This window comes from Schistocerca nitens, chromosome 3 (genome assembly GCF_023898315.1).
Source record: "Schistocerca nitens isolate TAMUIC-IGC-003100 chromosome 3, iqSchNite1.1, whole genome shotgun sequence".
Lineage (NCBI taxonomy): Eukaryota > Metazoa > Arthropoda > Insecta > Orthoptera > Acrididae > Schistocerca > Schistocerca nitens.
The window spans coordinates 676,924,218-676,996,306 of NC_064616.1; positions in this window are offsets into that span (position 1 = coordinate 676,924,218).

A 72,089-nucleotide genomic window follows, 5' to 3' on the forward strand; every position below is an offset into this window, starting at 1 on the left:
AATATTCACTCCAATCACGTCAGCACTCACTGATTCAATAACACATACATACGTATATACCATATTACTTCCCACACAGATCGAGCCATAAGTCGTTCCCTCCACGAAACCTATTACAGGGAATACTCTTACACTTGCACGAAATATGGCCTAGAACAAAAATTGGAATTAGTATCACTGATCGATGCTCATGCGCTCGAACACTGGTAGGTGCGTCAATGTAATAGGCTCCATTTCATATAACACAGGCATGGCCTTACAATGTCGCCGGCCGAAGTGGCCGTGCGGTTAAAGGCGCAGCAGTCTGGAACCGCAGGACCGCTACGGTCGCAGGTTCGAATCCTGCCTCGGGCATGGATGTTTGTGATGTCCTTAGGTTAGTTAGGTTTAACTAGTTCTAAGTTCTAGGGGACTAATGACCTCAGAAGTTGAGTCCCATAGTGCTCAGAGCCATTTGAACCATCTTACAATGTCAAGTGGTCAAAATAAGAAAACAACACTTAACTTCACTTAGGTGAGAAGGAGCCGCGATTTGCAGGATTCCAGCCAGGGCGTTATTTCTTCCAACCCACACAGACGATCTTCGAGGTGGCGTAAACCTTAAGTTTGCAGAGTAGGCCGGGAACGTGTCGACCAGGTTGCATGCGACGTTCTTCTCTCGTCGTGCTGCCTGCTGCTGCCAATTCTTAAGCGAGCCGGCCAGTCTTGCCCCCGAAGGATTAATCCTTGCGCCGTTCCTCGAGACCCGCAACGGACAGCCGGAGTCCTCGGAAACCTACAACTTGCCAACCACGTGTCCCTCAGCCAACTGGCCTCCACAGGCCCCGCCAGACGAACAACACGCACTCCTCGACCAAAGACCTTAGTTCGCGATACACGACCTAAGCAGCTAATGGCGCCAGTGGAAAGCCATAACGCCAATATTAGATCCGCCACGACTCAACCTTCCCTACCCTTAAACCAATTATTCCCAAATTTGAGAAAAGTCAGAAGGCTGACTGGCATGACTAGACTCCGGTGGACTCTGAGGACCTTACCGGTAGCTAAATCCTCGACCAGGAAGTTAACCGTCCCCAGAACCTTAACAATGGAACACGGACCGATGAAGCGCGGGTAAACTTACCAAAGCATCTAACGCCACCCTGAGCTCGCCTGCCGTCGTTTCTAATGAAGATCTTATCTCCTACCTTGCTCTGAAAGTGACGTCTACCCTTGTTATAGCGCTTTGCCTGTTGACGATGGGCCACTTCGACATTGTTCCTAGCCCGTTGCCAGTTTCCCGTAAGGGTATCAGGAGTGATAGATGCGGGCAGAAGATCATTAATGTTCCACAAGTTAGATAGTGGAGAGATGAGGGGATACGACAACATAAGGGCGGCAGAATTAGCCTTCGAACCTTCGTGTTGAGTGGAATTAAACGCGATGTTGAGCCGAGGGAGGGTAACATCACATTTACTCGGGGACGTATCATGATATAGAATCAAGGCCGACTTAAATAATGGTTCAAATGGCTCTGAGCACTATGCGACTAAACTTCTGAGGTCATCAGTCGCCTAGAACTTCAGAACTAATTAAACCTAACTAACCTAAGGACATCACACACATCCATGCCCGAGGTAGGATTCGAACCTGCGACCGTAGCGGTCGCTCGGTTCCAAACTGTAGCGCCTAGACCGGCCGCGGTGGCCGAGCGGTTCTAGGCGCTCCAGTCCGGAACGACGCGACTACTACGGTCGCAGGTTCGAATCCTACCTTGGGAATGGATGTGTGTGATGTCCTTAGGTTAGTTAGGTTTAAGTAGTTATAAGTTCTAGGGGACTGATGACCTCAGATGTTGAGTCCCATAGTCCTCAGAGCCATTTGAACCATTTTGTAGCGCCTAGAACCGCTCGGCCACTCCGGCCGGCACTTAAATAATGGTTGACTCTTTCGGCAAAGGATGCCTGAGGATAATATGGCGTGGTAGTGATGCGCTTAATGGCACTGCGCGAACAAAATTGTTTAAATTGTTTAGAAACAAACTTAGGAGCGTTATCGCTCACCAGCGCCTTAGGAAGGCCAAACCAGGAGAACATGGTGGTGAGGTGTCTGACAGTAATAGCGGCAGTAACCCCATGGCTAGAAACATGACAAACAAATGGCGAAAACGCGTCAACGACCACAGGAATATAAGGATTTCCTTTCCTAGTACCGGAAAGGGACCCCACAAAACAAATAAAGACTTCATTCATAGGGTGCTGTTTGCGCTCGGATTGTAACAACCCGTTCGGCTTCATGCGGGGAAGGGAGGGGGGGGGGGGGGGGAGGGGGCGGCTGCGCCACACTCTAACCCTACCATTAGCTGTTACCAACTGAAATCGGGACTCATGTGACAAGGCTACAGTTTTCCTGTCGTCTAGGGTCGAACCGATACGGACACCATCCCAGGAGAGACGCTGCAGGCAATGTCGTGCTGGTAGCAAAGGCACACGCGTCGGTCGTCTGCTGCCATACCCAATTACTGATAAATTTCGAGCCACTGTCCTCACAAATACGATTGTCTTACGTCCCACATTGATTTCTGCAGTGATTTCATGCAGTGTTGTTTATCTGTTAGCACTGATAACTCTACGCAAACCTCCCTGTTCTGCATTGTCTGGTGTGGGAGGTAATGCTTGAAATTTGATATTCTAGGCACTCTCCTGACATTGTGGATCTAGGCATACTGAATTCCCTAACGATTTCCGGAATGGAACTTCCCATGGGTCTAGTTCCAACTACTATTTCGACTTCAAATTCTGGTAATTTCCGTCGTGCGGCCATAATGACATCGGACGCCTTTTCACATGAATCACTTGAGTGCAAGTGACATCTCCGCTGCTGCACTGCCCTTTTACATCTTGTGTGCGTGATAATACCGCCATCTGTATATGTGCATATCGCTATCCTATGACTTCCGTCACCTCAGAGTACGAGTGTTGGAACTTAAATAGTAGCAACTATTTGTTCACAACCGATACAAAAGAGTTACATGTTTGCACCTGTTACTGTCCTTCAAAGTAGTCACCAGCGTTGTGTAGAACCCGTTGCCAGCGATGTGGAAAGCGTAGTATACCGTTAGCAGAGCCTGCTCTGTTGATGGTGCAAATGGAGCGGTCTAAAGTTATGGTGATTCTCGTGTACGACTGTGATGGTGTTATACTAACGCACTACGTTCTTCCACGGCAGACCGTCAGTGGACAGTATTACTGTTCGTTTTTGGAGCATCACCTACGACCAGCTTTGCGAAAGAAGCGGCGACATTTTCTGCCATCCCATCATTTTGAACGACAATGCAAGCAGTGGCTTCTCTGTTAGGTCAATGGGACTGGGAAGTACTGTACCATCCACCATACTCCCCGGACTTAAGTCCTTGTGACTTTGATTTTAATCCGAAGATGAAGGAACCACTTCGTGGCATTCGCTTCAGAACTATTCCAGAGATTCGACAGGCAGTAGACCGCTCCATTCGCACCATCAACAGAAGAGGCTCTGCTAACGGTAAACTACGCCTTCCATGTCGCTGGTAATGGGTTCTGCACAACGATGGTGACTACTTTGAAGGACAGTAACAGGTGAAAACATGTAACCCCTTGGTTCGGTTGTGAATAAATTGTTGCCGCTATTTAAGTTCCAACCCTTGTATATACAACACCATAACAGCTCAAGTGGAAAGCAGCACTTCATGCAGAAATTTTTCTAATCCTACCGTGTTGTCAGTTTGTGCAGATAGTGCTGTTAGTTGCTGAGTGGCAACGCGGACCAACCATAAAATTTATGTTTTGAACGGGTTGTAGTCAATTTCCAGGGCTCAAATGGTTCAAAAGGCTCTGAGCACTATAAGTTTCAACATCTGAAGTCATCAGCCCCTAGAACTGAGAACTACTTAAACCTAACTAACTTAAGGACATCACAAACATCCATGCCCGAGGCAGGATTCGAACTTGCGACCGTAGCGGTCGCATGGTTCCAGACTGAAGCGCCTAGAACTGCTCGGCCTCATCGAAATGTTCAAATGTGTGTGAAATCTTATGGGACTTAACTGCTAAGGTCATTAGTCCCTAAGCTTACACACTACTTAACCTAAATTATCCTAAGGACAAACACACACACTCATGCCCGAGGAAGGACTCGAATCTCCGCCGTCGGCCACATCGGCCGGAACTTCCAGGGAGTCACAATTATAATCCAGAGTAGAGCGTCCTTCGTTACGACAAAATTAAAAGCTAACTATATGTGCAGTTCGATGATCTGTTGCTTTAATTCTTGTTCAGCAAGTTTAATGTGTGGGTTCGTTTCCACATCAAGCAATCATTTTTAACAAGAGCGAACAGACCCTTTTCACCTCTGGCATCACCAACTGAACTCTGTAGGGTTCCAACGTGTTTCAAAACCCACATATAAGAGGATCCCCCTTCGCTACCGACTGGAGGAGAGTCGGTGTAGGCTAGGCCGTGGTAGAGACAAAGTCGCACCCGCAAGCATTCGTAGGCCAGACATTTTATTTTATTATCGAATCAATCGCCATGTAAGGTCACAGGGCACTTGTTTCTTGTTTTATCTGAACCTGAGATGTTGTAAATATTGGCGCAGGCGTGGGATTCGAACTCAGAACTCCCTTTTCGCGGGATTTCACTCCTTTGGGACGAAAGAGTTCCATGCTTTCGTTGTTTCCCAAGATTCAAAATTTGTCGAGGTCTCCACGAAAACAGTATCTGTGTTCGAATCTTGATCCGGTGCATAGCTTTTCACCTTATAATTTCAAGCTGAAGACTGTGCACTCCAAGCCAAACATGAAATTTGATCGTAATTTTTTTAACGTCTCTTATGTGCGTTGCCATCAATGTCGACTAGTGCCGACTTTGAGAAAGAATTCTGTAATTAAACTCTCTACGAGCTGAGTCAACAACGATGATATGTGTAGCGTTTGATTCCTAGGCAGCACAGAACTTTCCGTCATGTTATAACCAGATTAGACACGGGCACATCAGACTACTGGTTAAAAGCAACCGATATTCAACGACTGTTCGCAGCTAGAAAATGACGGCGCAAGGTGGCAGCGTAGAAAGCCATTAAGACAAAGTATTTTCCTCTCTTTATTTCTGTGTATTATCTCACAACTGCTGAAATAATTCGATATCTAACATTTTATTGTACTTAATTAACAATCCGACTAGGAGCTGGGTTCGAATCCCGTCCAACATACAACTCTACACCACGTATTTGCAAATTTAAACAAGCCTACACATTGTTGGTTATGACTGAAACAATATTTAAAATCTTTCTTGATTAGTAAAAGATGGTTAAAAGTAGTTTCTGGGTAGATGTCCCAGTTACCGATGGAATACATTAATTTGCGTCATTTGATTTCAAGTTCAAACATGCTTTTTCAAATGTCATTGATTGTAAAAAAATTTAGTCTACAAGCGTAAAAGACTGTATTGTCTCTAATAACGCGTTTCCCGATATTTGCATTACTGCAGTATTAATTTACATCTGGACTGATAGACATATACAGCAATGTTCTCTGTTGGTCTCTTTTAGTAACCACCCTATTTTGTATAGTGAAACGATCGTACCGGAAAGAGATTAGAGGATCTGCAAGACAGTTACGTCATGTGAGCTGCAAACAAATCAAGTGAACTGCACTACGGTCCATATGCACAGAGTCAGCATTTTGTCGTAACATAGTCACCCAACTACAAACTGAGATCTGGAGAGAGCAGCAGCCGCCAGGTACTACCTCACAGATAATCGTAGTACTGCGTTTCTTGACGTTTTCCAGATGACGGAAAATTCCATTAACTTCTGGCCGTGCGCACTAGCCTATTATGTTATTGGCATATTGCAATGCTAATGTATTATAATGAGGCGACGGAAGTCATGGGATAGCGACATACACATATGCAGATGGTGGTGGTATCGCGTACACAAGGTATAAAAGGGCAGTGCGTTGGCGGAGCTGTCATTTGTACTCAGGTGATTCATGTGACAAGATTTCCGACGTGGTTACGGCCACACGACAGAAATTACAGACTTTGAACGTGGAATGATAGTTGGAGCTAGACATATGGGACATTTCATTTCGGAAACCGTTAGGAAATTCAATACTCCGAGATCAACAATGTCAAGGGTGTGCCCAGAATACCAAAATTTGGCATTACTTTTCACCACAGACAGCGCAGCGGACGACGGCCGTAACTTAACTACCGAGAGCTGCAGCGTTTGCGTAGAGTTTTTAGTGCTAAGAGATAAGCAACACGGTGTGAAACAACCGCAGATATCAATATGGGACATACGGCGAACGTATCCGTTAGGACAGTAATGCGAAATTTAGCTTTAATGAGATGTGGCATCAGACGACTGACGCGAGTGCCTTTGCTACGAGCACATCGCCTGCAGCGCCTCTCCTCAGATCGTGACTGTATTGGCTGGACCATAGACGACTAGAAAACAGTATGCTTGTCACGTAAGTCCCGATTTCAGTTGGTAAGACCTGATGGTAGGGTTCGAGTGTGGCGCAGCCATGGACACACGTTGTCAATAAAGCACTCTGCAAGCTAGTGGTGCCTCTATAATGATGTGTTCTGTGTTCACGTAGAATGTACTGGGTCCTCTGGTCGAACTGAACCACTCATTAACTGTAAATGGTAATGTTTGGCTACTTGGAGACCATTTGCAGCCGTTCACGGACTTCATGTTCCCAAACAACGATGGAATTTTTATGTGTGACAGTGCGTCACGTCACCGTGCCACAGTTGTTCGCGATTGGTTTGAAGAACATTCTAGACACTTATGAGACAATGATTTAGTCGCCCAAATCGCCTGACATGGATCCCATTGTACATTTATGGGACATAATCGAGAAGTCAGATCGTGCACAAAATTCTGCACCGACAACCCTTTCGCAATGATGGACGGCTATAGAGGCAGCATGGCTCAACTTTTCTGCGAGGGATTTCCAGCGACTTGTAGAGTCCATTCCACGTCGAGTTACTGCACTGCGTCGGACAATAGCAGGACCGATACGATATTAGGAGGTATCCCATGACTTGTCGCCTCAGAGAATTTACTGTTAACGAGAACAGTTATATTGGACAGAATAGTGATTGAGGCATATTTCTCGTTTCAGCAATTAAACGCTGATTGGTTGGCTTAATAGATGGGGGAAGGGATCAAACTGCTAGGTCTTCGGTCCCTTGTTCCGAATAAAACAATGCCACAAGGATGAGAATAAACCAAACGAGACTGACAACAGAAAACGGAATGAAAGGAAAAACCACAAGAACGACGGAAGGGCAACAAACACTTAAATGGGCAAAAGGGGAGAAGAAAACCACAGAAACGCAAGAAACAGGTTGAAGAGATTAACACGACAAAGCAGATTACCATGGCTGTCTGACCATGAGAATAAAAAGGAGAAGCCAGCCATTCTGCAACACATTAAAACCTCCATCCTAAAAGCACTAGATTGGAGGAAACAGAAGGACAAAGGATATGCGCTAAAACTTAAATCAAATGATAAAACCCACCCTTCCGAATAAAACGTAAAATTAAATCAGCCGATGAGGCGTTGTCAGATAAAATTAGCGGCAACGAGTCCGGTATTGAAGATTTCGTCTCAGGGCAGTCAAAGTGGGACTGTGCAACAGAATATGTGCCACTGTCATCCGGGCGCCCCATCGACACAGAGGAGGGTCTTCACGGCGCAAGAGGTAGCCGTGGGTCGCCCAAGCGTGGCCAATGCGGAGCCGGCAGAGAACCACAGAGTCCCTGCGAGAGGCCCGCATAGAGGGCTTCCACACATTCGTAGTCTCCTTAATGTCACGCAGTTTGTTGTGCGTACTGAGCCTATGCCATTCCGTCTCCCAAAGTAAAAAACCTTGCGGCGTAAAAACTAACGTAGGTCAGTTAGTGGAATGCCGATCTCTATAAGAGGTTTTCGCGTAGCCTGTTTGGCCAGCCGGTCGGCAAGTTCGTTGCCTGGGATTCCGACGTGACCAGGGGTCCAGACAAACACCACTGAACGACTGGACCGTTCCAGGGCATAGATGAACTCCTTGATGGTTGCTACCAAAAATGACGAGGGTAGCACTGATCGATAGCTCGTAAGCTGCTCAAGGAGTCAGTACACAGAAGAAACGAATCCCCAGGGCAAGAACGGATGTGCTCAAGAGCACGAGATATAGCCACCAGCTCTGCAGTGAAGACACTGCAGCCATCAGGCAAGGAATGCTGTTCAATATGTCCTCCATGGACATATGCAAAGCTGACGTGACCATCAGCCATCGATCCGTCGGTGTAAACCACTTCATGGCCTCGGAAGAATCGACAGGAAGTGGCAGCGGAGAGCCGTGGGGGTTAACTGAGTCCTTAGGGCCATGTGAAAGGTCCAGGCGAAGCCGTGGCCTAGGCGTACACCATGGACGTGTGGTGAATGGACCTCAAGTGGAGGTGGTAAAGGGAAGGACTTCAGTTCGGAGAGAAGGGTACGCACGCGAACCGCAATCGTGAGCCCTGACCTGGGCAGTCGATGCGGCAGATAAATTGCCACGGTGGGAAAAGGAGACGGTAATTCGGATGCGCAGGAGAACAACTAACGTGTGCAACGTAACTGGCCAGCAGTTGTGCACGCCTAACCTTCAATGGAGGGACTCCAGCCTCCACCAGGACGCTGGTCACCGGACTCGTCCTAAAAGCTCCCGTCGCTAGTGGAACGCCACAGTGGTGGCGCCGCCGAACTATAAACCACACTCCCATCGTCAAGGCGGGATTGAACAAGGACTCTGTAGAGTTGCAGCAGCGTCGAGTGATCTGCATCCCAGTTGGTGTTGCTCAGGCAGCGGAGGGCATTGAGGAGCTGCCAGCACTTCCGCTTAAGCTGACGAAGGTGAGGAAGCCAAGTCAATGGGGGGTCGAAAACGAGTCCTAAGAATCGATATGTCTCCACTACAGTGAATGGATAGTCATTAAGGTAAAGTTCTGGTTCCGGATGAACGCTGCAACGCCGACAGAAGTGCACAACGCACGACTTTGCAGCCGGAAACTGGAAACCGTGGGCAGGAGCCCATGGCTGCGCCTTGTGGATGGCTCCCTGTAGGCGCCGCTCAGCAACACCAGAACTGGTGGAGCAGTATGAAATGTAAAAGTCGTCTGCATACGGACAAGGTGAGACGGACGGCCCAAAAGCTGCTGCTAGACCGTTAATGGCCACTAAAAACAGAGATACACTCAATACAGAGACATCTACATCTACATCTACATTTATACTCCGCAAGCCACCCAACGGTGTGTGGCGGAGGGCACTTTACGTGCCACTGTCATTACCTCCCTTTCCTGTTCCAGTCGCGTATGGTTCGCGGGAAGAATGACTGTCTGAAAGCCTCCGTGCGCGCTCTAATCTCTCTAATTTTATATTCGTGATCTCCTCGGGAGGTATAAGTAGGGGGAAGCAATATATTCGATACCTCATCCAGAAACGCACCCTCTCGAAACCTGGCGAGCAAGCTACACCGCGATGCAGAGCGCCTCTCTTGCAGAGTCTGCCACTTGAGTTTATTAAACATCTCCGTAACGCTATCACGGTTACCAAATAACCCTGTGACGAAACGCGCCGCTCTTCTTTGGATCTTCTCTACCTCCTCCGTCAACCCGATCTGGTACGGATCCCACACTGATGAGCAATACTCAAGTATAGGTCGAACGAGTGTTTTGTAAGCCACCTCCTTTGTTGATGGACTACATTTTCTAAGCACTCTCCCAATGAATCTCAACCTGGTACCCGCCTTACCAACAATTAATTTTATATGATCATTCCACTTCAAATCGTTCCGCACGCATACTCCCAGATATTTTACAGAAGTAACTGCTACCAGTGTTTGTTCCGCTATCATATAATCATACAATAAAGGATCCTTCTTTCTATGTATTCGCAATACATTACATTTGTCTATGTTAAGGGACAGTTGCCACTCCCTGCACCAAGTGCCTATCCGCTGCAGATCTTCCTGCATTTCGCTACAATTTTCTAATGCTGCAACTTCTCTGTATACTACAGCATCATCCGCGAAAAGCCGCATGGAACTTCCGACACTATCTACTAGGTCATTTATATATATTGTGAAAAGCAATGGTCCCATAACACTCCCCTGTGGCACGCCAGAGGTTACTTTAACGTCTGTAGACGTCTCTCCATTGAGAACAACATGCTGTGTTCTGTTTGCTAAAAGCTCTTCAATCCAGCCACACAGTTGGTCTGATATTCCGTAGGCTCTTACTTTGTTTATCAGGCGACAGTGCGGAACTGTATCGAACGCCTTCTGGAAGTCAAGAAAAATAGCATCTACCTGGGAGCCTGTATCTAATATTTTCTGGGTCTCATGAACAAATAACGCGAGTTGGGTCTCACACGATCGCTGTTTCCGGAATCCATGTTGATTCCTACATAGTAGATTCTGGGTTTCCAAAAACGACATGATACTCGAGCAAAAAACATGTTCTAAAATTCTACAACAGATCGACGTCAGAGATATAGGTCTATAGTTTTGCGCATCTGCTCGACGACCCTTCTTGATGACTGGGACTACCTATGCTCTTTTCCAATCATTTGGAACCCTCCGTTCCTCTAGAGACTTGCGGTTCACGGCTGTTAGAAGGGGGGCAAGTTCTTTCGCGTACTCTGTGTAGAATCGAATTGCTATCCCGTCAGATCCAGCGGACTTTCCTCTGTTCAGTGATTCCAGTTGCTTTTCTATTCCTTGGACACTTATTTCGATGTCAGCTATTTTTTCGTTTGTGCGAGGATTTAGAGAAGGAACTGTAGTGCGGTATTCCTGTGTGAAACAGCTTTGGAAAAAGGTGTTTAGTATTTCAGCTTTACGCGTGTCATCCTCTGTTTCAATGCCATCATCATCCCGGAGTGTCTGGATATGCTGTTTCGAGCCACTTACTGATTTAACGTAAGACCAGAAATTCCTAGGATTTTCTGTCAAGTCGGTACATAGAATTTTACTTTCGAATTCACTGAACGCTTCTCGCATAGCCCTCCTTACGCTAACTTTGACATCGTTTAGCTTCTGTTTGTCTGAGAGGTTTTGGCTGCGTTTAAACTTGGAGTGAAGCTCTCTTTGCTATCGCAGTAGTTTCCTAACTTCGTTGTTGTACCACGGTGGGTTTTTCCCGTCCCTCACAGTTTTACTCGGCACGTGCCTGTCTAAAACGCATTTTACAATTGCCTTGAACTTTTTCCATAAACACTCAACATTGTCAGTATCGGAACAGAAATTTTCGTTTTGATCTGTTAGGTAGTCTGAAATCTGCCTTCTATTACTCTCGCTAAACAGATAAACCTTCCTCCCTTTTTTTATATTCCTATTATCTTCCATATTCAGGGATGCTGCAACGGCCTTATGATCACTGATTCCCTGTTCTGCACTTACAGAGTCGAAAAGTTCGGGTCTATTTGTTATCAGTAGGTCCAAGATGTTATCTCCACGAGTCGGTTCTCTGTTTAATTGCTCGAGGTAATTTTCGGATAGTGCACTCAGTATAATGTCACTCGATGCTCTGTCCCTACCACCCGTCTTAAACATCTGAGTGTCCCAGTCTATATCTGGTAAATTGAAATCTCCACCTAAGACTATAACATGCTGAGGAAATTTATGTGAAATGTATTCCACATTTTCTCTCAGTTGTTCTGCCACTAACGCTGCTGAGTCGGGAGGTCGGTAAAAGGAGCCAATTATTAACCTAGCTCGGTTGTTGAGTGTAACCTCCACCCATAATAATTCACAGGAACTATCCACTTCTACTTCACTACAGGATAAACTACTACTAACAGTGACGAACACTCCACCACCGGTTGCATGCAATCTATCCTTCCTAAACACCGTCTGTACCTTTGTAAAAATTTCGGCAGAATTTATCTCTGGCTTAAGCCAGCTTTCTGTACCTATAACGATTTCAGCTTCGGTGCTTTCTATCAGCGCTTGAAGTTCCGGTACTTTACCAACGCAGCTTCGACAGTTGACAATCACAATATCGATTGCTGCTTGGTCCCCGCATGTCCTGACTTTTCCCCGCACCCGTTGAGGCTGTTGCCCTTTCTGTACGTGCCCAAGGCCATCTAACCTAAAAAACCGCCCAGTCCACGCCACACAACCCCTGCTACCCGTATAACAGCTTGTTGCGTGTAGTGGACTCCTGACCTATCCAGCGGAACCCGAAACCCCACCACCCTATGGCGCAAGTCGAGGAATCTGCAGCCCACATGGTCGCAGAACCGTCTCAGCCTCTGATTCAGACCCTCCACTCGGCTGTGTACCAAAGGTCCGCAGTCAGTCCTGTCGACGATGCTGCAGATGGTGAGCTCTGCTTTCATCCCGCTAGCGAGACTGGCAGTCTTCACCAAATCAGATAGCCGCCGGAAGCCAGAGAGGATTTCCTCCGATCCATAGCGACACACATCATTGGTGCCGACATGAGCGACCACCCGCAGATGGGTGCACCCTGTACCTTCATGGCATCCGGAAGGACCCTTTCCACATCTGGAATGACTACCCCCGGTATGCACACGGAGTGCACATTGGTTTTCTTCCCCTCTCTTGTTGCCATTTCCCTAAGGGGCCCCATTACGCGCCTGACGTTGGAGCTCCCAACTACTAGTAAGCCCACCCTCTGCGACCGCCCAGATCTTGCAGACTGAGGGGCAACCTCTGGAACAGGACAATCAGCCACGTCAGGCCGAAGATCAGTATCAGCCTGAGACAGAGCCTGAAACCGGTTCGTCAGACAAACTGGAGAGGCCTTCCGTTCAGCCCTCCGGAATGTCTTTCGCCCCCTGCCACACCTTGAGACGACCTCCCACTCTACCACAGGTGAGGGATCAGCTTCAATGCGGGCAGTATCCCGGGCTACCACAGTCGTAGTCCGATCGGGGGATGCGTGGGACGAGCTGGCCGTCCCCGACAAACCCCCATCCGGACCCCCACAGTGATGCCCATTGGCAACAGCCTCAAGCTGTGTGACCGAAGCCAACACTGCCTGAAGCTGGGAGCGAAGGGATGCCAACTCAGCCTGCATCCGAACACAGCAGTTGCAGTCCCTATCCATGCTAAAAACTGTTTTGCAAAGAACGTCTGAACTAATCTACAGAGAGCGCAAACAAATCGACAAAATTTAAACGGTTATTAAAATACGAGATTGCCTAGTAAATGCAGTAATGCTGCTACTTGCGCACTGCTGACACACTGCTCGACAGCGGAAGGAGACTACGCGATTTTACACTATTCAGGTACTAAAACGCGATGCTACAACTCTCAAATACTATAATACGCCCGAAATTTATGTATCCAACAATGCAAGTACCAAAAACACGCAAAGAAATTAAGAATTAAACTATGTAAGAAATGAGTGAGCTAGGAGTATACGACTTGCTGCTGCAGCTGCTTATCCAACGGCGGCAGGGAGATATACCTCTCCCAAAACTCCTGTTTCCGTCTTTTGATAAGCTGGCGAACGTGCGCATGGAGCCGTTTAAAAGCTATTAGGTGCTCTAAGGAAGGGTGCCGCTTATGTTGCCGTAGAGCTTGGCGACGCTCTTTAATTGCCTCTGTGGGAACCCATTGTCCTGGATATGGTGGGCAGTATGGGAGGCACTAACTTGGACACGGAATGTACAAAGCGACAGGAAATTTTGGATGAAAATCTGGAGCGGGCCTCAGACACCCCATTTGTATGATGTCGCAAGGATATGATGTCGTCAGGTGGTGTCATACGCTTTTCGTAGATCAAAAAAGACGGCAACAAGATGTTGACGTCTAGAAAAGGCTGTTAGAATGGCATACTCGAGGGACACAAGGTTATCAGTGGTTGAGCGACCCTAGCGGAAACCGCCCTGGCATGGAGCCAGTTGGCCACGTGACTCCAGGACCCAACCCAACCGCCGACACACCATACGTTCTAGCAGCTTACAAAGAGCGTTTGTGAGGCTGATGGGCCGATAGCTACCCACATCAAGCGGGTTTTTGCCAGGTTTGAGCACTGATATGATGGTGCTCTCCCGCCATTGCGATGGAAAGACACCATCGCACCAGATCCGGTTGAAGATGACGAGGAGATGTCGCTTGTAGTCAGATGAGAGATGTTTAAGAATTTGACTGCGGATCCGATCTGGCCCAGGAGCTGTGTCGGGGCGATGTGCAAGAGCACTGAGGAGCTCCCACTCTGTAAATGGGGTATTACAGGGTTCTGTGTGGCGTGTAGTGAACGAGAGGTCTTTCCTTTCTATCCGCCGTTTGAGAGTACGAAAGGCTGAGGGGTAGTTCTCCGACGCAGAGGCTCGAGCATAGAGCTCAGCAAAGTGTTGGGCAATTGTGTTTGCGTCGGTAGATAACACGCCATCGATGGTAACGCCAGAGGCACCTGTTGGGGTCTGATACCCAAAAACACATCTGATCTTCATCCAGACTTCGGAAGGTGACGTATGGCACAAAATGGTCGAGATATACCTCTCCCAAAACTCCTGTTTCCGTCTTTTGATAAGCTGGCGAACGTGCGCACGGAGCCGTTTAAAAGCTATTAGGTGCTCTAAGGAAGGGTGCCGCTTATGTTGCTGTAGAGCTTGGCGACGCTCTTTAATTGCCTCACCGACTTCTGGCGACCACCAAGGCACCAACATTCTCTGGGGCACCCGAAAGAACGAGGGATCGCAATTTCCGCCGCAGAAACGGTCGTTGTTGTTACCTGCTCAACCACAACATCGATGGCACCATGTGGGGGAGATTCAGCGCTGACAGCAGAGGTCAAGGCTTCCCAGTCTGCCTTGTTGAAAGCCTATCTGGGAATGAGTCCATGGGCATGATGCTGGGGGTGTGACAGGAAGATGGGGAAGTGGTCACTACCACACAGGTCGTCATGTGCTCTCCAGTGGATGGATGGGAAAAGTCCTGGGCTGCAAAGTGATAAATCAATGGCCGAGTAACTACCATGAGTCACACTGAAATGTGTGGCGGTCCCAGTATTTAAGAGGCAGAGGTCGAGCTGATAAAGTTTCGACATATCTGCCTCGGCCAGTAAGCACAGTGCCACCCCTCAAGGGGTTATGAGTGTTAAAATCTCCCAAAAGTAGGAAATGTTTAGGGAGTTGAGCAATCAGTGCAGCCAATGCGTTCAGGGGTACTGCACCATCTGGAGGAAGATATACGTTGCAGACAGTTATTTCCTGTGTCGTCCTTATCCTGACAGCCACAGCTTCAAGAGGGAATTGAAGGGGCACAGGCTTGCTACATATTGACTTCAGGACATAGACACAAAGTCCACATGACACTCTATTATATTAGCTACAGTTCCTGTAATATCCCCTGTAGAGGCGAAGGGCAGGGGTCTGCATTGCCGGGAACCAGGTTTCCTGGAGGGCAAAGCAGAAAGCAAGTGTAAAGCTTAACAATTGCCGTAGCTCAGCAAGGTGGTGAAAATAACCGCAGCAGTTCCGCTGGTGTATGACGTTATCATGAGGCAGGGAAGCCATGAAAGGCTCATCAATGAGGCAGGTTACGCTTCAGGGTCACCTGCTGCCATCGATTGAGTACCTGTGCGATCGGCATACATTGTGTCGGAGGGCCCAGAGAGATCTAGGTCCTCAGTGGACGCCAGGATCTCCACTTCATCCTCAGACGCAGAGCTTGTAGGGAGTGGTGGTCTGAGTGCCACTGCATTATTGGGGTCTTGGGGGTCTTCTTCTTTTTGGTTTCCTCTCGCTTCACCTTTGGCTGTTCTGGCTGGGAGGGCTTTACAGAGTCAGTCTCAGGGACTGAAGAGGACCGTGAAGCCCTACGACCAGCTACCTGTTGTTGCTTCAGCCACTGGTGGGTGTCCGCTTCGCCACTGGAAGGAACGTGGGAAGGAAGTGACCCAAGGGACCCCTTCCTAGCGAGAGGAGCCGAAGAAGATGTACGCTTCTCCGGCTGAGAAATGTGACTGATGTCCCTGATTGATGGTTGGTGGGGGGGGGGGGGGGTTGCTCATGTGCTCATGAAGTATGTGGTGCAGGGGCAACAGGGAGTGAAGTGCTTCCCACCATCAAGGGGGCCAGTGTAGTCATAATGCTCTGAGAGCCGACTGGAGTTGGTACAACGGATGGGGGTGGAACAGTAGTTATAGCAGCGACACAAGATGTTGTCAATTGCATCGGATGGAGCCTTTCAAATTTCCTCTTAGCCTCAGTGTAGGTCAGTCGGTCCAGGGTCTTGTATTCCATGACTTTCCTCTCTTTTGCAAAATCCTGCAGTCTGGCGAGCAAGTTGAATGATGCTCTCCACAGCTGACACAGATGGGAGGCAGGGCACATGGAGTATAAGGATGTGATGGACGTTCGCAACCTCGACATGTGACGCTGTAAGTCCATGAGGAAGACATATGACCAAACTTCCAGCACTTATTACACTGCATTGTGGGAGGGATGTATGGCTTGACATCACAGCAGTAGACTATCACCTTGACCTTCTCTGGTAATATGTCACCTTGAAAGGCCAAGATGATGGCACTGGTGGAAACCTGATTATCCCTCGGACCCTGATGGACGCACCGGACGAAATGAACACCTCGCAGTTCTAAATTGGCCCGCAGCTCGTCGTCAGACTGCAAAAGAATGCCCCTGTGGAATATAATACCCTGGACCATATTTAAGCTCTTATGGGGTGTGATGTAACAGGTACATCCCCCAACTTGTCACAGTGGGTGTGGATGTGGATGCTGTTAATGTCAAGACTGACCCTGAACGCATTTTGGACAAACCTCCACAAACTTGTCCTCTAAATGCTCCACAAAAAACTGAGGCTTCATTGACATGAAAGATTCCCATCAACTCTTGTACATACGAGGTACCGGGGCGAATAAGCTTTGCTGCCATCCTTAGCCTGGCGTTCCTCCCATGGTGTGGCCAGGGAGAGGAACGATCTTAGGCCACAACTGTGCATTAAATTGAGCCCGCGAACGCTTAGAGACTGCTGGTGGTTGACCACCAGCAAGAGACGATGTACTACGCTTCATGGCGTGTTATCCGCCATGATGCCACCCATTCCGACAAGGGGCCCTCACCACGGACGCCACCCAGCCGCAGCAAAGACCACCTGGCAGGATGGCCATTGCCGGGAGTCCCGATGCCCCAGGGTGATGGACATCTACTCCTTGGCATAAGTGTGGAGTTAGCGGCGCATGCATCAGCAGAGCGATCCCTGTGTGGTCAAGAGGCTATAACCAACAGGGTACATGGCAGCCCCACCACAAAGGACTGGCTACTGTGCTGGATACCAGGTGCAACCAAGAAAACAGGTCCATTATCATCGTCAGCGCAGAAAACGATACTGCACAGTGGATGGAGGAAAACGCACCCAGGAGGATGACCTCGCCCAACAGCTGCAGAATGAGCGGAAGTGCAGATCCACGTCGACGAAGGATGCGAGAGGTCTCAGCGCATGATGGACACGATGCACCATGTAAGACGCCCTTCCCCAATTGGCTCCCTCTTCGGCAAAATTTAGATGGATGGAGGTCAAATCCTACAGCAGACCATCACATATAGGCCGAAACGTGTGAGACTCCTTTTAGTCGCCTCGTACGACTGGCAGGAATACCTCGGGCCTATTCTAACCCTAAGGCCCGCAGTGGGAGCAATTAAACACTGAATAAAACGTGCAGGTCTTCATATTCCATCACAGTCAAGATTAATGTATCATGAAAAGTTAGTTCTTTTACATGTTATTTTTTAGCAGATGAAATGTTACGAGGAATATAGTCGTCTATCCTCTTATTTTTCAGTACCATGATTCATTTCCTTTATGTGCTTACTGACAACATTCTCAAAAGAAAAAAAAAAACACCCGATAATGTGAAAAGAATTTTGAACTGCAGGCTAGGAAATGGAATGACTGATGACCATAGATGTTAAGTCCCATAGTGCTCAGAGAGCTAGGCAATGGAATGAAAAAGCTTCTATATATATTTTGGGGCGTTTTATTTTTCCTATTCCAGTCAACAATTTCATATTACAAACTTGTACACTCGGCATCGTAAAAGTGCTTTTGATCCTTCAGAACTGAGGAACTTCAGTCACTGTCATGCATGGAGGTAGTCACTCGATGCCGAAAATATTCCGACATGTTCACTTTCTATCTGGGCGGTGGCTCTACAAGCATTCCTACTCCGTGGACATCGATATAGTTTGTGGCACAACATAAATTGCGAGAGTCAGTTCCTCACAGTCAGCAAGGAGAAAGTCGTCGTTTCAATGAAACGTCGTAAGAAAACAATTTTATGGAAATACATTCCTTACCTTGCAGTATAGCAAATAGTTTATCAGTTCTATAAAATTGCGTACACGTCATATTTAGCATTCGTGATATTCAACGCCGAAATTTTAATGTCCGGTATGAAATCATATAAGTTTAATGAGAAACTACAGCTTATTAAAATGTATACAAGAGTCTAAATTTGTCCGTTTCTCGATTTCTAAATTTTGTGAATTGGAGAAGACCTTAAACACTATGTTTTTCAAAGTTTCTTCTCTTTTAACTAATTCTTCTGTAACTTTCTGAGTATGCTCATTACATCTTTCTGTCAAGCTAATCTCTATTCGGATGGATACCTTTTGTGTCTCTATCTCTTTTTGAGGCAACGGCCTTGCCGCAGTGGATACACCAGTTCCCGTGAGATCACCGCAGTTAAGCGCTGTCGGGTGTGGCCGGCACTTGGATGGGTGATCATCCAGGCCGCCATGCGCTGTTGCCATTTTTCGGGGTGCACTCAGCCTCGTGATGCCAGTTGAGGAGCTACTCGACCGAATAGTAGCGGCTCCGGTCAAAGAAAACCATCTTAACGACCGGGAGAGCGGTGTGCCGACCACACGCCTCTTCTATCCGCATCCTCACTGAGGATGACACGGCGGTCGGATGATACCGATGGGCCACTTGTGGCCTAACGACGGAGTGCTTTTTTTCTATCTCTTTTTAGTATGAACAAATTACGAAATGTTCAAATGTGGGTGAAATCTTATGGGACTTAGCTGCTAAGGTCATCAGTCCCTAAGCTTACACACTACTTAACCTAAATTATCCTAAGGACAAACACACACACACCCATGCCCGAGGGAGGACTCGAACCTCCGCCGGGACCAGCCGCACAGTCCATGACTGCAGCGCCTTAGTACAATTTACGAACCATGCTTAATTCACGAGCTACATCTTATCTTTAGGTGAGAAGCTTTGCACTTTATTATCCCTACCGCCAATTAACCTCGATATTTTAAAAGTCAGCTGACACTAATCAGTGCTTAGTTGCTGAATAAAATTTCACTGTCGGAAGTGAGACGGAGAAACACAAAAAGGGTCCCTCATTTAACATAACGCAATACGTCCTGACGAGAACCATCTCGTGTGAATTTTTTGAATTTGTGTGAAAATTACTTCTTCAGCCCTCTAATTAGATGTATCGCGAATTCGGTCCTAGCCCGCATCTCGTGGTCGTGCGGTAACGTTCTCGCTTCCCACGCCCGGGTTCCCGGGTTCGATTCCCGGCGGGGTCAGGGATTTTCTCTGCCTCGCGATGGGTGGGTGTTGTGTGCTGTCCTTAGGTTAGTTAGGTTTAAGTAGTTCTAATTTCTAGGGGACTGATGACCATAGATGTGAAGTCCCATAGTGCTCAGAGCCAATTAGGTCCTGTTGTGAAATTGAAATAGATAGTTCCTGTGAGTAGTATGGGTAGAGGTCATATTTAACATACGAAATAAATTAATGAATGGTTCCTTTTACCAACCACTGACTCAGATGATTCAGTTGTTGAACAGTTCAAAGAAATCTTCATTGTCATCTCAAATGGGTACCCTACTCACACAGTTATAGTAGGTGGTGCCTGCAAACTACACTCGATATGTTCGCGAAAATACATATTTAAAATCAGTGGTGGAAATAAAACGTCGTCCGAAATCGTATTAAATGCTTTCTCCAAATATTATTTTGAACAATTCGAAGTGAAAATGGTTACGAAAGCGTACTTCACCTCTTACCAACAAATAATCCTGAACAAATAGGGATCATGGTGGCGAATACTGGATTAGTAATCACAAAGTAGTTGTAACGAAACGTAACGCCGTAACTTCCAGATAAATGAAAAAACGCAAGATATATCTGTGTAAAAAAAAATAAGATAAAATTTTTCTTGACGCATTCATAAGAGACTTTCTCCACTCTTTTCAAACTATCCTCTCCTTTCAAACTAAGTGTAGACCACATTTGGTTTCAATTCAGAGAAATAGCATAAATGGCAGTGGAAAGATTTGTACCGAATAAATAAATAAAAGATTGTACTGATATCCCAACGTACATAAAACAGGTTAGGAGCCAGGAGAGAAACATGACGAATTGAAAGGAACACAAAATCTTCAAGACTGCCTAAGTTCTACTGAAGCTCGAAACATAGAGCAATGAGAAATGTTTTTAATAGTTTCCACAGCGAAGTTCCGTCTCGAAATCTGCAGAAAATCCAAACAGATTATGGTCAGTATAAAGTACACCAGAGGAAAGACACAATCAATACTTTCACTGCACGATACAAGTGATAATACAGGCTATTACCAATGATAGTGCCACTGAATCGGAGTTACTGAACACAGTTTTTCGAAATTTCTTCACTAGAGAAGACGAAGTAAATATTCCAGAATTTGAATCATTAACAGCTGCCAACTACAGTAATTTAGAAGTAGATACCCGCGGTGTAACGAAGCACCTTAAATCACTTAATAAAAGCAAGTAGAGATTGTATACCAGTAAGGTTCCTAGCAGAGCATGCTTATATAATAGCTCCATACATAGCAATCATATGCAACAGCTCGCTCGACGAAACATTAGAAAGATCCACAGGTTATACTAACACTCAAGAAAGGAAATAGAACTGATCTGATGAATTACAGACCTATATCATTGACGTCTATTTGCAGCAGAATTTTGGAACATATAACCTACCGTGTTCGGAAATTATGAATGACCTTGAACAGAACAGTCTATTGACAAATTGTCAGCACGGATTCAGAGAATATAGTTCTTGTGAAGCACAATGGGCTCTTTATTCGCACGAAGCAATGAGTTCTACCGACAGGCGATTTAAAACTGATTCCATATATCTAGATTTAATGACACCTTTTTACACTGTTCCTCACAAGAGCTTTTCTAATAAAATTGCGTGATTTTGGGGTATCCAGTTTGAGACTGGGTTCGCGATTTTGTGCCAGAAAGGTCAAAGTTCGTAGTAGCCGTGGAAAGTAATCGAGTAAAACAGAAGCGATATCTGGTGTTCCTCAAGGAAGTGTTACATCTACATCTACATTTATACTCCGCAAGAGAACCCAACGGTGTGTGGCGGAGGGCACTTTACGTGCCACTATCATTACCTCCCTTTCCTGTTCCAGTCGCGTATCGTTCACGGGAAGAAAGACAGTCGGAAAGCCTCCGTGCACGCCCGAATCTCTCTGATTTTACATTCGTGATCTCCTCGGGAGATATAAGTAGGGGAAGCAATATATTCGATACCTCATCCAGAAACGCACCCTCTCGAAACCTGGACAGCAAGCTACACCGCGATGTAGAGCGCCTTTCTTGCAGAGTCTGCCACTTGAGTTTGCTAAACATATCCGTAACGCTATCACGCTTGCCAAATAACCCTGTGACGAAACGCGCCGCTTTTCTTTGAATCTTCTTTATCTCCTCTGTCAACCCGACCTGGTACGGATCCCACACTCATGAGCAATACTCAAGTATAGGTCGAACGAGTGTTTTGTACGCCACCTCCTTTGTTGGTGGACTACATTTTCTAAGGACTCTCCCAATGAATCTCAATCTGGCACCCGCCTAAGCAACAATTAATTTTGTATGATCATTCCACTTCAGATCGTTCCGTACGCATACTCCCAGATATTTTACAGAAGTAACTGCTACCAGTGTTTGTTCCGCTATCATATAATCATACAATAAAGGATCCTTCTTTCTAGGTATTCGTAATACGTTACAGTTGTCTATGTTAAGGGTCAGTTGCCACTCCCTGCACCAAGTCCCTATCCGCTGCAAATCTTCCTGCATTTCGCTGCAATTTTCTAATGCTGCGACTTCTCTGTATACTACAGCATCATCCGCCAAAAGCCGCATGGAACCTCCGACACTATCTACTAGGTCATTTATATATATTGTGAAAAGCAGTAGTCCCATAACACCCCCCTGTGGCACGCCAAAGATAACCTTAACGTCTGTAGACAAATCTCCATCGAGAACAACAAGCTGTGTGCTGTTTGCTAAAAGCTCTTCAATACAGCCACACAGCTGGTCTGATATTCCGTAGGATCTTACTTTGTTTATCAGGCGACAGTGCGGAACTGTATCGAACGCCTTCCGGAAGTCAAGGAAAATGGCATCTACCTGTCAGTCTATATCTAATATTTTCTGGGTCTCATGAACAAATAAAGCGAGTTGGGTCTCACACGATCGTTGTTTCCAGAATCCATGTTGATTCCTACAGAGTAGATTCTGGGTTTCCGAAATGACATGATACGCGAGCAAAAAACACGTTCTAAAATTCTACAACAGATCGACGTCAGAGATATAGGCCTATAGTTTTGCGCATCTGCTCGACGACCCTTCTTGAAAGCCGGGACTACCTGTGCTCTTTTCCAATCATTTGGAACCTTCCGTTCCTCTAGAGACTTGCGGTACACGGCTGTTAGAAGGGGCGCAAGTTCTTTCGCGTACTCTGTGTAGAATCGAACTGGTATCCCGTCAGGTCCAGTGGACTTTCCTCTGTTGAGCGATTTCAGTTGCTTTTCTATTCCTTGGACACTTATTTCGATGTCAACCATTTTTTCGTTTGTGCGAGGGTTTAGAGAAGGAACTGCAGTGCGGTATTCCTCTGTGAATCAGCTTTGGAAAAAGGTGTTTAGTATTTCAGCTTTACGCGTGTCATCCTCTGTTTCAATGCCATCATCATCCCGGAGTGTCTGGATATGCTGTTTCGAGCCACTTACTGATTTAACGTAAGACCAGAAATTCCTAGGATTTTCTGTCAAGTCGGTACATAGAATTTTACTTTCGAATTCACTGAACGCTTCACGCATAGCCCTCCTTACGCTAACTTTGACATCGTTTAGCTTCTGTTTGTCTGAGAGGTTTTGGCTGCGTTTAAACTTTCACTGAAACTCTTTGCTTTCGCAGAACCTTCCTAACTTTGTTGGTGAACCACGGTGGGTTTTTCCCGTCCCTCACAGTTTTACTCGGCACGTACCTGTCTAAAACCCATTTTTGGATTGCCTTGAACTTTTTCCATAAACACTCAACATTGTCAGTGTCGGAACAGAAATTTTCATTTTGATCTGTTAGGTAGTCTGATATCTGCCATCTATTACTCATGCTAAACAGATAAACCTTCCTCCCTTTTTTTATATTCCTATTTACTAAGATATTCAGGGATGCTGCAATGGCCTTATGATCACTGATTCCCTGTTCTGCGCTTACAGAGTCGAAAAGTTCGGGTCTATTTGTTATCAGTAAGTCCAAGATTATATCTCCACGAGTCGGTTCTCTGTTTAATTGCTCCAGGTAATTTTCTGATATTGCACTCAATATAATGTCACTCGATGTTCTGTCCCTACCACCCGTCCTAAACATATGAGTGTCCCAGTCTATATCTGGTAAATTGAAATCTCCACCTAAGACTACAACATGCTGAGTAAATTTATGCGAAATGTATTCCAGATTTTCTCTCAGCTGTTCTGCCACTAATGCTGCTGAGTCGCGAGGTCGGTAAAAGAAGCCAATTATTAACCTAGCTCGGTTGTTGAATGTAACCTCCACCCATAATAATTCACAGGAACTATTCACTTCTATTTCACTACGGGATAGACTACTACTAACAGCGACAAACACTCCACCAACGGTTGCACGCAATCTATCCTTTCTAAACATCGTCTGTGCCTTTGTAAAATTTTCGGCAGAATTTATCTCTGGCTTCAGCCACCTTTCCGTACCTATGACGATTTCACCTTCGGTGCTATCTATCAGCGCTCGAAGTTCCGGTACTTTACCAACGCAGCTTCGACAGTTTACAATTACAATACGGATTGCTGCTTGGTCCCCGCATGTCCTGACTTTGCCCCGCATCCTTTGAGGCTGTTGCCCTTTCTGAACTTGCCCGAGGCCATCTAACCTAAAAAACCGCCCAGTCCACGCCACACAACCCCTGCTACCTGTGTAGCCACCTGCTGTGTGTAGTGGACTCCTGACCTATCCAGCGGAACTCGAAACCTCACCACCCTATGTGCAAGTCGAGGAATCTGCAGCTCACATGGTCGCAGAACCGTTTCAGCCTCTGATTCAGACCTTCACTCGGCTCTGTACCAAAGGTCCACAGTCAGTCCTGTCGACGATGCTGCAGATGGTGAGTTCTGCTTTCTTCCCGCTAGCGAGACTGGCAGCCTTCACTAAATCAGATAGCCGCCGGAAGCCAGAGAGGATTTCCTCCAATCCATAGCGACACACATCAATGGTGCCGACATGAGCGACCACCTGCAGATACGTGCACCCTGTACTCTTCATGGCATCCGGAAGAACCCTTTCCACATCTGCAATGACTCCCCCCCCCCCCCCCGGTAGGCACACGGATTGCACATTGGTTTTCTTCCCCTCTCTTGCTGCCATATCCCTAAGGGGACTCATTACGCGCCTGACGTTGGAGCTCCCAACTACCAGTAAGGCCACCCTCTGCGACCGCCCAGATCTTGCAGACTGAGGGGCAACCTCTGGAACAGGACAAGCAGCCATGTCCGGCCGAAGATCAGTATCAGCCGGAGACAGAGCCTGAAACCGGTTCGTCAGACAAACTGGAAAGGCCTTACGTTCAGCCCTCTGGAATGTCTTTCTTCCCCTGCCACACCTCGAGACGACCTCCCACTCTATCACGGGTGAGGGGTCAGCCTAAATGTGGGCAGTATCCCGGGCAGTCACAGCCGTAGTCCGATCGGGGATGTGTGGAACGAGCTGGCCGTCCCCGACAAACCCCCATCTGGACCCCCACAGTGACGCCCATTGGCAACAGCCTCAAGCTGTGTGACCGAAGCCAACACTGCCTGAAGCTGGGAGCAAAGGGATACCAACTCAGCCCGCATCCGAACACAGCATCACAGTCCCTATCCATGCTAAATACTGTTGTGCAAAGAACGTCTGAACTAATCTACAAAGAGCACAAACAATTCGACACATAATTTAAAGGTTATTAAAATACAAGATTGCCTAGTAAATGCAGTAATGCTGCTACTTGCGCACTGCTGACACACTGCTCGGCGGTAGAAGGAGACTACGCGATTTTACACTATTCAGGTACTAAAACGCGATGCTACAACTCTCAAATACTATAATACGCCCGAAATTTATGTATCCAACAATGCAAGTACCAAAAACACGCAAAGAAATTAAGAATTAAACTATGTAACAAATAAGTGAGCTAAGAATATACGACTTGCTGCTGGCAGCTGCTTATCCAACGGTGGCAGGCCCTCTACTGTTCTTAACCTATTCAAGAGATTTACGAGACATTCTGAGCAGCCCTCTTAGATTATTTGCAGATGACCCTTTCATTTACTGTCTAGTAAATTCATTAGAAGGTCGAAGCAAACTGAAAAATTGCTTAGACACGATATCCGTATGGTCGAAAAGTGGAAGTCGATTCTAATCAATCCACATGGGTAATAAAAGAAGTCCGTTAAATTTCGTTTACACGGTAAATCACACAAATCTAAAGGCTGTCAATTCACCTCAATACCTAGGAACTGCAGTAACGAACAACTTAAATTGGAACAGTGTCGTAGATAATGTTGTGGGGAAGGCAAACCAAAGACTGCTTTTCACCGGCAGAACACTTAGAAGATGAAAGAGGTCTACTAAAGAGACTGTCTACACTACGCTTCTTCGTCCTCTCCCAGAGCACTGCTATACGGCATGGGATCCTTACCAGATAGGATTGACAGAGGACACCGAAAAAGTACAAAGAGCAGCAGCACGTTTGGTATTATCGCAAAATAGGGAATAGAGTGTCACGGACGTGATTAGAGGGTTCGGGTAACAATCATTAAAACATAGGCGTTTTTCGCTGCAGAGAGATCTTTTCACAAAATTTCAATCGCCAACTTTCTCCTATGTATGCAAAAATGTTTTGTGGACGCTAATCTATAGAGGAACAAATGATCATCGTAATAAAATAAGAGAAATCAGAACGCGCACAGAAAGATCAGTGTGCTGATATTTCCCACGCGCTACTCTAGAGTGAAACGGTAGAGAAGTATTCTGAACGTGAGTCCATGAACCCTCTGTCAGCCTCTAAGTGTGAATTGCAGAGTAACCATCTAGATATAGATGTAGTAAAAGAGCAGTGGCTTCCACTGCGTCAATGGTTGTAGCAGACACAAGATGTACTGTTTCATCGCTTCTACTGTAGTTGGAAAAGATGAAGGCTGAGATTTCAATACTTTTTTCATTAAATCTTCTAGATTCTTTTCTCAGAAGTGTTACGAAATTTAATAAGGAGCGAAATTTCAAACTTTTGCTCAACACTTGATTCATTGTTATTCGTTGGCTTTGTGTTGTCTGAATTACTTACCTGGGTATGAGTTGGTAGTCTGCTGCAGGATATCCAGCGTTTGTAAGCTGACTCGCCACCGCAATAGGAACCTGAAACCGGCGTAACAACTTCGAGGAAGCCTACCCAACCTGCGACTCGTGCTGAATCGAGCTGCAGCGTTTCCTGGCCCTCCGTCTAAAACTTCCTCCATTACGTTTCTACCACGTGAAGGATACGTATTCAAACTAGTCAAGATAGCGTCCTACTGACAGGTAGACGATGCTTCAACGAACATTAAATAATAATTTCTACCGGAAACGAATTTTATGTAGTTTTTTGCAGTAAACTGTTTCATAGCATACATAACTGACACTTGCCCCAGCCTCATCCTTTCAGGATTTAGTGGTCAAGGAAGCAATGGAAATACGCTCTTGTGAGAATGTAATGAACCTGCGTGATAGCGTCCACCTACATCTTTTGTTTTGGGCCTTTGCTGGCTTGCATTCTTCCGCTTGTCACCAAGCTGAACGATGAACAATCTGATTCAAAATCATTGCGGGGTTTCGGGTTATCGAGCAACTCAGTTAGTTAATTACTTTCATTCTTCATGGATCATTTGCGTGCGTGCATGCATGTACGCATGTTCATTAAACTCCTCAGTAGAGTTTTGAGTCCCGTGGTTGTGATGAGTCATACAATAAATAGCCACTCTTTCACACTGAGAATTTATACACTCACGCTGCTTGACAGTGGCTAGAAGGATCTCAGCCGAAACGTAGGAAGGGTAACAAACGAAGCCCCCAACGTAGGTTCTAAAAATACCTAAATAATAATAGTTGACTGCCGTGAAATTTACATAATAGTTGCCGCGTCTGTCTGACGTCCTCCTGAACTGCGCCGTTCTCGCTCGCCTCTGAAAAAAATTAGATATTGTGCCATTATTAGAAATATAGCCAGCTGTAACTAGGTAAAATCATTTCGTTGTACTAACACGTGTCACTTAAACATTTGGCGATGAACTTTCCTCACGTACGTCACAGTCGAAACGAACTTCAGGTTACATTTAACTACCGCCTCTATGGATTAAACGTACATATGGGCCTTTAGACCCATTAATGAGGTACTTCACATATACATTTAACCATGGCATGATTTTGAGTCTCTCTTAAGTTTCGAATAACATCTTCTCCACGCCTTTAGGAAATACGAACTGTTCGTCATGCTAATACACACACTGATAAAGTGGAATGTACGACTGGACCCTGTTGCCTCACGCAAAGCTTTCTCTGTTCCCATCCAGTTTTCACTTCTTTCTACGGTCCATTTTCTTCCGATTTTCTTCGCAGTTTCATTCTCAGATTCGCCAATTTTCTTTATGTACGAGTTTATGTCCAAAACTTACTTTGAAGGACTTTGTCTGGGTTCTTCCTAGATCTTTTTTTTCAATCATTCCGTGTATATTAAAAATTTATGAATAAGTATTTTTGCTGGTGGCCTTTAGATGTGTCCATAAAAATTTAATCTTCTTTCTTCGGATGTCGTCTTGGAGGTTGAATAATATTTCTCTCATTTCCGCGTTGTTTAGTCTGTAGCTACTTCCCGCACTCTTAGGACGAGAATTTTTCTTATGGTTTTACGCTCTTCTCTCAGGATGTTTTCCATGTCACCATTTATATGAAGTGTGAGTGCTAACTGGTTTCATAACTGTGTTTTAGTGCTGATCTTTTCGATCATCGAACGCCAATTTCTATTTTAGATGTATTGAGTTCTACCGGGAGAGCTTCTGAGTTCGTTCAGACGAAGTCTCTGTGGTATTTTCTGTGAACAATTTTTACATATCAAGTTTGAGCACAATAATTAAGTTTTCAAGAAGGAAATTTGTAACTAACTTTTTCAGCGCGTTCTTCGTGGATTTCTATATTTTTTATTGCAATGTTCTCGTTTTCAGTTACTTGAAATTCGCTTCTGGGTAACGACCTCCTCTAGACATTTCAATGCATTATAGTCTTCGTTACACGCATGAAGTTGGTCCTGCAAGTTTTTTATTGTCATATGCCCACCTTCCACTATGTGTACATGTCGGCCTCCTGTTATCTGTTGGAACACAGCAATACATTTCCTAGTCCAATTACCATCTTCTCACTTGGTTACATGCCCGTTCATCTCCATTTTATTTTCCTAGGAGTCGTAATTACGTCCTCCATTCCATTCTGTTAGCTGATCATTTTTTGTCCCTACTAGTCATTCGCAATGCGCATATTTCCATTGCTCTCTGAGCAACGCCTAGTTTTTTAAAATATTTTTCACATTAAATGTCCTTGTTTCACTGCCATAAGCCAATTTTCCTAGTACACATTGATTATAAACTTCCTATTTCAAATAAATCGAACGCGTATAACTGGAACCGAAGGTGATTAGTATACATTTTATTAATATTTGTTCCTCTAGTTTAGAGGTCTGAAGAGGTAGTGTAAGGCGGCTGGGAATATCTTTGGTGATATGAAGCTTACTTCACATGGATGATCGCTCTAGCGATCTTTCGTTTGTGAATTTTCCTCTGTCGTGATTAAATGTATATTTAATACTCTCACACTGTGTAACACTCGAAGTCTCACTGCAGGTGGTCGTCGAGTCACGCTCGAAGAGAATGGTTTTAGAGTGCTAGTGGCGCTGACTTACCTCAGCTCGTGAACTCGAAACTCATGAAACCGGCATTCACCCGTTGCTAATTATTTCGTAGCATTGAGTAATTGTGTATTATCAAGCGAAGAAGTTATCACTGTCCATACATAGGCAAGTACACTGATAAGCCAAAACATTATGACCACTGCCTATCGCCAAGTAGGATGCCGCCTGATGGCGTTGCGGGCACACGAGTCGTAACTAAAGTATGTAAGCGGAGCAGACACTGATGGATGATCGCCCTAGCGAAGATATAGGATGTAAATGGGGAAATCCACTACGATAAGCGACTTTGACAAAGGACTGATTACTACTACGCAGAGCCTGTGAGCGAGTACCTCGAAAACGGAGAATTTAGTCGAATGTTTGCGTACTACTGTCGTGAGCATCTACGGAAAGAAGTAGAAGGACAGTGAAACTACCACTAGGCGCCAGATGATTGGAGGGCCACTGCTCTTCACAGAACGTGGGGTTGGGAGGCTTGTCTGCTCTGTAAAGTAGGATATATGATGATCTGTGGCGTCTCTGCCTAAAGAGAACAATGCTGGTACACACACTAGTGTTTCGGAACACACCGTTCACCCTACATTGTTAAACACCGAGTTCCGAAGCAGACCACACCTACGTGTTCACATGTTGACCCAACGACATCGTCATTTACGATTGCAGTGGACATGGGGCCATCGGGATTCGCCTGTCGATCAATGAAACGTGTCGGCTCATCGGATGCATCACATTTTTGCTACACTAGATCGATGATCACCTCCACAAACCCCGACATAGAGGTGAACGTCGGCTCGAAACGTGCAGCGTACCACGGACGTAGACTGGTGGGAGCATTATTATGCTGTGAGAGACATTCTTCTGCGCTTGCATGGGACCTGTGATAGTAATCGAAGACGCAGTGAGAGCTGCGAACCACCTGCATCCCTCCATGTTTGATATCTTCCCCGATGGCGATGACATCTTCCAGCAGTACATTTGTCCGTGTCTCGGAGCTAGAAACGTACTACAGTGGTTTGAGGAGCATTATAGTTAACTCACATTGATGTCTCGGCGACCAAATTCACCTGATGTAAGTCCTATGCATCACATCTGGGTCACTATCGGGCGCCATAACCTAGTACGAAAATCAGCAGCCCATTATATATGCAAATTACATGACCTGTGCGTAAGCATCTGATGCCACGTACCTCGAAAAAGTTACCAACAAACTGTCGGATCCCTGATACGCATAATCAGTGCCATATTTCGTTCCAAAGGCGGACAAACAAGTTATTAAGCAGGTCATCATAATGGTTTGGCTCATCAACGTATTATCTATAAATTATAGCAGGAGCCATAAAAAGTGTGACGAAGCTTAATCACAATGTCACAGATACACGTTTTAGAGGTGTAAAAAACTCGAAAATATCTTTGACTTCTACGTCTCTACTGTGCAAACCACTATGACGTGCATGATAGAGGTTACGTACCACTTTACCAGTTATAAGGGTCAGCATCTTCGTGCCATTCTGCTGTGGTTCAAACAAACCTGTGATTATTCGTGCTGCCCTCTTTTTATCCGTTCAATGTCCCCTGTTAGTCCTAATTCGTATGGGTCCGACCAAATACTTGAGCAATATTCCAGAATGGGTCGCGTGAGTGTTTTGTATGCGATCTTCTTTGTAGACGGAATATTTGTACAACTTTTCTCAGACACTGAAACACACAAGACTGTGCTCCACTCACGATGAAAAGTACAAACACGACTGAGACACAGCTGGTCCAGCTCACTGCTCACTGCTTCAGTTATTTGTTAATCATCAGACTATTTTTATTTAGTATTCATATTGTGACAACAGACACTCATATCGTTCTAATACTATTTGTTACACTGAATTAGTTATTTGTTAGGTACCTATGATGCAAAAAAGGTACTGTACGTGTGAAACTGTGGTCCGACGTAAGAGAGGGCCTGACAGTCACTGACAGTGATCCCTCACTCTTCCTCTTTCCATGTTCCTCTTCCTTATATTACGCTTAAATTTTTGACATTAGTGTAGAAATGTAACGGGAGGAACGTAGTGAAGTGTATCTTGAATTCATTTCGTTTTGTTTACTCTGTGCGTGTGTGTATTTTTTTCTTCTGGACCTTGTTTCTTTCCTTTATTTCTTGTACCAGCGCTCGTGAAATGACAATAGATCATTAAAATATTGGCTGACTCCCGGAATCGTGTGCTTCATCTCCATGAAATTTAGATCGTATATTGTTGTACGTTTTAATGGCTGTAGGAGGAATGCCACCTTCTCCATAAACCGTTTCCGGATGTTTGGACACTTGGAAGAAAATCTGAATTTAAAAAATGCTTCAATGGAATTTGTTATTGTAAACATAGTTTATATAAATCATTTCACTTTTAACTATCAGTTGAAGAGCTTATATATTTGGGTATTTTCAAATTGGACGGAATTCTTGATCTGAGAGGGCTTTCCAGTGGAAGGTGAAATTGGAGTCAATCTTTATATACATCACCTCGGTCTTGTATACCCGTTGAAAGTTCGACACATTTAGTTAACTTTAATCCATGTTATACGAAATTTACTAAAGTATTCTGACATTTATTATGTAGCATGAACTGGAAGATACTGTTTACCAATTTCAGATTTTTAATCCTGAAATGGTACGACAGGGACTCCTGCGTTAAGATAAATTACATAGAGACTGCTTCACGCTGCCATTACACACTGTCCTTGGAGTTTCTGAATCCTGATTACCGATGGGTATATAGTTCGAGTGATACTCCCTGCTGTGATTAAGTTTTACGGAAATTGTACCGATTAACGCGGTAAAACGTTGACGCCGCAAACTTCTTAAGAAACTCATTCGATAGAAGAGCAGAAGAATTTCAGAAAACTGGTGCGCGATACATATTTAAAATGTTAGTCAAGTACCTCTAAGTTGGAGAAGTTTGCTGCCATTGCGACGCTTCATGGCGCCAGCTCGTACCTATCAACTTTTCCTTCTTCCGGAAAATGTGTAGTAGCCACCAGCGTTCAGAAAAGCCACACGCAGTCTTTTTACACGTTGCTACTACCAGGTTATCGAGCTATCATTCATATGGTATTATAACGGTACATTAACGGTATATTAATTGAAACAAAACACCTTCCACGTTGGGTCACTCTCTTATATCGCCAACCTCCTTAGTCTTTGAGTACTGACGCTACCTCTAAAAGCGGAGACAATGGTTCGAATGTATTGTACGTTAAATAATGAAGTGTTAGGCTAGCGTAGACATAAAAAGCTTGGTAAAACATTTGAATAAAGTACAAAGATAAAAGCTGTAAAGAAAGAAATATAAATTTTAACTGTATGCGGAGAGTGTACTTAGTATTATCACACTAGGGATTTTAATCTGAATGCATGTAACACACAAATATAAGACAAAAAAACAGATTAATGACTAAAACCGTCTACGTTCCTACACGGATGTATCATTACTTTTGTTTTTGCTAAAACATGTTCCACCATATTTATGACATCGTTAGGAAGAGCTTGTTTATTTCTTTATTTCAGCTACTCATCAAATACAGACCTGCGTCTGAAATGGATTAGTAGTCACAGGGACCACAAAATGTAATCCACTATGAAATAAATAAGTTCTCAATGAGAATTCCATAGCAAGGAACACCGTTTAGCAAAGATGTATTTCTGCAAGAAGACGAACTCCTTTAACCACTACTTTCTACAAATCCAGGAATAGCGCTTACAATCCGAGATGATTGGAGAAAAGTTATCTTAATGGATTATTCCGTAATTCCTCTGAGGATAAAACTCACATTCAAGAATGAAAAGTCAAACTTGTGAATTTTATTTTGCTGTGTGTATTAGACAAAAGCCAGTTTTTGGGTTAGAAACTAATCTTCAGACACCAACGTACAGTTATCAGTAAAGGCTGTCTTAAAGATAAATCCTCCAATCAAAAATTGTAAACATCAGGGGTTACTATAGAAATATCAAATAAATATTCAGAGTTCATTCGAAATGATGTCTATAACAAGTAAATGTTAAGAGATGTGTTGAATCATTCAGTACGATAAGTGGTTCAAATGGTTCAAATGGATCTGAGCACTATGCGACTTAACTTCTGAGGTCATCAGTCGCCTAGAACTTAGAACTAATTAAACCTAACTAACCTAAGGACATCACAGACATCCATGCCCGAGGCGGGATTCGAACCTGCGACCGTAGCGGTCGCCCGGCTCCAGACTGTAGCGCCTAGAACCGCACGGCCACTCCGGCCGTCTAGTACGATAAGTATTTAATAAAATATGAAGCATTACATGTAATCAAAGCAGTGTTTGATACCAAAACTCATACCATTTTTTTCTGGGGGCCGCTGAGAGGTTGTTCAACTGCCTATCAGGGTAGGAGTTTTTTTCTTCCTTGCAATGGAATGCGAAAATATTTTGTTGGCGCCGACCCACACAGGGAGAAACGATCACCATGATAAAATAAGGGAATTCAGACCTCTTATGGAAAGATATAATACTTCGTTCTTTCGGTGCGCTGTACGAGATTGTAATAATAGATCATTGTGAAGGTGGTTCGATGAACCCTCTGCCAGACGTTTAAATGTGATCTTCAGAGTATCCATGTAGGTGCAGATGTGGATGAGATTTGTGTACAAAGTATGTTAGTAAGTATAGTTTACTATTATGGGTGTGTGTATAGTGTGGTGGCCTGTTTGTATTAATAATTATGAAACAAAGGATAGAGCGAAACTCAGCCCTGGCACGAAGGCAATGAAATGACGCTATTTCAGAGACTTTACTGCTCTCATACAGCAAAGTCTTGGTACAAATTTTCACTCGCCGCTTCAGTCTATATATTGCACATAAAATCTACTCTTTTCAAACAGCACCGATGAAGCCACCGGGCTTAACGTCCTCGTCCGACGGATAGATCATCTTTAACAGTGCCATATACCCTCGTGTCATGATACACCGTATGGAGGTTTGGAATTTAATCCCGGATATTGACAAAAAGCACGGTGATCAGGAAGTCTACCCAACCACCTCTCCCCCATCTCGCCCACCCATCGTGTCGATGAATATTGGTGGTGAGGATTTCTTCAACCACAAGCATTCGAACCGGCTACGTACGAGTCGAGCACTAGAAAGGCGGGATTCACAGCCAGTATTTCCAAGGCTGAAAAGTTTGACCCATTTCCTTCCTCGGTTTGTAACCGTGCATCAATCAATATACGCAGCCTACATTTATTCACGTTTCGCTAGAAACAGTCCCACCATTGCCGGCTGCCGAAATTGATGTTAGTAGGAAAAGTTTCTTTACGCCACTAGGAGTTCAAAGTAGTTTCGGTACTGGTATGCCAGAAAGAGAGAACGTCCGAGTTATGTATGGAATGCGCTTTCTTTCCTTTTTTCACACGCTGTTAACACATTCTGAGATTCGAAAGAATCGAATGTCTAATGGATAAGGATACTACATCCTAGCTTCGTAAGATATGAACCTTTATTATGTCCATTTGTTGCAAGGTCTTCGTTTGCTCTACAGCATGGCAATCTCCGATTGACAATGTAATGTTCCGATGTTGTAGAAAGGTAACACGAGTCTTAGGGAATAATGCACACTAAACAACTGGGTTGGTCTTTAATATATTTGATCTGCTTCAGAATGTGTGCAATGTATATAGGTTTTCCCTGAACTTCAAGGGTATAATGGATCCCCGTAACCAGTAGTCTCCTGCACGGAAGAGATGCACTAAAATATGCCCAGGACACGTCTTAAAACCAGTATTAGTGTTTTTAAAAGCACCTTTTGTAGATTTCATGTACGTATTTTGACATGAAAATCCTCTCTTAACATGCTACACTCTTACTCTGAAATGCAGTAATTACGATTATTTGAATTATGCCTGCTACCTATCTCAACAGACGGTCCCCTCGTTACTAAACTTAATTGGGCGAAGGAGATAGTATATCTTGAAAACTGTATATTGCACATGTATACAGTACGAGGTGCATTCCTGTTTGAGATGAAACTGCCTGTAAATTGTTAAGAGGAGTCTATAAATCCCTTAATGGCTTCCAGCGTCTGATACCAGATTGATAGCTGTAATAAATGTTGACGAACTCTACAGCAGGAAAGAGCGTTAACCGTATCTCTCCGGAATCTCCGAGAAATTCGTGCGAGTAGCGTGAGCTTGCTTGAATCCCCTATGAAATTGCTTCGGGAAGTGGTTCTCATGCGGCACTCACCTTTGTTTACATTTTCTCGAGGCGAAAATTCTTGGAAGCATTTCCTCACCACGAAAAAATGCGTTGTTTTGTTTCTTCGGCCAGACCCTGATGTGATCCAGTCATTCTCCCACCTTCTCCCCTGCAATACTTAACATTTTATGGATGCTTTTCTTCAGTTCACGTGTTATTGCCAATGTCTCTGCAGCGTTTTTTCTCTGATCCTGCCAACGCAAAATTTTCTATATCTGGACACCCCAGCATCAGCCACCTTCTGTCAACAGCTTAGTCATATCATTAAATGTATCTTCTTTATGTTTCGTCTTCTCATATAAAACAAGTAGTATTAATAGTAGAGGTATTAGTAGGAGTAATAGTAGTAGCAGTAATGCCAGTAATTATGTATCCCTGAATCATGGGTCAGTAAAAACGTAGATTGACACGTCAGTTACACTGCGTACTACAAGCTAAAAAAACATTACTATTATGTCAGGTTCTTGTTACAATTCAATTTACTAATTCACAACACAACACACAAACCAATACCCATCACTCACTCCACTTCTTCCTTTGCAGTGTTTAAATTCTAATACTCCAGTGCACTTTGAGATAACTTAAGAAGCAAGTAAAAACTTGAGCGGAGACCCTTTTATGCTAAAACGTATGACTTACTTCTCTGTTTCAGTCGATGAAGATTTTATCGATTGAAAACTGTCCCTCTCTAATAAGTAGCTTCTGTGTGTTATTTTACCCAATGTAGACTAGCTGAAATAGCTTAATGTTTTGATTTCTAAGTTCATATTTCGGTTTTGTTTCTTGGTTCGATGGCTCAGTGATAAACTGCAACACTACTGATCCAAATGCCAAATGTCTCAACTTCGATCCCGGTCAATCCAACGATTCTTGTCTTTAATTTGTTACTTCTTTCACCTCTTCAGTGTTTTTTTTTTATGTGAAAAATGCGGAATTCTTCCGTAGTTCAGAATCCGAGGTAGACTATGGGTCTCTCTATAATTGTCTGGAAAAGTTAGTTTGGAGATTCAGAGGTAGGTGACGGCATACCACTTCTAATAGAACCCTGCCTTTTAAAGCATTGTGGTGTTCAAGCCAACCTTAGGGTTGTTAACAGCTTTATCTTTAATTATCTATCACTCTAAAAATGGTTCAAATGGCTCTGAGCACTATGGGACTCAACTGCTGAGGTCATTAGTCCCCTAGAACTTAGAACTAGTTAAACATAACTAACCTAAGGACATCACAAACATCCATGCCCGAGGCAGGACTCGAACCTGCGACCGTAGCGGTCTTGCGATTCCAGACTGCAGCGCCTTTAACCGCACGGCCACTTCGACCGGCTGTATCTATCACTCTGTTTAACAATATTGAGCAGTATGCGAGTTTTGACTTTCTCCGCGAATCTCAGTGATTACATCTTCTCAGTTAGCAACCGAGTCAAGGCGTCGTTCTGCGGCAACGTTTCAACAAGTTTCCTAATTGTTATCTTCGCCTGAAGTAAACTTGTTAAAACGTTGCCGCTGAACGACGCCATAACTCGGCTGACAACAGGAGAAGACGTCATCATTAATATTATGCAAGTTTTATTAAGTGCTTAATTAATTCATTTATATATACCGGGTGATCAAAAAGTCAGTATAAATTTGAAAACTTAATAAACCACGGAATAATGTAGATAGAGAGGTAAAAATTGACACACATGCTTGGAATGACATGGGGTTTTATTAGAACCAAAACAAAAAGTTCACAAAATGTCTGACAGATGGCGCTGAACAGCAAAACGTCAGTAACTGCGTGACAATCGTGTATAAAAGGAGCTGTAATGAGAGAGAGAATCAGATGCGCCAGCAGTCGCAGCATGTTGACGTTAACTGAAAAGGCGCTTTTAGTAAAGCTGTATTATCAGAATGGGGAATGTGCTAGTTCAGCGTTACGATTCTATCGCCATAGGAAGGGGATTCGAACGGGTGAAGGTCCGTTGACAAATGCAGCTGTGGCGAGAATGATTTCGAAGTAGAAGCCACGGGTTGTTTGGACGATAGACCCCGTAGTGACCGACCGAGCACAAGGCGTAATGCTGCTGAGACAGTTAAGGAAGAAATGGAGACTGTAGCGGGTTCGTCTAACGCACGGGGAAGTCAGCGTTCGTGCAGTCGCACGTCGCATCGGCATTCCATACACTACTGTTTGGTTGGCACTTAGGCGTACCCTCCGATGTTATCCGTACAAAATCCATCGGCACCATGAACTGTTACCTGGCGATTTAGAGAAGCGAAGGGCATTTGCGGTGTGGGCGTTTCAAAAGATGGCGGAAGATGACGATGGGTTGAGTAACGTGTTGTGGACCGACGAAGCTCATTTCACGCTACGAGGGTCTGTCAACGCCCACAACTGCAGAAGTTGGGCTACCGAAAATCCTGGAACTGTCATGGAAACTCCACTGCACGACGAGAAAGTCACGGTATGGGTTGGATTTACCACTTCTACCGTTATCGGGCCTTTTTTCTTCGAGGAAATGCGTGATTCTGGTTTTGTAACTGCTACCGTGACGGGTGAGAGGTACGCCGACATGTTACAGAATCGCATCATCCCCAGCCTGGCTGATAAACACCTGCTGGATCGTACAATGTTGATGCAGGATGGCGCTCCACCCCATATTCCTAGACGCGTGAAAGATCTCTTGCGCGCGTCGTTTGGTGATGATCGTGTGCTCAGCCGCCACTTTCGTCATGCTTGGCCTCCCAGGTCCCCAGATCTCAGTCCGTGCGATTATTGGCTTTGGGGTTACCTGAAGTCGCAAGTGTATCGTGATCGACCGACATCTCTAGGGATGCTGAAAGACAACATGCGACGCCAATGCCTCACCATAACTCCGGACATGCTTTACAGTGCTGTTCACAACATTATTCCTCGACTACAGCTATTGTTGAGGAATGATGGTGGACATATTGAGCATTTCCTGTAAAGAACATCATCTTTGCTTTGTCTTACTTTGTTATGCTAATTATTGTTATTCTGATCAGATGAAGCGCCATCTGTCCGACATTTTTTGAACTTTCGTTTTTTTTTTTTGTTCTAATAAAACCCCATGTCATTCCAAGTATGTGCGTCAATTTGTACCTCTCTATCTACATTACTCGGTGATTTATTCAGTTTTCAAATTTATACTGACTTTTTGATCACCCGGTATTTCTCTCTCCAGAAATGTTTTGGTGATACATTTGGAATTCATCTGACTGCCTTTTCCTACGGTTCCAATAACCTCTCTATGTATACATAGGCTACATTTTCGGATGTAATCAAATACACTATGTAATCAAAAGTATCCGGACACCCCCAAACATTTTCATTGTGCTGCCACCTACAGCCAGGTACTCTATATCAACGACCTCAGTAGTCATTAGACATCGTGAAGGAGCAGAACAGAGAGCTCCGCGAAACTCACGGACTTCTAAAGTGGTCAGGTGATGTGTGTCACATGTGTCATACGTCTGTACGCGAGATTTCCACACTCCTAAACATCCTTAGGTCCACTGTTTCCGATGTGATAGTGAAGTGGAAACGTGAAGGCACACATACAGCACAAAAGCGTATAGGCTGAACTCGTCTGTTGACTGACAGAGACCGCCGACAGTTGAAGAGGGTCGTAATGTGTATCCAGACCACCACACAGTAATTCCAAACTGCATCAGGATCCACTGTAAGTACTATGACAGTTATCCGAGAGGTGAGAAAACTTGGATTTCATGGTCGAGCGGCTGCTCATAAGCCACACATCTAATCTACATGGATACTCTGCAGATCACATTTAAGTGCCTGGCAGAGGGTTCATAAAACAACCTTCACAATTCTCTATTATTCCAATCTCCTATAGTACGCGGAAAGAACGAAGCCTATATCTTTTCGTACGAACTCCGATTTCCCTTATTTTATCGTGGTGATCGTTTCTCTCTATGTAGGTCGGTGTCAACAAAATATTTTCGCATTCGAAGGAGAAAGTTGGTGATTGGAATTTCGTGAGAAGATTCCGTCGCAACTAAAAAGCCTTTCTTTTAATGATGTCCAGCCCAAATCCTGTATCATTTCTGTGACACTCTCTTCCATATTTCGCGATAATACAAAACGAGCTGCCCTTCTTTGTACTTTTTCGATGTACTCCGTCAGTCCTGTCTGGTAAGGATCCCACACCGCGCAGCAGTATTCTAAAAGAGGACGGACAAGCGTAGTGTAGGCAGTCTCCTTAGTAGATCTGTTACATTTTCTAAGTGTCCTGCCAATAAAACGCAGTCTTTGGTTAGCCTTCCCCACAACATTTTGTATGTGTTCCTTCCAATCCTTCCAATCACTCCAGTAAATGCCAAATGACGCCTTGTTTGGTGTAAGGAATATAAAAATCGGACGACTGAACAGTGGAAAAACGTTGTGTGGAGTGACGAATCACGGTACACAATGTGGCGATCCGATGGCTGGGGTGGGTATGGTGAATGTCCGGCGAACGTCATCTGCCAGCATGTGTAGTGGCGGTGGTGTTATGGTGTGGTCATGTTTGTCATGGAAGGGGCTTGCACCCCTTGTTGTTTTGCATGGCACTATCACAGCACAACCCTACATTGATGTTTTAAGCACCTTCTTGCTTCCCACTGTTGAAGCGCAATTCGGGGATGGCAATTGCATCTTCCAACACGATCAAGCACCTGTTCATAATGCACGGCCTATGGCGAAGTGGTTACACGACAGTAACATCCCTGTAATGGGCTGTCCTGCACAGAGTGTGACCTGAATCCTACAGAACACCTTTGGGATGTTTTGGAATGCAGACCACGTGCCAGGCCTCACCGACTAACATCGATACCTCTCCTCAGTGCAGCACTCCGTGAAGAATGGGCTGCCATTCTCCGAGAAACCTTCCACCACCGGAATGACGTATGCCTGCGAAAGTGTAAGCTGTCATCAAGGTTAAGGGTGGGCCAACACCATAATGAATTCCAGCAGTACCGATTGAGGGCGCCACGAGCTTGTAACTCATTTTCAGCCAGGTATCCAGATACTTTTGACCACATACCTTAATATGATAAACAGTTATCATTCGGTATCCCTGTGTGGGAAGATACCAGTGTGCCATTGGAAAATACCGTAATTAAGGCGAAATGGAAAATATATCTCTCACACACTATTTTCTTTTTTATAACGGTAAAGAGAGCAATTTACATCCCCGTACTCGAGCGGTCTATCTACAGCAAGGCGTACAATGCTTTATCAAGTGAAAAATTTCAGAGACCAAACCTTAAGGATATACAGGTGGCTACAATTAACCTCCACTACTTAAGTGGGTCCTCGAGAAAACGAGTGACCATAGGATAATAACACATTGTGTAAACATTTGCAGGGGCATGCGGAAAAGAGTTAACGAATAAACAATGTAACGAAACACATTTCAGCTTCCTCATTAGAGGGTAACACTTGTTAACTGTGTATCAAGTTTATGTACGAATACTAATTCACAACAGTTGGCAGTATTTTTCGAACGGTGCACCGTGGAATGTTCAGCTGTCTTGACACGGCTCGTGCACTGATTGAAGATCGCACATTGCTCCAGCTATCTCAGCCATGATAACAGTAGCTTTTTCAACAATTTGTGGCGCAATTGACCGTCAGCTTCTTCCATGAGCAATTCCCAATCCGACAGAAATTTCCAACACCTGAATTATGTTCAACACCGGTGATGAGAAAGTACGTCTTCGCATTCCTTTAAGGCGTCGATACTCGCGAAGAGCAGCAGAAGAATATTGCTGTTAGTTTGATAAAACAGCTTTATGAGTAAAGCCCTGCTCACCTTGTCCAGGCTCATATTGCCTATCTGCAACTACACTTCACACTCGTAGTTCTGTTTCACCCCTACGCCGCCGTACAGCTAACGGCAAGTCATGACAGTAACACTGCTAAGAACGCAAATCTTGCAACACACAGTTTTAAAATCATTCCTATGAAGTTGGGTACCCACGCGATAAATTTCTTCCGCCGCCACTGGCTCAAGTAGCGAAAGTTTAACTGTAACCATCCTGTAAATTTCCATGAAAAGTCTATTTCAGAATTGCCTTCCACTGATGATAAACCTCTTAACGATTTAGCCAAACAGAAACTACTTTCTTAAGACCTTGAGTGTATTGTGCACAGTTGGAAGAAATGTAGAAGTAGATTCACTGTTACCTAGATAGATAACAGTTTTTGCTTTAAAACTTTGAAGCGCACTCACGTGTGGGACACTGACTTTCTTTCTTGAACTTGGCCGATTTTTCTTGTGCGACTACCAAAAACTTGTAACATTTTTCAGTAGTGTATGCAATTTTTCGAGCCATACCGACAGTTTGGACTTGAACTTATTCGTAGTTAAGTGAACCGTTGAGACTTTTTGTGCACTGTCGGATAGTGATTTATCTTGAGAATCAGCGCTAATGGTTTAGAAATTTTACGATGTTGCTTGCATTGCATGAAGGGCTCAATAGTTTACGAACGTGAACTCTTTTTTTGTGCGCACTTGGCTGTGGGCTTCTTTAATAGTTCCAATATAGTATCCAGTTCGGGCTGACAGTGCGCACCAGTCAACTGATTTTATGATATTTGTTTAATAAACTTTCAGTTCTTTTAATACAATTAGTTCATCTCATCTACTGCAAACTGTAGTTTATTGCCCCATCATCTTAGCTTTTGTTTTTTGTGCACTCACAGGAAATTGGGTACAGCTATTCGATTTTTTGACCTTACAGTGAGAGATGTGATCACCATGTAAACAACAAAGACCCGAAAACGTAAGTGTCGTAGCACTTCAGTTTAAACGGTGATGCCAGAGCCATACTTCCGGCGATATTTTACTGTACCCAGCAATCGCGTTATCTCCATCTTCTCTTCCTACCAATGTTTTCAGGCGGTAAGGCTTTTTCATCTGTATTTAAGTAGAAGTATTATGATAACTGATAGTAAAACTTGTAAGCATAATTCAACAATGTTTACTTTGAACTAAACAACGGATTTTTTTTAGTGTTCATTGCAATTATTTACAGCATTTACTATCCTCGTGTCAGTAAATATTTCTATGGCTACTTTTCAATATCATTTTACTCTTTGTCTCAGGAAAGTTTTTAGGTTGCCAAAAGTATCGATAATTCGATGTAGAGATAAAGACAAACTCAACAGGAACGACTAAATTATGTAGTGACATACTGTCTCAAGTTACCTATGTGTTTGGAAAGTAATGTCAACACACCAGTGACGCCTGTGTGTTATCATAAGAGGTGCGGCTAGAAAAAAACCGGACTGATGCTGGAAAAAACATTTATTTACAATTATTTACAATTTCATGTTATCTCCTTCAATGTACTCTCCTCCTCGGTCTCTACACCGCTCCATACGAATTTTCCACTGTTCATAGCAATGCTGCAGATCATTTTCGGTAAGTCCATACATTACTTCCGTCGCTTTTTCTTTTACTGCTTCAACAGTCTCAAATCTAGTTCCTTTCAAAGCTGACTTGACTTTAGGGAAAAGAAAAAAGTCACAGGGGGCCAAATCAGGTGAGTAGGGTGGATGATCTAAGATGGGAATGTTGTGTTTTGCCAAAAACGTCTTCACTGACAACGCACTGTGAGCTGGGGCATTGTCTTGGTGAAGGATCCATGACTTTTTTCTCCACAAATCGTTCCGTTTTCTCCGTACTCGCTCACGTAGGGTAGCCAGGACGCTAATGTAGTAATGCTGATTCACTGTTTGTCCCTCTGGTACCCAATCTATGTGCACAATCCCTTTGATGTCAAAAAAAAACAATCATCATTGCCTTGAATTTCGATTTTGACATTCGTGCTTTTTTTTGTCGTGGAGAACCAGGAGTTTTCCAATGCATCGATTGGCGTTTAGTTTCAGGATCGTAAGTAAAAAACCACGATTCATCGCAAGTAATAACATTTTGTAAGAAGGTGGGATCACTTTCAATGTTTTCCAGGACGTCAGAACAAATCATTCTTCGGTGTTCCTTCTGTTCAATTGTGAGACACTTTGGAACCATTTTTGAACACACTTTGTTCATGTTGAAACTTTCATGAAGAATCTGCCTAACACTTTCCTTGTCAACTCCTGTTAACTCAGACACTGCTCTGATTGTTAAACGGCGATCTTGTCGAACAAGTTTACCGATTTTTTCAATGTTTGCATCAGTTTTTGCTGACAATGGTCTGCCGGTGCGAGTGTCATCACTGGTGTCTTCGCGGCCATTTTTAAATCGTTTAACCCACTCAAACACTTGTGTTCGCGATAAACAATCATCGCCGTACACTTGTTGTAACATTACAAACGTTTCACTTGCAGATTTTCCTAGTTTGAAACAAAATTTGATGTTAACACGCTGTTCTTTCTGTACACTCAACATTTTCCGACGCACAGACAAAACGTCAACTACTTAAAACAGACGCCACGGGCAGACTGAGTGCAGAAGGCAGATGAAACTCGAGCAGTAGGCGGAGCGAGAGTCACGTGACAGGCCACGCGACTTTCAGCCTTATTGCATTCGTTTTATTGTTTCACCAGTACTAGTCCGGTTTTTTTTCTAGCCACACCTCGTAGTTTCAACACAACAATCTGGTAAGAATTCTTTGCCATGTAAACAAAACATGAATTTCTGTCCAAGATCCAGTACTTTGGTGATTTCAAAAAAAAAATATTGGCCCAATAGATTTCTTTCCCTTTGTATTTGGCACATCAGTTCTTTGCCATAACTATGGGATGATTCAAAAGCGATACGCAAAATAGCCTCTGCCACACACCATAAGGTGATGTTTCGAATATGGACGTAAATGTAGTAATAGAAAGGGAGATTTCTCATTCTCTGGCTACGTGTACAGTGAGATGAAAATTCGTTAAAATTAATTTGTCTGCCTGAGACTTAATAACTGATCTGAGAACGTAGTCTCATCCTGCAGTATTAGCCTTCACCACTGATGCTTGCATCGAGTGTGGGTGTCCTTAGCTGTTCTCTCGACACTGTCCATTTAAGCACTGTAATCAATTGGTGCACTAACACAACACATTCACTCTCGTTCTTTAGCTCTAGTCGCCACAGATGGACAGACCTCTTATTAATATTCAAAGGGAAAATATTATATTAACTACTGGAGAACTTTATTATAATTCTAAAACAAACCCGATCACCCCACTCGACTGCTCACTTCAGACTAATGGGCAAGGTAGAAGCCCCTCCCAACCAAATCAGGAAATGACTTTGTGAAACAAATTGTACATCACCTTTAAATTAGAATAGTTTTAACATAAATAAACTGAAAAATAAGTTATAATAAAACAGAGAAAAGAAGATACCTTAAGTTTTTAACTAGTACAGTCTTTAGTATTTTACTACTAGCACAGGAAGGACAGAAGCTCACATTACTGTTGCTAAAATCAGAAACATGGGCCTTCGCCACTCTATACAGCAAAGACTGCAGTTTCCATAAAACGTGGTCTAGTAATCAGACATTCTTTGTTGCATTAGGAGTTACAACGTCCTTTGTTTCACTTGCTTATTCCTTTTCTTACTGCAGAGTAATAGACGGTGTGACACCTTAAAAAGTAACAAAACTTCTGTATTGACATCACATTGTAGCTACAGGTTAGTACACTGTGCCACAAGAAATCTACCACCGAGGACGATAACCAAAGGGTTGTATATTATGTCAAAGCCTCTCAATACTACAATTGTCTGGATGTAAATTACCGTGACAAAAATCTTTTGTATTTACGTATATTGTATAAGGCCACACAACATATAATTTAAGGTCCCAGAGTTATTCAGAAACCAATTTGATTACACACCATGTCACAGTTAACTCCTTCCCTTGCGCAGTGAGCATTGTCACAATGTGGGGGATCTTACACTACTTCCCTGGACTAATTCCTTACGCAGCTGGTTTGACGTTCTTAGCTGTTATTAAATGATATGTGTAACTATATCGTAAGGATGATTACTGTGGTCGCTAGTGTAGTACAATGTAATCCTTGTTTTGCTACAGAAAAGTGTGGAATGAAAAGAAGGCAGAGAATGAACCCAGGCCTCTCAAATAATGTTAATAAGACTGCCGACCTTAAGATAGTCTACCGAGCGAGGTGGCGCAGTGGTCAGCACACTGGACTCGCATTCGGGAGGACGACGGTTCAATCCCGCGTTCGGCCATCCTGATTTAGGTTTTCCGTGATTTCCCTAAATCGCTTCAGGCAAATGCCGGGATGGTTCCTTTGAAAGGGCACGGCCGATTTCCTTCCCCATCCTTCCCTCACCCGAGCTTGCGCTCCGTCTCTAATGGCCCCGTTGTCGACGGGACGTTAAACACTAATCTCCTCCTCCTTAAGATAGTCTCCCGTTGGACAGATTACCATAATTATTTATACATATACTTTTCGATCAGGCACCAGGGACTTAGCGAAAGGCATTGCAACAACATTTAGTGATCATGACCGTTTACACCAATACCTCTAGCATCCTTGACAGCTGCATATTAGTGCGTCATTGTTATCCACCACACACCTACAGCTTAGACACCATCATATTACTTAGCTATATCAGCCGAAAGCAGGAACAAGCTGTATGTATTCACATGGGAAAATCCAGGCTCGAGTATAAAAAGCAATGAAATGAAACCAACAGCTTTAGCATTCCACAAGTAGTACGAAGGTAATTTTTTTCAAAGTCAGATTCGTCAGGATATTAAAACCACAGTGAAGGTCCGATGAAGCTTTGCCCATATTTATTGCGCAGTCTCTAATATGCCCAATAATTGCGACACGTCGCACTTCCCGGTTCTGAGTGCACAGTGAGCGCTTAAAGATGACTAGAACAACACGGTCTCCTGCCAAACGTGATGCTCTCATTCGATTTCTTCATTCTGATTTCACGCAGCCCACATAAACTGTCATGCACGACAGCAAAGCGCTACAGTGGTACTGGAACTTTGAAGCAGTCAAGGAAGGAAACGAGTATCAGCCGATAATTTAGTACAGTGAGTGGATCAGGCGATTCTAGCAAATCGTCTACGATGGGCTATTCAGAACAAACGAAGAGGAATGTTTTCTCTGAGTCTTTCGCAGTGGCATCCTTCAATAAAATCTTCTCGATTTACAACCTACGGCACTTTAAGTACAACACTCGAGCTTTCGATAGCTGTTCAAAATGGCTCTGAGTACTATGGGACTTAACTTCTAAGGTCATCAGTCCCCTATAACTTAGAACTACTTAAACCTAACTAACCTAAGGACATCACACACATCCATGACCGAGGCAGGATTCGAACCTGCGACCGTAGCGGCCGCGCGGTTCCAGACTGTAGCGCCTTTAACCGCTTGGCCAACATGGCCGGCTTCGACAGCTGTCTCTGACATCGTCATCAGGAGTTAAAATCACAGACTGTCGGGGCTGGTACGATGTTCTCGTATATAAATGCAACAGCAGAGTCTGCAACCTCTCTGGAATGTTCCAGACGCTACTGTTGCATTTAAATAACAGAAAACGGAAAACTTGATTGTTTCATTCGATGTGACACGGCTTGCAAACCGAGAATATTTTATTGAAGAGGAATGTTGTGATCAGACATTGTCCTTCTTCATGACAATCCTCGGCTGCACACTTCAGCTCTGACAAAGACGCCCTATAGCGTTTTCGATGGGATGTGTTTGATCACGCGCCTTACAGCTCGGACTTGGCCCTGTTTGATTTTCATGTCTTTGCTCGCTTGAATCGCTGACTACGAGAACAGCATTTTGCACAAACAACGAGCTGCAGACCAGCTTACAGAATTGGCGGAAAAAACACAGCGAGGGTACTAGAAAGCTGGTACCACACTATGATAAATGTCTGAGACAGAGAGATGACCATATGGAGTAGTAGCTGGAAGGTGTAGCCAAATGTTGCAAACAAAACGTTTTTGATTTTTAACTGTGGTTTTCATTTCGTGAACTTGAAAAATAAACAGCCTTCGTATAAGCTAACTGTATGGGCAATGCCAAACTCTGAAGTCTTACTGAATCCACACTGAACAGGAAGAAAAGTAAGTCTTCCACATTGCGGAGTTAGTTCTTAGAATAATTCATGCCCACATCGCATCGTAGGGTGATGTCAGTTAAAGTAGTGTCAAATAATCTGCTAAAAGTGGCAGTCATAGCTTAACAACAAAGTAGAGAATTCTGCTATTTAGAACCTATCATTTACCAGTTGTCTCTTTACAAATACTCAGACTAATTATACGAAACAATCAAGTTATTGAATAAATTTTATGCAATTATAAATTCATTATTTATATAAACATTAATTATACTACATCCAGCAATTACTACAAATCTTCTATGAAGAGTTCTAACTATGGAGCGATTTTTATTTTCTCGACGAATATTTTACACAGTCTTTCATTTATCTAAGTAAATTATGTAAATACTGTGTATCTATTAATATTTTAAAGCAGAATACGAAAAAAGAAAAAAGAAATTTATTGTTCATACTGGTAAGTTTATATACCTGTGATTCTTCTGTCATGAATTGCCGAGTATTCCAGTTATGTTACAACGTGCCTAAACACTAACAGTTTCTTTTTGGTGTGTTGTTAACTACAAATAATAACGTTGCTAGGACGAAAGAGCTTTAAGCGGGGTAGGAAGTCAAACGGGCCGACTTGGAGCAGGAGAGGCACCACAGGACATTTTAATTTCCACTGTCTATACTTTTACAAATAAATTCATAAAACTTTGTCAGCATGACCAGGAAAAATTCACGATGTACGCTCATAGCAATGGAAGTTCAAAAACATAACAAAATAATTTTTTTTACTTGTGAAACTTCATCATTTTTTCACTTACTAGCGGCTGCATTTGTTGCTATAGGTACATTTTTCTTCATAAGTAAGGGAGATTATTCGATGAATTTTGCACAGCATACTAACCATACTTACAGGTATATGAAACTCTAGACTTTATTTAATTCCTGAAAAAATGAATGAGCTGTTACATTTTAAACTTCATGTTTAGAAAAAACTCAAATTTTATAGGTAATTATCTCAATTTTTCACCACAGTTTTTAATATATTCGGAAAATTCTAGAGTTTTGCATCAAGAAATTTATGTTTAATAAGCATACCAAGTTTGAAAGTAATAGAATATTTATTTCGGATGTTACATGTTCCGAAGCAGAGAAATTTCTGGTTTGTGGAAAATGACTGTTGAAGTTTCTGCTTATATTTGGCATTGTTTTAGAACTGTCCAGCACCATAAGCAAGTTCTTTTTCATTTTCTGAATCAGTTTTATTCCTTTTTACATTCCTATGATGCACTCTTCTTGATTTTAACACCTTCAAAAATAATCTGTCTGCTTTCACTACACGCTCTCTGTCTATCGCATAGAGAGCTTTGATGCAATTCACTCCGGCTTAATTCCCATTTTCTTTCAAACATATTTCCTACTTTGCACATCATCATTAAAACATGAAACTGCATCATAAACACCAGTATCAATTGCATTTATTCCCACAAAAAAGGTTTTTGGCAATCTTTGCCATAAACATTAGTTAAAACTTTCATTTATGTTTTGGATACCGCCATGAAGACATTTCTGTAAGTTTTCATTTGCAAGGCCCCTGAAAATATGTTTGATGACTTCCATTACAGCAGTTGGTAGAGAATTTCTGTGATGATATTCTTCACCACCAGCAATTGACCTTTGGTAGCCACACCATGATTCACTTCCATTTGGCCACAAGTTGTTCATATGGTTATTGCCTGTGAACATTTTGTGGAAGTATAAGACCCAAACTACTCATATTTTTCAAGTCCGCTGTGTTCCTTCTTATTGTCAGGCCATAAATATGTCTGTAGCTCGCCAATTTCTGCATCCGTCAGTCGCCCTCTCCGTTTTATTCCCTTCCCATCAGAAACTATTTTCCTGACAAATTTTATTTCAGCCTTCTAAGTCTATTGCCAAGTCTTTTCTGTACATGTACCACACATTCTGAGGCCGGCCGTGGTGGCCATGCGGTTCTAGCGCTGCAGTCCGGAACCGCGGGGCTGCTACGGTCGCAGGTTCGAATCCTGCCTCGGGCATGGATGTGTGTGATGTCCTTAGGTTAGTTAGGTTTAAGTAGTTCTAAGTTCTAGGCGACTGATGACCTCAGATGTTAAGTCCCATAGTGCTCAGAGCCATTTGAACCATTTGAACCACACATTCTGATTTCTGCACAATAGTCTCAGCTCCACATACAGCACGTCTTTGAACCTCAAGGAAGGCTCTACTATCACCATCACCAAGGTATTTCACATATCGCAGGCTACGGGAGATGACAGATCTGGTAAACAAGCTGACAACTCCCTGCACCTCCATACCTCCACTTGAGCCTTTGTAGTTCATATTAAATTCATGATCTGGAATCCCTTTCGCACAAGTATGACAAAATTTGCTCAACACTTCAACATGTAGTACTTTGCCATTGTTGACAGATGTTGTTGTAAGAACATCATCCGATGAAGTGTGCCCTCTTTTTTGCCAGGTAGCATCAAAAGCGGCCACTGTGTCCCTGTCACCATCATGTTCGATAAGAGATTCTTCTGCAGCACTTTTCACTGATGATTCTGCAATTTCTTTCACAGCTCCAAGCAGTAAGCCATAATATCTCTCAAAATTTGCTGGAGGAGGTGGAAGATTCATCACTGCACGGTGTTCTTTCTGCCTTCTGTCCCCTACCAATACAGCGTATGCCATATGCTACCCTCAAATTCACATCTTAATCTTTGTTTACGATTTTAGATGTAATGCAAGACGAACCAACGTTGCATTTGCTGCATATCACAGACAAGATCGTAGCAAGGCCTTTCCTGACACTCTCATCTTCCTCCACAGAAGCACACTGCACACCAAAGCAATGCTTGCACATAACATAGTCCAATATTAACTGTGACAGTATGTTAACATCAACAATAATATTACACGAACCTTGAGATTCACAGCCTCCATTTTCATTAGCACCAAAAACAAGTATCCTTCTTGAAGCACTCAGCGGTGGTTTGTTTACCGGCTCGGAGAGGTTGCAATCTTGAGCCACTGGTGAAACGTCTGTTGTAGCACCCATTACTGTGCATCTGTTGCTTGGTGACACTGTTTACGGTTGAAGCAACGAATTCTAGGCATCGTGTGCGATAATATGCCACAAAATAAAACAAAAGAACACATCCAAATGAAAATCGTTTCGAAATTCACAACAGCACACTGCATGCGTTTCAAAATAGAGAATAAACAAAATCAGCGATCAAAACAAAGCATGTCGATAGCAGCAGAGAAAGTATCGATATCAATAGTCCCTTGTTTCACGTTTGACAAACTCTGGCGCAAATATAAACATTAGAATTGTATAGAGCGGAATACACTTACGTATGACAGAAGAATGCTGTGCAAAGGGATGTGGCGCTCAACGTTGGTACACTTAAGATCAAATAACGTGCCTTATAATCTCTCAAGTATATATGTTTTAAACATCAAGCTATTCATGAAGATGTGCGCTACAAAATAGGCACATTTTTGAAAAAACGAATTTTTAAAAAACTTTTTGGCGTTCTAATGAATCATCCTCCTCTAACATTACCTTCTTTTATATAGAGATAACAGATACCATGTATAACCTCAAATCTCGCATAGGTTAAAATTATCTCAGCTGTTTCAACAAAAGAATTCATATGATTTTGTATACGATTATTATATTTCAGACTAAGATGTATAAAAAAGAAATTAATTTGTTACAATCGATATATACTGACAGTTAAAATTACTCTTCTTTTAAAAATATTTGAAATTAAAAACTTGTGGCACACTTAAAATTAACATTATTAATTGCACAATGTAACACTAATTCTTAAATTCATTTCTGGATTAATATATGAAATAATCATATATTTTAGCGATGATTCATCTTTTGTTTTGTGAACCCTTTTGCTTTGTAAACTCTTTGGAATAATATGAGTACCGCAGAATGTAGGGACTGGTGGGCATGCCTCTGACGGAAACGCACATAATTTCCTGAACTTGTCAACAACAATGTGATTATTGGTTTTTTGAACGTGGAAATTGTAAAGTCAGTGTGATTTAGAAGAATGGGATAAAATAAAAAGATATTCATAGCAACGCGCAACTCTTGAACAGTTATTTTGTCATCAAGAACCTAAGAAATCGAAATGGTAGTGTAATACAAAATATCAGTTAAGAACTTAATTACATATGCGGAAATTTACTGATTACACTTCAGCTCCAAGAATGTGCTCCTAGACAAGACTTTGAGTCACCGACAACAACAACGAGATAATGAAGATAAGTAAAAAGTTCTTCTTTTGTAAATCTTATCCCTTTCAAAGTTTTTGAAACTTTGGCAAATAACAGAGAAAATTAATGGTAATGTGTGGGAGGGTAAGATTACAACGTCCTACCCCCCTTAAGTAACACGGAAAAAAGTTTTAGGAGATTCATTATGAAATTACTGATTTCTTAACTTACAAACAGCAGGTGTTCTGTAGATTACTGTGCTTCTCGCTTAACGCCTAAATGCAACAGACAGCTTTCTAAAAGACTATCGTTTATAACCCATTCAGCTGATAATGCAGCTGACATTCCACTACGAGTTCAATCTAATATAATCGATAAATGGACCTTATTAAAACATATATTTGCAGTTGTCCAGGCTGTTCGACGATTCCTCTGTTTTGTGCAATATGCCAACGTCTGATCTTGTCGTCTTCGCCAAGTGCTGCTAATTCCCGACATCCTCGCTGGACAGAGCGCGCCCAGTCAATTCAGTCACATATAGATTTACAATCAAACAAACTCAATCAAACTGGGTAAACCTCAGTCTCAGATATTACCTTCTTGATCGCACATGGCTTCACGGTCGTCATTAACATGGTAGCCACAGCACGAAGCACAGTATCAGCTCGGTACTATAGGAGCTACACTGAGAGCTAAGATTAATTGGCCGCTTCGTGTAAAGGCAAAACGGAACAAACGGGATGGAGGAGCTGTATTAAAATGCAAATATTTCCACTTTTGTACGCTGAAGGGTAATCGGTAAATTTCCGGAGATGTACTGTAAGTTCTTAACCGATATTTTGTATTACACTACCATACACGGTAATGCTACGAGGACTTACACTGGTGAGTCAAAACATTATGACAACCTGGTTAATAGCTTCTTTGTCCGACTTTGGAAGGAAATACAGAGCTGATTATGCGTATCAATGAACCGAAAGATTGTTGGTAAGTTTGTGGAGGTATGTGTCATTATATGTCTACACACGAGTAATGTAATTCGGACAAATACTGGGCCATTGATTGAAGTAGGCGATGATGGTGTTCGATAGCGACCTAGGTGTGTACCACAGGATTTACATCAGGCGAATTTGGTCGCTGAGACATCAACGTCAATTTACTATAATGCTCCTCAAATGCTCCTCAAGCCACGGTAGCACGGTTCTGGCTCCGAGACTTGGACTCGTATATTGCTGAAAGATGACATCGCCGTCGGAAAAGACATGAAGCATGAAGGGAAACGGGTAGTTTGCAGCTGCCAGTATATCTTCGATTACTATCACAGGTCCCATGCAAGCGCAGGAGAATGTCTACCCTAGCATAATACTGCTACCACTAGCCTGCGTTCGTGACGCGCTGCACGTTTCGAGCCGCCGTTCACCTCGATGACGGCGTTTGTGGAGACGATCATCGACCTCCTGTAGCAAAATGTGATGCATCCGAAGAGCCGACATGGTACCATTGCTCGACGGTCGAACCCCGATGGTCCCGTGCTCACTGCAATCGTAATTGACGATGTTGTTGGGTAAACAAGTGAACACGTCGGGGTGGTCTGCTGCGGAGCTCCATATTCAACAGTGTACAATGAACAGTATAATTCGTAACACTTGTGCGCGCACCAGCATTGTGATCTTTTGATAGAGATACCACAGATCACAATCTATCCTAATTTACAGAGCAAACAAGTCTCCGAACCCCACGTTCCAACCTAGCGAGGTGGCACACTGGATTCGCATTCAGGAGGCCGACGGTTCAAAGCTGCGTCCAGCCATCCTGATTTAGGTTTCCGTGATGTCCCTAAATCGCTTCAGGGTAATACCAGGATGGTTCCATTGAAAGGGCAAGGCCGACTTCCTTCCCCATCCTTCCCTAATCCGATGGGACCAGTGACCTCGCTGTTTTGTCCCCTCCTCCGAGTCAACCAACTAATCAACCAACCAACGTTTTATGAAGAGTTGTGGATGTCCAACCGTTTAGCCCTTAGTAGTAGTTTCACTTTCCTATCTCTTCCCGTAGATGCTCGCGACAGTAGTGCGTATCTCCGTTTTCGAGATAATGTGCCCTTTGTCAAAGTGTATTATCTTAATGGATCGCCCCATTTTAAGCCCGTATCTTTGCTAGGAAGATCACCCGTCCGTGTCTGCTCCGTTTACATATTTTTGTGATCGGGACCCGTGCCCGCAACTCCACCAGGCGGCATCCTACATCGCGGTGGGCAGTCGTCATTGTGTTTTGGTTGATCAGTTTATATACTAGGCTTTCCAACATTAGACCAGGGGAGGGCCGGGCAAAGTGGCCACAGCGGGAAAAGTGTCTACTTTGGCCCTGGGGGCGCAGGAACTACCTTAACGTATTCTCCCTGGTGGACCCAATCACCCCATGAAGCCAAACAAGTTTGCTGTGACACTTCTCAGAGTTTTAATAACTTTTTTGTGGATTTTAATTAGCCTGATGTAAGATAAGTGGTCAATTTGTGTATCGTGTGTCATATCTGCACTTCATAACCTTAGTTTCGTTATTGACATTTCAGTCATGGTCTTAGAGGTTACAGAGCTTTTGTGTAATTGAGTCACTGTGAACAAAGTGACCATCCCGGCTGCGCCTTCTGCCTAGTTTGTGTTGCGGGAAAACGTAATAGCAGTAGCCGAAAAGGGGCTCTGCGACGATTTTTACACCAAGTCCGTATAACAGTGGCCTAGAAGCAGCAAATAAATAAAGAGAGGTAAAATAAAGTAAAAAGTAGGAAAAACGAAAAGCCGGCCGGAGTGGCCGTGCGGTTCTGGGCGCTACAGTCTGGAACCGAGCGACCGCTGCGGTCGCAGGTTCGAATCCTGCCTCGGGCATGGATGTGTGTGATGTCCTTAGGTTAGTTAGGTTTAATTAGTTCTAAGTTCTAGGCGACTTATGGCCTCAGAAGTTGAGTCGCATAGTGCTCAGAGCCATTTCAACCATTTGAAAAACGAAAAGCAGCCGAAGAGGAGAAAGGCAGAAAAAGTAGAGTGCGAAGAGCAAGAAACTGAACCCAAGAAAAACTCAATTTGGCGACAGCGATAACAACAGAGTCAGCACGTACTACGAAGAAAAATTTTAAATCTCAAGCTGTGGATTTAGTGTCAGTTGCACTCCCCCTGGGCTCACGCACCCTACACAGCAGTTGAGGAACACTGTATGACTTATTTGTGAAACACGTAAATAATTTTATTCGAATCACGTTTTACAATAAAATGCGATTAATTCTTTGTTAAAAAAGTTTTTATCTTTTAGTTTTGAGTTTAGAACCCTCTCATGTTGGGCAAACTGGTCATGTTGCCAGTTTGTTGGAAATGAAAAGTTTAAAGAACTTAATTTCGTCATAAGGTAATTAAATTATTCGTTATTATACTTCAATAGCTGTGGATTATAATCACTCATTTTTATCATTTCCTTCTACGGCTGCTCATCTTGAGAAATAGGAATAGGCCTTCTTTTGCCTGGCCATTTTGCCCGGCTCTCCCCTTCTCACGATATGTGCCATAGCTCGGAAGGGCATCATTTTCAAAGTTTGCAGAACACTGTTACACATTTTGTGCAGTACTTGGTTGCTTCATAATTTCCACTGAAGTAAAGCCATTCCTTCCTTCAATCGCACGCTGCCGGTGGTCGACAGAAGCCCTCTTCGCGGACGCTGAGCAGGCGGCTGGCACCGTTGGAAGGTTTGGCGGAGGCGGCTGGAAGCGGCGTATATAAATCCTTCAAACGATTACCCGCCGTGATTTAGGGGCTGCGCCACAATTACACCTGTGGCCGCCTATCACCGCACGCCCTCTTCTTCACATTGGCCCGCTCATTCTCCTTTAGGATGGCTGAGGTCAAGACAAAGCTCTCGTGTTCAGAGCAGCGGAGCTCAAATCCCAGCACGAATGTCGTGATTTCGGTTTGCATTGGTTTTACTGATGCACTTCAAGAGAATACGGGAGTAGCTCTCTTAAAAAGTCTACGGCGAACTCCTTCCTCCACCCAAGCAATTACTCTCTATATAAAGGTGACGGAACGTTAAACTCAACATGAAGAGTCGGAGTCCATACGTTCGTTTCGATGCAAATCTGTTGGTCCTACGATAAATGCTCGTATCTATTCTTTCACTGACTTTTATCTTACTTTAAGATATATTGTCTACAGACACAGTAAAACGTGAAATGTGTGTTCACTAGAGATAGAGCAATTGTTATGTTTGAGAACGATGTGGTAACTGGCAGTGGCCTTACCGAAAGAATCATACCTTTATTCCCCTTAAATGGCTTAAGGTCACTACAGTAAAAATGTACGAGAGGCGTTCAGTAGGTAATGCAACACATTCTGAAAGCAGGTTGGTTTTATTCAGGATTCCTATACACAGTGTATTTCCCCACTCTTTTGGGTACAAAACCCTATTTTTTCAACATAATCTCCGTTCATTGTAACTTCCTTACGCCACCTTACTGGACGTTTCTATACGCCCGCATGGTACCACGCTACCGGTCGACGGCGGAGCCAGCGTCGTCTTGCATCAATAACCTCCCCATCATCAAATGGCTCTGAGCACTGTGGGACTTAACATCCATGGTCATCAGTCCCCTAGAACTTAGAACTACTTAAACCTAACTAACCTAAGGACATCACACAACACCCAGTCATCACGAGGCAGAGAAAATCCCTGACCCCGCCGGGAATCGAACCCGGGAACCCGGGCGCGGGAAGCGAGAACGCTACCGCACGACCACGAGCTGCGGACTCCCCATCATCCACGTACTATTCCCTGCGAAGTGCGCAGATCGTACTTCGTTGCTCTTTATAGTCTACAGTTAGGCGGTGAGGAAACCGGAGGACACACACCTTTGAGTACCTCAAATGGTGGACGAGTGTCTCGGCACTACCAACAGAGACGTCCAGTAGAGCAGGGAGGTGTCTGACTGTGATGGGTCGTGCACCTCGAATGAGAGTATCCACACACTCCAACACTGCAGGAGTCGCAGCTGTGTGCAGCCGATCGGCACGTGGGAGATCGTACAGGTTTGCGCGACCTTGCGAAGATGACAGATGCCTCACCCAACCACTCACCGTGCTTTTTTTCATTGCCAGGTTTCCGTATACATTCTGCAAGCGCCTATGAGTATCTCCGATACTCCGGTTTTCCGCCAGAAGAAACTCAATGGCAGCTCTCTGCGTGGAAGGCACCTCCGTTACAGACACCATTTTGAGGCCGTCACCTGTCAAAACTTCTTGGAACTACAGGGGGTGAAGCGAGAATATTCCACGATGTCCCACAACAAATTCCGCATTTCTTAAACAGAAAGTGGCCGGGAAAATATGTGTTGCATTGCTTACTGAACGCCCCCACGTAGTTGATCTGATGGGGTTCTAACCCTGCTCCGCACCAAAGAAGTCCAGTGTCTCAACCACTTCAGAACCATAACCGTTGCTTTCTTAATTGATAATATATGGGATGAATAGTTAAATTTGTGGTAGTTACGAACTCGAAAACTTTTTTACAGTACGGTAGACGCATGTGGTATCTCCTCTCCTGACGGTGGGCAATGGTTTGCGGTGCTGTTATCTTGTTCCTATTCGATCAAATTTGACACATGTTGAGGCGTTGACGTCCTCTTCAGATTATCTTTCCACTGCCACAGAAAAGGTATTCAGTTCCACTTTAAAAAAAAGCAAGTGTCATAATTTGGTAGTTATAGACATTAAAAATTACTTTCGTTGGAGAGGAAATTCGCCACATTGTTCCCTGTAGCACAGTCAAAGCCGCCCTTCGATATGTTTACTCTATCTGTATACATTTAGGATGGTCTCTATTAGCTCCCTTGCCCTTTGCAGAACTTCAACTTTTGAAGTGTGTTAAATGGTTACCTCATTGTGGTACTCTCGAATGTGATCGATAACAGTGGATAAGTGATTGACAGCTCTGGGGAAGAACAAAAATTAGTTGCGTGAAGTTTTCAGATCACATGGAAGAAAGGAAATAGAACAAGAAATAATAGTGTTATGTTATCAGATTACATGGAAGAAATAAAATAAAAATATATGGTGATGAGGAATCTACAGATAGCGTTCCCGGTGTCACATACTCTTATCGTCAGAAGGGCAACTTTTTACATTATCTACATATAACATAAAGTAAATCAATTCCGCGGATATGACACAGCGAAAAAATAGATGGAAATATCGCGTAAGTGCATAAGAATGAAATACTGCGTTATTAGATTGTTTTGGATGTAGTAAACAATAGGCTACTTCGAAAATTCAAAAAAGCTCACAGACACAGCACTTTGTTGTTGATTACTACGTAGCTTCCAGTGTTCGAAAGTGGTTCCTTAGTTTTACCTTCAGTTCTTGAAAATGGACAGCGTTTTACAAGATGATTTCTTTACTGAGGAATAAATAGTTTCTCAGCTGAACTTAGCGTATGAAAGGGGAGAATCATTCTTGAGAGTGATTGACAGTTATACGAAAATTGTTTTGTTATTTACCTCGCATTAACAGCAGTCCGCTAAAACTCTAAAATTTAATAGTACCACAGCTGTATTATTCTAACACCACAAGTCAGTTACTGTACGCTTTAGCCCTTTCTGCTAAAGATATTTTGTATACCGACTTCATTATAGCTTCTCATGCAAATCCAGAACGAGCAACAGGTGATAACAGTAGTAAGAGCGAAGTTACATGCACAGAAGAAGAATTAATTTCGTGTATGGGGATTCTCAATCACTTTTACTGGACCATCTAATGGCCCAGATGATTTTTATTGTGGTTGTTTTCTAGTGTTATTAATGATATCGTAATCGTTGTTATCGTAAGGACATGAATTTGAAATCTGACTTTAGTTTTAAGTTGATTTACAAAGATTTCTTGTCTAGAAACTTCGCTGACTGTATCCAAGAATGCTCAAAATGATATAGCAGTCACAGTTGCCCTTGTAGACGTCAGTACTTCTTCACACCATGGTGCTGGTCTTTTACCAGACGATTCAGATAACTTATCGGAAGTTGACGGAGGCTAGTGTGGTTAATGTGGCGGCCAAGAATTTTTTGGTGACTTAAGCAGTGACAGGAAAAGCAAATCTAAAGACTGCCCTAAAGATTAGAAGAAAAATGCCAACAAAACTCTGAGAATACAATGACAAGCGTCTATTGAATATAAAAGAAGTCGAAGTGGTAAAATTAGGTCCAATGTGTTCTTCAATGATGTGTCAGAAATCCGTTCAGAGGAAGTGTCATCAAATTTCTGCTGGTGAAAGGCAGGCAGTTTTTAACACTTTCTGGGAAGCTATGTCATGGGATCAGAAGAAGATTTACGTAATTAATCTTGTGGACTTAATTCCATCCATATGTCGAGGTAAGATCACTGTCGAATCCAGGAGAAAAGACACACTGGGTTATTATCTGACAAATGATACGGGAAAATATCAAGTATGCAAAAAAATGTTTCTCAATACTCTTGGCATTAAAGAATGGACAGTGAAATATTGGCTGGATAACTTTACACATGGGGGTGAGCCCTGATTCAGAATTGTCACTTTCGTGAATAACACAAACGAAGAAGAAAGATGAGAAAAACTTCTTTAAAAATTCCTAGACTGTCTTCCGAAACTGCTGTCACATTGTAGCAGGAAGTACTCCTCCAAACTCTTTCTTAAGCCTATCGTACAAAGCAAGCAACGGCTCTATGGACTCGAATTCAAAAAACGTAGTGAGGAACAGGTTTCACCTATAAGTCGGCCACCTTTAACTTGGTTTTCGAAGAGGGTAACCTCAGCTTATTTTCCCCCAAGAAAGACCTGTGTGACTTGCGTTGTAGTTACATGCTCGGAAATTTGAGTGAAGACATGTGGAAGCAGCACATACAACGGAAAGAGCAGGCAAGGTTGCAGAAAGGTCTAGACAAGGAGGATGCCCAGGGAAGTTCTGGGTGTGAGAAAAGCATCTTTTTTACAGGGAAGTACAGTTTATTATAAAACAAAATTGGCTGTCCATAACTTTACAGTACATAATTCAGAAAGTCATGATGGAGTGTGTTACTGGTTCGATGAAATGCAAGGTGAACTGGTTACATCAAGTATTTCCGCGTGCATCATGGACACACTGTCCAAAATGATTAGGAAAATCCTGTCCCAGTCGTTTTGTATTTTGACGGCTGCACATAACAGAAAAGAAACTTGATATTACCAAACGCGCTTTTGAGGTTAGCAATTGATTCACGACTATTGATTACGCAAAGGTTTGTGGAGAAAGGTCATACTCAGAGGGAATGTGACGCAGTTCACAGTTCCAAGGAGTGCAAGCTCAAAGGACATCAGGCCAATATGCCCTGATATCCAAAGAGGCGAGAAGAAAGCCACGACCTTACGAAGCCTATTACCTTTTTCACTAACTATGCAGAGAAACGTTTGTGGCTGTATGACTTAATGAGGCCTGGAAGAATTTCAAAGAATGAACCAACCTTTACGAGCCGGAGGGCGATACGGTACCGTCCAACCAAGATGTCAAAGAAAAATTTCTGGAAAAGTTTGCTTCCAGAAACTACAAGGAAAGATTGAAAATCAAGAAAGCGAAATGGGATCATTTACAGCAACTTAAAACCATTGTTCCTAAGGAATTTCATTGCTATTATGACAAAATTCCTTATGAATGACGTCATCTTGGACGTTACTGTTTCAGGAGAGATGGAGCGGTGTAGTCCTTTGTTCGGCAGTTTTTTCTTGAAGAAATCTACAGAAATTATGAGACATATGTGAACCGTGTATACATTTGAAGTCGTTTCCGTGAAGTCTTCCAATAAAGTTTTTTTCTTTTTCAAAAAGTTGTTCTTTCCGTATCTTCAGCACCAAAAACAACGTAAAATCAGTAGGTCGCACAGGAGAATGAGAAACAAATACCGCGTAAATATCATTTCTCTTTCGTAAATACCGAGACAATTCCACGTATCTACTGTAATTAAGCTTTCTAAAGAGTACTTTTTTATTTCAATTTTTGTACGAACCGGAATATCATTGTAATTCAACAAGGCAAATTTCGTGTCCTTACGAAACGTATGAGGTATTTTAGACAGTTTTTAGTCTCTTCTGTAAGATTCGTGTTTTGCTACCTACGCAGTATTGTTTATTCTCCGACAATATGCTGAAATAGAAGCTACACCGATGCTAACAGAAAATGTTTATATTATGTTGAATACACTGTGGTTCTGGGCAAGATGCAGGCTACTCATTAGTTTGTTCGAGATTAGTATGGCCGAATTGGAGAAGGAAGATTTAATAAGGTCTAGTGTAATGCACAGGAACAGCCAAGATTATGCGGCGTACCATATGTCGTATAGCACCTATGGAATGACGAGCGGTACTGAATGTGAGAGGAGATGTACTGAGGACACCAGTGACTACAAACAAATGAATAAAACAGAGCGCTATAAAATCATCTCACTTCCGGTAACATCGACACTAACTGAGCATAGGAAGAACTCACGTAATCTAACAACCAAATGTTGCACAGATATCATACACAAGCACTCGTGGTAAGCTGTGGTCGTCTGGATTTTTTACTATTTGTGCCTCGGCGAACGACATCACAGTCGTAAACATTCGACACGACCAAATATACGATTTTTTTACAAGAGTAAATATTTTCATTTGTTCTGAAACTAAATCTTAGCAAGAAAAATAGTTTTTTGTATGCTCTGGCAAATTTTTTCAGTTTTTGTATTTTGACGGCTGCACATAACAGAAAAGATACGTGATATTACCAAACGCGCTTTTGAGATTAGCAATTGATTCACGACTATTGATTACGCAATGGTTTCAATTCAGCATATAGGAGTATCCGAGGAACTGATTCACGATAGTGTTCGCTGTCCAACTTTCACTGTGATCTGAACACGTTCAATGATTCTTAGGGTTTAGTTTAAGACCCAAGGTGTGTCCCCGTCGTTGCAATGACGTATACATAAAGTATACAGTAACAATGTACTTAAAGCTGCCACATAGATACAGCTGGATGTCATCGGCATATAAGTGATAATTTCAAGAACAAAACTGAGTTTGAAAGCCACTGATATATACAGAGAAAATCAACGGACCAAGAACTGAAACTTGGGGGACTCCGGAGAGTGCATACATCCATTATGACTTTTGTCACCAACTAATGACATGTTGATACATACTTTTGAGATACCTGTTAAACCACAGTTCTCCATTGTTTGAGATAATTCAGCTGCTTCATTTTCATAGGTAACTTCATTTTCAAAAGTAATATATTGAAATCAATAGTTTCGGTGTAATCAGACAGTATGAAAATGGTCATTACATGCCTGTCCATGGAATGTTTAATAGTGTAACTCATTTCAGTTAATTCAGTTACTATGCTCTGCTGTTTCTGAAAGTTTGATATTTATCCTTGGTGTTGTAAGTATTACAGTAGTCCTTCAGCTGTTCATAAACAATACACAACAAGGCGCTAGATACTGAGAGCAATATGACGATCGGCCTAAACTCGCTCCTGATTTCGGGTCATCATTATTGGGCTTGGTCGAATTAAGCTCGGTTTCCACTCAGTAGGATGTATTTCGGTAACCACAGAGAAAATGAAGACGTTTATAAGGATTGAAATAACAATTTCTATGCCTATGGTCACTCCATGATTACCTGCCATCTCGAAAGAGACTCCTCACGATGGTTTTCGTACAGTTCATCAAGAAACATGTTTTTGCGATAACAGCATCTTTCGCAGTACTTATAATTTGCAGCTGATAATTTTTGTAAATTGAGAACTGACTGCAGTCGAGAAAGATCGTTTGATTCGTCTGTAGAGGCCTAAAACACAATGCAGAAACTTTGCGTCTCATATACCGAAGCTGTCCATTTTTTTTTCCACAAACATATAGGACTCGACTCGCCGTATATACCACTATATATATATATATATATATATATATATATATATATATATATATATAACCGCCGCCCTTCTGTTCACAGACAGGCAAACTGGGCCTATCTCATATTGTAAATCTTTATATTATAGAACGTAGCCCAGAGAGTAGGGAAGCATAAATTTGCAAACACTCAATTATGTCAATGAGCCGCCTGTTTTTACCAATACTGAAGATATTCTTAAGGATTGCTGGGTGTGTAATATAGAACTGAAGTGGTTTCTTTTTTTTTTTTTTTTGCGTTTTGAAACGCATATCACAAGTGCTAACTTCATTAAAATGGAGGAACTAAGAGTGGCATTTGTGATACAGACGGTGTGGACGGCCGGTCGCTGGCAGCATGTAAGGCATCGTCCACAGCTTCCCGACATCGGGGAGCTAATTTCATCCCCATAAAAACACGAAACTGTGAAGTCACGACGAGCTAAACCTCGTAGTGTAGGCAATGACGGTACAGTAACGGTAGCAGTCATTCACAAAATTCAAAGAGACGATCTGATATTATAATACCTGTGGTGTCACTGCCAGATACCACACTTGCTAGGTGGTAGCTTAAATCGGCCGCGGTCCATTAGTACATGTCGGACCCGCGTGTCGCCACTGTGTAATCGCAGACCGAGCGCCACCACACGGCAGGTCTCGAGAGACGTACGAGAACTCGCCCCAGTTGTACGACGACGTTGCTAGCGACTATACTGACGAAGCCTTTGCTCTCATTTGCCGAGAGACAGTTAGAATAGCCTTCAGCTAAGTTAATGGCTACAACCTAGCAAGGCGCCAATTGTATCAGTGCATGTATCTTACGAGTCTCATTTGTATCGTCAAGAGAGATGTACCAAAGGAAGCATTAAAAGTTAAGTATATTCCAAAGCTACGTATTTTCTTTATAGTATTCAATACGTATCCTGTTCCAGACTTCAAGCCATCCTGCTGTAGCTTAGCGCGTGCCTTTCGGCTTCCTTCTCAGTGTGGCGTAGCTAGCTTGTTACGCCACAACAATACCGAAATTACAGTGGGCACGGGATCATCGTGACTGGAACATGTTCGGATGAATCACGTTTCTTGTTAACAGCTGAACGGTCGTGTCCATATGCGCCGAACGTTTCTCGTTAACAGCTGAACGGTCGTGTCCATATACGCAGTCATCTAAGAGGGCAGCTGCTCGAAATATGTACCGCGCCACGGACGAAGACTGGTTTGAGCACTGTTATGCTGTGGAGGACATTCATCTGTTCTTCCATGCGTCCTGCGATATTAATCGAAGGCAACATGGCAAACGTGGACTACATGAAGATTAATGCGAACCATGTTTGATGTCTTACACCACGGCGACGCCAGCTTACAGCATAACCGCCCATATGACATACCTGGAACGCTACCGGGCGTCAACTTCCCGTCCGCAAACCACGACTCGTAATATACGAGAACTTTTTGACCTGTGCGAAGACATCTAGTGCTATGCATTTCCGGAAACCAAGAACCTGTTGAATCCACGCCCGGCGGAATAGCTGAGGTATTGATTCTGGAGTCACCAGGCTATTAATCAGGCGCTAATAATGTTTTGCTAACCTGTGGATACTACCTCTATCTTCTCAATTTAAAATGTATTTTTACCCCTTTAATTTTTAATTGAAAAGTAGGAGACGGACAACTTTGCCGCTGTCTGATTGCCCCAATAGCAAGAGCGTAAATAACAAATAAATGAAAAATAGAATGGGTTTCAAATCTCCACTCTAAAATCCTAATTTCCGTTTGCTACCGACTACCTGAGTCGTCTAGGTTGAATGCTGCGTTGGTTCATTTGAAATGAGCACGGTCAATATTCTTCTTTAGGCTGGTTCAATGTGCTCCGCCTGTATTGGCCCTAATGGGAAGGTAAATCTAAGCTTTCTTTTCTTTCCTGTTTCAGGAAACTGATAATAACGGTGTCTATCGTCGATGCTTGTAGTCTTAAGCTAAAAGACAATATATTCCAGTGTCGAATTGTAGATGCAAGGCGCTTGTTACAGGAGAAACATTTACAGCTTGTGTGTCCAGCCGGAAAACTTTCATTTACTATAAACAACAAGCACTACCATACACGAAAACGGACGTGCATACCAACAGTTTCACTAGCTGATCAAAAGTACTCGGACATTCCTATTGAATGCTGACTTGACGACTAGAAATTACGACCGACGCACCCACAAGCATAAAAGGAGGCGCGGAGTGTCGTGGTGTTGGTACAGAAGCAGTGACAGCAGAATGGTTCGGTCAGAAGAGATCAGTGACTTCGATCGTGAACTATTCTCTCGGTGTAACCTGAGTGACAAACCCATCAGGGGCATTTAAACTCATCTATAGCTACCCAAGTTGGTGATGTGAATGTGAAATGGAAACGTGAAGGAACAGCCATTGCTAAGCCAAGACCAGTCACACCTCATGTACTGGCAGACATGGACCGCACGTGAGTTCCTGAGTACTACCAGACATGCAATTAGTACAATGTCTGCGCGCAGGAAGCAAAAAAAGAGTGGGATACAATGCTTGAGCAGCATTCTTTAGTCAGTGCTAAGCATAAGCTGGCGTAAGGCGCAGCGCCAATGGACAGTAGATGACTCGAAATCAGTGATTTCGAGTGATGAATCATGCTTCACTCTGCGGCCATCTGATGGAAGGTTTTGGGTTTGGCGAATGCCCAGGGAACTTTACCTGTCATCATGTGTAATGGCAACATTGCAGTATAGGTGAGATGCTGTTACAGTACGTGGTTTATTGTGGTTAAGCTGTGGTCACCTTACTGAGCTTGAGAAAACACTAACTGTGAAGAGGATTTTTTTCATCATCATGAACTGTACTGTACTATTCAGAGATGAAAACTATTGACATGACAATGCTCCGTGTCATAAAGCGCCATCCCTAAGTCAGCGTTTTGAGGACAACATTCCTGAAATGGACTGGCCTCTCAGAGTACATACCTGAGCCCAGTGGAACACCTATGCGATGATGTGGGGAAGGCGAGCCAAAGGTTGCGTTTCATTGGCAGGACACTTAGAAGATTCAACAAGTCCACTAAAGAGACAGCTTACACTACACTCGTTCGTCCTCCGTTAGAATAATGCTGCGAGGTGTGGGATCCTTACCAGGTGGGATTGACGGAGGACATCGAAAGGGTGCAAAAAAGGGCAGCTCGTTTTGTATTGTCACGTAATAGGGGAGAGAGTGTGGCAGATATGATACGCGAGTTGGGATGGAAGTCATTAAAGCAAAGACGTTTTTCGTCGCGGCGGGATCTATTTACGAAATTTCAGTCACCAACTTTCTCTTCCGAATGCGAAAATATTTTGTTGACCCCCAACCTACATAGGTAGGAATGATCATCAAAATAAAATAAGAGAAATCAGAGCTCGAACAGAAAGGTTTAGGTGTTCGTTTTTCCCGCGCGCTGTTCGGAAGTGGAATGGTAGAGAGATAGTATGATTGTGGTTCGATGAACCCCTGCCAAGCACTTAAATGTGAATTGCAGAGTAATCATATAGATGTAGATGTAGATATAGAACATCGACTGCATTCCAGACCTGAGCGTCCAATGTTACTACTTCTTATGGTTATGGCTCTTGAGAAACAACGGCCAGTCAATTCTCCACAGACTTTCAGAAACTCCACTGAAAGTGTCCTCAGCAAAGCTGAAGCCGTCATAATGGCCAAGGGTAGATGCACCAAATATTAATGTCCAGTAACGGATGTCCGCATACTTTCGATCTGATAGTGTAGATTATGTGATCAGCAGTGATTATTAAGGAAAAGATTGGTACAACAGATTTACCAAATGGTTAAGTGAAAGAAGTGCACTAGGATAAGTACGATGAATAGTGCAATATAATAGTTCCATGTTTTACTTACACTTTCTCGATAGAGAATCTGTACCTGTTGGAACGCAAATACACTTATTCCATATGAGTGATATAATTGATTTTAGGTCTCACTTTTTTTATTATATATATCAGATTCACTTTTACTTTCATGTACTACGCGTTTCATGCTTACAATTGCACCACCAATTACTGTAACGAGAATATGACACTTTATTTCTGTTTTACATATGATTGTAAATCAGACCACTATCTGTGCAATGTATACAGTATAACGAACTTCATTTTACTGATGTGTGTCAATATTGAATAACTATGACTCATTCAGTTTTTCATTGTGATCTGTCTTCGATTACAAAACCCGATGGTTTTCATAAAGTAGATATTTACAATGTGATTCTTTCAATTGTTTTAGATGTTACTATTTTGTGTACAGTCTCGTATTCGTTTGTTCTACCAGGCCATTACTTGTTGTGCATAACAACAAGGAATAATATGTTTGCACACATTCAATTTTCGATCATCGTTATACAGAAACAGTTTTGTAAGGATGTTGTAGAGCAGGCTGCACTGAGAAACAACTGTTCAGTAGAAAGTTCGATGCGTTGCGCCGATTACGAGTTAGTTAGTACTGAAATTAACTATTCAGGCATTGCACGCACAAATTCAAGTGCTCGCCAGTTTATCTCATTGCGTAGATGACAACACACAAGAATGTCAGCCTGTAATTTGGGTGCAATCCTTACTACCCTACCATGTACACTTTTTGTATCACTTTCTTTGTTTGGTTTTGGGAAATCAAACTAAGAATACTTTATAATTTTTTTTTATTTTCGTTCCTAGAGACAGGTGCTATTTAAGATTTCTATAATGAACGACATAATTATATTTATTATCCAAAGTAGTTAATAATTTTATTAACTCCTGACAATTTTATTTTTGGGGCGTAATGGTAAGCATTTACGTAAATGTTGTAAATTTTTTGGATATTCTAAATCTACTTCAAGTATATAACCAATTTTAGAAGTGTTCAATATCTCGCTTATTTTTTTAGAATCGATATTTTTGGTTCATCCCCTTCAGATCCACCATATTTGATACAGTGACTCGTAGCAGAGACATACAAACTATTTGCTTCTAAATATGATGAATAATTTGATATCACATTTACATAAATTTTTCGTATATTTATTATTTGCTTTAACATATGTTTTACAATATTGGGGTAAACCACCTCTTATTCCTTTATGAATCATTAAAATCATATCATAATCATGTGCAAATGCTGAAAATGGTCAGTTCTGCTTTCATCTCACAGGCAAGATTGGTAGCCTTTAACACTTCTGTTAGCCACTCGATACCAGAGAGAATCTCTTCTGATCCTAGGTGATACACATCATTGGTACCAATGTGAGCCACCACCTGCAGTTGGCTGCACCCTGTGCGCTTCATGGCATCTTGAAGGACCCGTTCCATCTCTGGAATGACTCCATCTAGTATGCAAACGGAGTGCACATTGGTTTTCTTCCCGTTCTTGGCAGCCATGTCCCTAAGGGGCCACCGGCCAGGGTGGCCGAGCGGTTCTAGGCGCTACAGTCTGGAACCGCGCGGCCGCTACGGTCGCAGGTTCGAATCCTGCCTCGGGCGTGGATGTGTGTGATGTCCTTAGGTTAGTTAGGTTTAAGTAGTTCTAAGTTCTAGGGGACTGATGACCTCAGAAGTTAAGTCCCATAGTGCTCAGAGCCATTTGAACCATTTGTTTGTCAGGCTAACTGGGGAGACCTTACATATGGCCACCGCAGAAGCCTTTCGGCGCTTGCTACGCCCAGGGGCGACCTCCCACTCGACCACAGATGAGGGGTCAACCTAAGTGCGAGCAGTAACTTCACTGGCTACTGATGGGGACCGATCGGAGGACTCTGATGTACTGGACGTCCGTTGGATCCCCACGGCCAACTCACAACACTGGTGCCCATCCACTGCAGCCTCAAGCTGTGTAACTAAAGTCATCACAGTCTGGAGCTGAGATCGACATATTACCAACTCGGCTTACATCCACACACAACAATTGCAGTGCCTGTCCACCGTGGACCGTGGAAAACTAAACTATCCAGATAAACGGACTGTCGGCATCTGCTGCAGAACTGTACTGTAGACTGTAACAAAAATGTGAGGAACTGTTTCTAATAAATTAAATTAATACGCAGGGATTCAAAAACCTAACTACAGAAGCACTCAGGTGAAATTAAATAATTCGCCCGTAATTAGGAACTTCTAATATGTCATAAAATCGGTTTGCTTTCTGATAGAAACGTAAATGCGAGAACTATTAGATATTATATTAACAATCAAGACACTAAACTATTAAAGCACTCAGATGATATTATAAAATTCGCTTCTGGTTAGGAACTCGTAAAAGTCACAAAATAGGTAACGTCTCTATTGCTGCGTTTGTCTTGGCCAGCTGCTGCTGCTGCCTGTGGTGTGGACTGCACGGTGTTGTCATTGTTGGCAACCAGAATAAAATAATAATTGGATACTTTTACTGACCCCCCCCCCTCCCCAATTCAGATGATACAATTGCTGAAAGGTTCAAAGTAAACTTGAGTTTAATTTCAAACATGTACTCGACCCAAAGAATTATAGTTGGTGGTGACTTTAATTTCCCCCCGATATTTTGGCGAAAATACATGTTTAATTCCGGAGGTATGCATAAAACATCATCCGAAATTGTGCTAAGCGCATTCTCTGAAAATTATTTCGAGCAGTTAGTTCATAAGCCCACGCTAATAGTAAACAGTGAAAACACACTTGACCCCCCGTAGCAACAAATAATCCTGAGTTAATAACAAGCATCAAAACGGATACAGGGGTTAGTAAACACAGGGCTGTCGTAGCGCGATTGAATATTGTAAACCCGAAAAATAAACGAAAATATTCCTATTCAGAAAAAAACCTATTCAGATAAAAATTAACTTGACGCCTCCTGAGAGACCATCTCCACATCTTCCAAATTAACAATATATGTGTACACCAGATGTGGCTTGAATTCAAAGTAACAGTATCGACAGCAATTGAGAGATTTATACCAAATAAATTAACAAACTACGTATCTGATCCTCCTTGGTACACAAAATGGGTCACAACACTGTTGCAGAAACAATGAAACAAACATGCCAAATTTAAACAGACTCAAAAGCCCATAGGTTCGCGATCTTCCACAGAAGCTTGAAATTTAGCGTGGACTTCAATGCGAGATGCTCGTAATAGTTCCCACAACGAAACTTTGTGTCGAAACCTGGCAGAAAATCCAAAGAGATTCTAGTCGTATGTGAAGTATGCTAGCAGTAAAACACAATCAATGTCTTCTCTGTGCGATAGCAATGGAGATACTATCGACGACAGTGCTGCCAGAGCAGAGTTACTAAACACAGCTTTCCGGAATGTCTTCAAAAAAAGAAGACGAAGTGAATATTCCAGGTCTTCTAGGTCAAACTGTATACCAATTAGGTTCCTTTCGGAGAATCCTGATGCAACAGCTCCATACCTAATAACCATTTATGACCGTTCACTAGACAAAAGATCCGTACCAAAAGACTGGAAAGTTGCACAGGTCACACCAATATTACAGAAAGGTAGTAGAGCAATCCATTAAATTACAGGCCCTTATCATTAACATCGCTATGCAGCAGGATTTTGGAACATATATTGTGTTGAAACATTATGAATTACCGCAAAGAGAACGGTCTATTGACACACAGCCAACAGGAATTTAGAAGGCATCGTTCTTGTGAAACACAACTAGCTCTTTGTTCGCGTGATGTGCTGAGTGCTATTGACAAAGGATTTCATATTGATTCTGTATTTATGGATTTCATGAAGGCTATTGACACTGTACCACACAAGCGGCTTGTAGTGAAATCGCGTGCTTATCGAATAACGTCTCAGTTATGTGACTGGATTTGTGATTTCCTATCAGAGGGGTCACGATTCGTAGAAACTAACGGAAAGTGATCGAGTAAAAGAGAAGTGATTTCTGTCGTTTCCCAACGTAGTGTTATACGCCCTTCTCTATTCCTTATCTACATAAACTATTATGGGGGACTATGTGAACAGCCGTCTTACGTTGTTTGCAGATGACGCTGTCGTTTAACGACTAATAAAGTCGTCAGAAGATCAAAACAAATTGCAGAACGGTATAGAAAAGATATCTGTATGGTGCAAAAATTGGCAGTTGACCCTAAATAACACGAGGTGTGAGATCATCCACATGAGTGCTGAAAGGAATCCGTTTAGCTTCGGTTACATGATAAATCAGTCAAATCTACAGGCCATAAATTCAACTAAATATCTAGGAATTACAATTATCAACAACTTAAATTGAAAGTAACACATAGAAAATGTTGTGGGGAAGGCTACCCAACGACTGCATTTTATTGATAGGACACCTAGAAAATGTAAAAGATCTACGAAGGAGACTGCCTACACTAAGATTGTCCTTCCTCTTTTAAAATACTGGTGTGAATTGTGGGATACTTACCAGGAAGGATTGACAAAGTGTATCAAAAAAGTTCAAAGAAGGGCAGCACGTTTTGTATTATCACGAAATAGGGTAGAGAGTGTTACTGAAATGATACAGGATTTGGAGTGGACATAATTGAAACAAAAGTGTTTTTTGTTGCAGCAGAATCTTCTGATGAAATTCCAATCACTAACTTTCTCCTACGAAAGCGAAACTATTTTAGTGACACCAACCTACATAGTGAGAAACGATCTCCATAATAAAATAAGGGAAATCAGAGCTTGTACGGAAAGATATAGATGTTCCTTGTTTCCACAATGAGGCTCGTATAATGGAGAATTGTGAAGGTGATTTGATGAACCAATTGCCAGGCACATAAATTTGATTTACTGAGTATCTACATAAATGTAGATGTAGTAATTAAATCGGTTATTTAATTATTTTCAACATAGCATCAATAGAAAAACCTGGTGCTGTATGATACCCAGATGGATTTAATTCATGTTTATAAAAAAGTTATTGTAAAATTTTCAAAAACATCAGCTATAAATAAAACATCGCTTTCAAGACACAAATCATGATATTCGTCAAAATATTTGATGTTAAATTATTCCCAAGCTAATTTTGTATGTTTATAATCTTCCTCACTAATAGCAGATTAATATAATGTATTAGAAAATTCTTCTTTTGGTGCAAGTTTTGATTCTACAAATTTTTCCCAGTTATCCCTATAATCATAAAGATAAACTCCTTTTTTTGGTTATTAAATTATTCGTTTGTCTGGAAAAAATTTTCTAATATTTATCATTTGACACTT